Here is a 72,089-nt window from a genome sequence, read left to right on the forward strand (position 1 = left end):
ATTCATGAACATAACACCCACTAACATTCCAATAACAGATGTGAGAGCATCAGAAACAGGAACCGGTCGTTCAATCCCCAAGCCTGCCTTGCCCTTCACTAAAATCATGACTGATCTGCTCATTGTCTCAAATCCTCTTTCATACCCAATTTTCCACAGCCCTCAACTCTCTGACAGGTCAATATCATCGACATCCTCTTCAAATAATTTCAGTCATCTAGCTCCCCGAACACTCTTGAGAACAGAAATCCTGACATTCAATACCACCTGTTTGAAGAAAACACTTGCTGCTCCTATACCATGGCTTATTGATGCGAACAAAAGAGGTTGGCTCAGGGATCAGGTAAAAATGACTGTCCCTGATATCAAGGCAGTGGTTGCCGTCTGTTGACATCATGTAGCTGAACAAAACTTAATGGGAATCAGAGTAAACTCTCTAGTGTTTGGAGTCAAACATGGCACAAAGGAAGATGTTCATCATCTCAGTCCTGGGTCACCTCTGTGCGAGATCCTCAGGGTAGCTTCCTCTTCACAAACAGCTTCAGCTGCTTCATCAATGTCTCCCCAGCCCCACCCTCCGCAACATAAGTTCAGAAGTGGGGATGGTCACTGAAGATTCCACAATGTTCAGAACGTTTTGTCCCCCGTCAGCTCCTGAACCAGTCTCTGTCCATGTGCAGCAAGATGCATACACCACTCAGGTTTGTGATGTTAACGTGTCTGTAACATTCATGTAACAGCACTGTCTGGCACTGCACTTTGCTACAGTATAACAAGAGTTCATTTAGCAACTCGCGCTGGTTTCACAAGAATATGAGGAAGACATTCAGCCCATTGACACTATTGGAGAAGAATATGGACAGCCCATTCAGTGAGTCCAGCCTATTATTCAGGAAGAGAAGGAGTCTAGTGTGATGGACCAAACCAGAGCCCCTCAAAAATATTTGAAGGTGCTAGTCTAGACTCTAATGTTTTCATAATTTAAAGGAAATGTAAACTGCCTGTCTCAGATGCAATGTGAATGGTCAAACTACTCAATGTGAAGCAACACTATTTATTTAAACACGGAAGATAAAATGAAACCAAAGAAAGAGGAATTTAAAATAACATAATTCTATTGGACAAGTTAACAGAATAATAGATCGTGGAGCGATTACTAATGAACTGTTCCAATATAGGAAAATCGCATATACACAGCCCCTGGCAAAAAGGAATGATCAGACACAGATTGTCACAAACATTTCTCCAATCCAGGAATTAACAACAGCATCAAGAGAAAATTCAGAAAGGGTAGCAGCCAGGAGACATTCACTGAGGCTTCCAACTCTGCGGAGACCCCAATAGTTTCTGATGTTGCTGAGAAACCAAAACCCAGAGATCTTAATCTGTGAGAGCTGGCCACACCCATTCAGGCTGCATTAAAATAAACACAAGGCCTCCCTCGCTGTTTACTCAAGTGGTCTTAGCTCGCAAGCTTGGTAACGGTCGTTCAATCTCTCCCTTGAAACAAACCAGTACAAAATAACCTCTTAAAGCTGCAGCATCATCACACTCATCAGCACATCGAGCAGTCAAACACGAACCAGGAGTAACCCAATCAGGCCTTTGGCCCTGTCCAATCGGACGAGGAAGAAGCCAGTCAGTCCCTTGAGTCACTTATGCAGGAACAGAATGAGGCCATTCAGCCCCTTGAGTCACTTACACAGGAATAAGGGGAGGCCATTCAGCCCGTTGAGCCACTTATGCAGGAACAGTAGGAGGCCATTCCCACCTAAATGTACTTACACAGGGGCAGATTAGAGTAATTGCTGCTGATCCTGATGAATGGCATATGCCCGAAAATTCTACTCTCCTGTTGTGCTTTTCCAGCAAACCACTGATCTGATCTCCAACATGGGCAGTCCTCACTGTCTCCAGATTAATGTTCTAATATGATGAACAATTGGAGCAGAAGCTGCACAGACAGACTGCTCCACGTTGTAACTCCTGGCTCCGTTGTTCATGAAACACATGTGCGACTTTAACGTGGTTTTCTAGTGGTGAGGAGGGAAGCCATATGTCTTGTGTGAAATCTCAAGAAGGCATCTTCCATCTCCCAGATGACATCCTGATGTTCTCTATGTAGGGTGGAATTGATGGGAATGGCTACCTGTTTCAGACGGAAGGTATTGTGGCAGCTGTTGGGGATAGTGAACAACATGACGTTCAGTACGGGTTCACACGCCGACTGCACATTAATTTGGGGATGGTTAATTAAGGCATATAAACTGCTAGGAAAGTCACGTTAGACTGATGAATGGACTCTCTAAGTTCAAATAATGCTGATCTTATTCATGTTGATCTTGTCTAGTGCATGTCCTGTGCAGTGTAACCTGTATGCCTTACTTTGTCCAAGCCTATTTCCACCCTATGATCTGTCTGGCCATGCTTACTATGATCTACCTCCACTGCTCGTAAATAAAGTGTTTCCCCATTACTGACATACACGTGGCAATAAATCAAACTAATTAATCCTGGGTAAAGTATGGAATTTCTCACTATCAATGTCTCTTTTGGAAATAAGTGATCGCTGCCACTCCTTGCGTTTCAGCATCGCCATTTCTTCGTCTCTCACAGCCCTACCGATTAAACACTCAGCTTAATCACTCTATCCTCATTTTACCATCGTCCGTGTCTGTGGTAAGGAGAGCATTCCTTACAAAGGAGATCAACTCTGCAGTGAGTGCCCCAAATGCTCTCTCAGCAATGCTCTACCACAGCAGGAAGATGACTTTACTTATGACCTCGAATTATCTCACAATGAAGGACAGCATACCATTGACTGCACCCATTACTTACACAGGGTTTGATTCGGAGCAGTCAGCATATGTTTGTGAGTGGGAGATCATGCTTCCCAAATTTTTTGGAGATCTTTGATGAAGTGACCAGGAAGGTTGATGAGGACAGAGCGGTAGACGTAGTCTATGGATTTCAGTCAGGCCATTGATAACTTTCCATATTGCAGGCTGCCCAGGAAGGTAACATCGCGTGGAATGCTGGGGGAGCTGGCCGATTGGATACACAGTTGGCTTGATGGTAGGAAGCAGAGGGTTTAGTGGAAGGATGCTTGTCAGAAGGAAGGCTGGGTCCATGGATGTTTGTTATCTATTATTTGGTTGTAAATGTGCAAGGTATGATTAGTAAGTTTGCAGGTGACACTAACGTAAGTGGGGAGCATGATCAGTGAGGAAGTCTATCTGAAATTGCAGCAGGACCTTAATCAGGTGGGGAAGTGGGACACGAAATGCAAATTGGAATTAATATAGATATATGGGTCTTGAATTTTGGAAACACAAATCAAGGTAGGAGTTTCATGGTGAATGGAAGGGTCTTAAGGGGTGCAGTGGGCAGAGAGGTCTTAGTGTTCAGGTGCACGGTTCCCTGAGAGTGGAGTCACAGGTAGACAGGGCAGTGAAAAAAAACATTTGGCACATTGGCTTTCATCAGGCAGGACATTGAGTATAGAAGTTGGGAATTTATCTTGCAGTTACACAGGACTTTGGAAAGACCACACTTGGAGTATTGTGTTCAGTTTTGTCACCTTGTTAGAGGGAGGATGTTATGAAATTAGAAAGAGTGCAGAAGAAATTTACAAGGCCGTTGCCAGGACCAAATGGTCTGAGTTATATAGAGAGGTTGGACAAGCTAGGACCTTTTCTTTAGAGTGTAGGAACTGAGGGAGTCCTTATAGAGGTATATAAGCTTAAGGTGTATGGATAGGGTTAATGCTCTCAGTCTTTTTCCAAGGTTTGGAAAATGGAGGACGAGAGGGAATCAGTTTAACGTTAGAGGGGAAGGAATAAAAGGGAATCTGAGGGGCCACGTCTTTACACAGAGGCTGGGAAGTGGATGAGCTGCCAGCAGATGTGGTTGGGGTAGGGGGTACATTAAAAACATTTCAAAAGCATTTCGATAAATATATGAATAGGAAATGACTCGAAGGATATGGGTCAACTGCAAGGAAATGGGGTTAGCGTGGATGGACATTTACAAGGTGAAGTCGAACTCCTTTGTTAATTAAAACCAAAATACCCAAAAGCTCGTCTCACCTTGTAATCTGTTAAAATATGAGTGACACAAATCTCATACATTCCACTATTTAAACAAAAATTAACAAGTTTGTTTCTTAACTTTAATAGTGAACACTAAACAACATCTATTCACAATGCTACTTTTACATACTTCCTATGATACAATAATTCTCATAATTTGATTGCTTTCCAGGTGTCCAAACAATAATATTCAAATTCTGTTGGCTTCTGGTATCCTGAGCGTTATTTAAACTCTTTGGTTGTACTTGAATTGTTGTCAAAACAGCAACCAAAAATCAGGTATCCATTTCCCAGCTAAGAGTGACAGGTGGAACAGGCTGACCTTTAGCTGGCATCTGTGGCTGTACTTTCTATTCAGCAAAACCCCGTTCTGTCTTAAAATGACTGGTCATGATTTCGGCTTCATAATACCTCCCCGCTTCAGAAAAAAAATGAAACAGCAGAATGAAGAGATGGCTTCATTTCTTTTCCTTTAATTCTTAATCCCATTATTATGAATTACAAAAGTATGAATCTCAGCTCTACCATACATATTAATTCTGCACACATAAATAACATTGCAATAAGTCAAACCTTATCTAACCTTTTTTCCTTTAAATCTGCCATAACACATCTGCTATCACATTTTAGGACACACAGCATGTACATTTTGTAAGTTTACAATCGGTTAGATAAGACTCCAATGAAATACTGTTCTATTCTGGTCTTTAAATATTCCAAAAATGAGAGAGGTTTGTCTCCGACATTTATTTGTCATATAAACATTAAAGTATTGTCAGTCCAGTGTCAAACTTAACCATTCTTTTTCAATAATGGAGATGTTGTATTTTGTTCTGGTAGATACTGAGCTTTTTCGACAAGTAGCCAATTGGCCATTCAATTCCATCATCATCTTTCTGTATCAATACATCGCCGAGTCCTATGTCCCTAGTATCAAATACAATTTTCAATTTTTTTCAAAATATTTGGTACAGCTAAAATTGGTGTGGTGATTAACCCTGCTTTAAAGTTCTCAAATACCTCCTGGCATTGTTCTGTCTACCACAATTCTGTGTTCATCTTTAGTAAATCCAGCAGTGGCGCTAATACGCTGCAGAAGTTTTCAACATTCTTCCGATAGAATCCACTCAGTTCCAAAAATCGAAACACCTCTTTCTTCGAGAATGGTTATGGAAATTCCTCAAAGCCTTTCATCTTTGTGTTGCATGGGGTCAACCTTCCACGTCCAATGTAATGTCCCAAGAACGTCCCCTCTGCCTTCACGAATTCTGTATTCTTTAAGTTTATTACCAAGTTTGCTTCTTGTAATCGTTCAACATGCTCTGCCAACTGTAACATGTGAACATTCAATCACTTGCTAAAGATCACTACATCATGCAGATAAACTACACAATTTGCTCATCTGGCCACAACTCTGTTTCTGAGTCTTAAATGTGGCTGTAGCATTATTCATTCTCAAAACATTGTCTAAATGTTGTTGTCATATTCGGTATCTTTACCAGATAGTTTAACTCAACGTGTTTTAATTTGAAAGAGGCCACTAAATCTGGCTTTGAAGGGATTTCCTACCACTGGTAGCAATACTAATGCGTCATTCCCACGGGAAATCGTCAAAGTTTCAGAGTTTTGATCTGCCACCTGCTTCACTCTATGCTGTGCTCTTCAGATACTGTTTAGCAAACTCACCTACTCCATCTAATCTCTCCCTCACCTCAGATATAATATCCAAGTATGAGATCATCGACTTCGGTCCTGTCAGTTTATATTTGATTAATTTCAAAGGACCTCTCATTTCATGTACGAATATTAACTCAAAGGAAGCAAAATGAGTAGATTTATTTGTGGCATCTCTAATGGCAAACAATATGATGTTAGGGCGGCACGGTGGCACAGTGGTTAGCACTGCTGCCTCACAGCGCCAGAGACCCGGGTTCAATTCCCGCCTCAGGCGACTGACTGTGTGGAGTTTGCACGTTCTCCCCGTGTCTGCGTGGGTTTCCTCCGGGTGCTCCGGTTTCCTCCCACAGTCCAAAAATGTGCAGGTCAGGTGAATTGGCCATCCTAAATTGTCCATAGTGTAGGTAAAGTGTAGACGTAGGGGTATGGGTGGGTTGCGCTTCGGCGGGGCGGTGTGGACTTGTTGGGCCAAAGGGCCTGTTTCCACACTGTAAGTAATCTAATCTAATCTAATGAGACGCCTTTATTCTAATTCTGCCAGTACGCTGTTAATATTGTCTTCAGTATCTGATACCAACTTTCCAAGGCTCCCTGGGATTCAGGATGGGATGGGATGCACTTGATTCAAACTGCTGTATGTCGAAGCTATCCATGACGTCCTTAAACAGCTGAGCGGTAAAATGAGATCCTTGGTCTGACTGAATCACACTGTGAAGCCCACAGCGAGTAAACAAAGCTACCAACTCCTCTAACTTCCTTTTTGCCCTAATATCCGATCATGAAATTACCCCTGGAAATCGGGTAGACACATTCATTATGATCAGCACATAATGGTTTCCACTTTTATTTTAGCAAGGGGAGCTTACAATTAATCATAACCAACCTGAAAGGTTTATTCGAATGCAGGAATTGGCAACGAAGGTGCTGGTTTTAATACTGCCTGTGACCTATCTACCATTTGGCATGTATGACATGTCCAACCAAAATTAACCACATCCTTGTGCATTCCCACCACTAGAAATGCTTTAGCCTGAGTCTTTCGTATATCAACTCCTTTGGTTTTATCTTTTGGTTTTCCTTCCTGTTGTAACTTATGACAGTGGGATTTTGTTACTACATCGTCTGGAAAACCCCCTGGGTATTTTTCTTTTAATTACCCAGTTCCCTGGTGTTACTTTGGCTTCTCCAACACAAGGAGTGCCTCTCCCACCTTGGATCCTGCTAAACGATTCCCAAGAACAAACTGTATTCCTGGAACTGACACTCTGTCACTCAATCTCACTGTTACTTCCCCAACCTCGATTTGGCACTCCATCTGATGTTACACAAGGGAATGCTTAATTTTTGTCCCCATTTCACAAATTATCATGCTGTTGAGTAACATGTCAGAAAGAGTGAAAATACTTTCATCTCTTACTATTAGAGGCCGAGGGACAGTGAGGACTGCAGATGCTGGTGATCAGAGTTGAAAGGTGTGGGGCTGGAAAAGCACAGCAGGTTAGCTGCATCCGAGGGGCAGGAGAATTGATGTTTCAGGCATAAGTCCTTCATCAGGAAAGTGGGAGGTAAGAGAGGGGGAAGGGGCTGAGAATTAAATAGGTGGATGGGAGTGGGGTTGGGTGGGAGGTAGCTTGGAAGGTGATAGGTAGATGCAGGTGGGTGTGATGGTAATTGCTTGGAGAGGAGGGTGAAGTGGATGGGTGGTAGGAGAGCTGGAACCCTCAAACTATACAGCATCAATGTCGATTCAGCAATTTTCAAATCCCCCCTCCCCCAGCCTCAACCCAGATCCAACCGTTCAACTTAGCACTACCCTCTTGAACTGTTCTAACTGTCCATCTTCCTTCCCACCTATCCACTCCACCCTCTATTTCGACATATCATTATCACTCCCATCTACATCTTCCTATTGCCTTCCCAGTGACCTTCCCACCAGCCCAGCTCCTACCCTCCGATTTATCTTTCAGCCCTCTTGTTTCCCCCGCCACATTCCTGACGATAGGTTTATCCCTGTTATGTCGATTGTCCTGCTCTTGAATGCTGCCTGATCTGTTGTGCTTTTCCTGCGCCTCACTTCTCAACTATTAGATACTGAACTGATCCTGTATCTCGCAAAATTATAACTTCTTGTCCTCCCCCCACACCCCATTTTTTCTTCGTAAGGTTTATCTACAGAGGCGAATTCTTTAGAGAGATCAGGCACTGCCTCCATATGCAGCTGCTGCCCAGGCTATGCACTCTCCTGCAGCTCCTTGGCTCTACTTGGGGTGTCCATTACCAGTTTCACGAATATCACTGGCTTAAACTCTTTAACCACATCTTTTCCCAAAGTGTCTTCCTTCAACCCCCAGCACGGTGGGTCCCAGCTTACTGCAGTGAAAACACCTTTTCCCAGTGCCCTTCTAAAACCATCGGTACTGTTATTCTATGTGTTCCACTCCCTTATAGTGAGAACACCTGAGGCCTTTCACTTCCTTTCAACCCCTTTCAGCTTTTTTTTTCATCTGTGGTAAACCATTGTCAGTGTGCCTTTCTCTATCTTTTGTAATGTAGGATAAAAGTTGAAAAATGTGTTGCTGGAAAACTGTAGCATGTCAAGCTGCATCCAAGGAGCAGGAGAATCGACGTTTCGGGCATAAGCCCTTCTTCAGGAATAAGGAACGAGTGCCAAGCAAGCTAAATTAAGAGGTAGGGAGGAGGGTCTTGGGAAGGGGCGTTGGGAATGCGAGAGGTGGAAGAAGGTTAAGGGGAGGGTGATAGGCCGGAGAGGGGGTGCGGGCGGAGAGGTCGGGAAGAAGATTGCAGGTCAAGAAGGTGGTGCTGAGTCTGAAGGTTGGGACTGAGATAAGGTGGGGGGAGGGGAAATGAGGAAGCTAGAGAAATCTGCATTCATCCCTTGTGGTTGGACGGTTCCTAGGCGGAAGATGAGGCGCTATTCCTCCAGGCGTCGTGTGGCCATGGTCTGGCGATGGAGGAGGCCAAGGATCTGCATGTCCTTGTCAGATTGGGAGGGGGAGTTAAAGTGTTCAGCCACGGGGCGTTTGGTTTGGTTGGTGCGGGTGTGCCAGAGGTGTTCACTGAAACATTCCGCAAGTAGGCAGCCTGTCTCCACAATGTAGAGGAGGCCACATCGGTTGCAATGGATGCAGTAAATGATGTGTGTGGAGGTGCAGGTGAATTTGTGACGGATATGGAAGGACCCCTTGGGACCTGGGAGGGAAGTGAAGGGGAGGTGTGCGCGCAAGTTTTGCATTTCTTGCGGTTGCAGGGGAAGGTGCCGGGAGTGGAGGTTGGGTGGTGGGGGGTGTGGACCTGATGAGGGAGTCGCGGAGGGAGTGGTCTTTTTGGAACGCCGATAAAGGAGCGGAGGGTAATATATCCTTGGTGGTGGGGTCCGTTTGGAGGTGGCGGAAATGACGAAGAATGAGACGATGTATCTGGAGGTTGGTGGGTGGTAGGTGAGGACCAGTGGGGTTCTGTCCTGGTCGCGATTGGAGGGGCGGGGATCATGGCGGAGGAGTGGGAAGTGGAGGAGATGCAGTGGAGAGCATCGTCGAACACGTCGATGGGGAAATTACGGTCTTTGAAGAAGGAGGCCACCTGGGTTGTTCAGTATTGGAATTGGTCCTCCTGGGAGCAGATGGTGCGGAGGTGAAGGAATTGTGAATAGGGGATGGCGTTTTTACAGGGAGCAGGGTGGGAGGAGGTGTAATCTCGGTATCTGTGGGAATTGGTCGGTTTATAGTAAATGTCTGTGTTGAGTTGGTCGCCCGAATTAGAAATGGAGAGGTCTAGGAAGTGGAGGGAGAAATCTGAGTTGGTCCAGATAAATTTGAGGTCGGGGTGGAAGGTGTTAGTAAAGTGGATGAGCTGTTCAACCTCCTCGTGGGAGCATGAGGTAGTGCCAATACATTCATCGATGTAGCAGAGGAAAAGGTGGGGAGTGGTGCCAGGGTAGCTGCGGAAGATGGACTGTTCCACATATCTGACAAAGAGGAAGGCATAGCTGGGGCCCATACGGGTGCTCATTGCTACTCCTTCGGTTTGGAGGAAGTGGGACGAATGGAAAGAGAAGTTGTTGAGAGTGAGGACCAGTTCAGTCAGTAGAAGGAGCGTGTCAATAGAAGGGTACTAGCTGGGTCGGCGGGAAAGGAAGAAGTGGAAGGCTTTGAGGCCTTTGTGATAGCACTTCCACCAATTTCTATCCCTCACAGGATGAAAATCCTCCTAGAAGCTAAATTTCATCTCATGCACCAATGCATATTTACCTGCCATTTCTGCCGTGCTTCTCACTTCTTGAACTTCCTGTCCCTTCACATGAATTCTTAGCATCTCTGGAAGTGAGTCTTTAAACTCGTCCAGCAGAATAATCTCCCATCGGACCTCACAGGTCTTATCCATTTTTAAGGCCTGCACCCATTTATCAAAATGACTGTGGTTAATTCTTTCAAACTGAATATAAGTCTGATCTGGTTCTGTCTCTATATTTCTGAACCGCTGTCGATATTCTTCTCGTACCAATGCATAAACACTCAAAATAGCCTGTTTGACATCTGCATAATCTCTTGCTCCCTCATGTGATAGCACTGCACATAACTCTCAAGCTGTGTTCACCATCTTAGTCTGAACTAGCATTACCCACATGTTCACTGGACAAACCATCTTCCAAGTCAGTTTTGCAAATGAAATAAAAAAGGTTTTGGCATTTTTCTCACCGAAATATGGCAATGTATTACCATAGTTGTATACATTCCTACGTTCTCCCTTCATCTTCATCCTGCTAATTTAACTTTCTTATCTAGTTCCAACCTTCTGAATTTCAAATTCTCCCTCCCTTCCTTTTTCCTCTCTGTCTCTTTCTCTATCTTCTCTCTCTCTTTATGTCTCTCTCTTTATCTTCTAACTCCAGTTGCCACACTTGAATTTAAGTTTTTTCTAACTCGACTGCAGATGCCTGCTTCTCTGATAGACCAAAGTGCTTGACCAACTCTATTATTGTGACAGCTTTACTTTTGTCCCTGGTGAAACCGAATTCTAATCTACATGTTAATTCTAAAAGTATGCCCATCCTTTGTCTTTCTAAACTTTGTCGGCAACTTTGTGAATCATCTTCAAACTTCTTTAGTAATGTTAAAAGCCATTTCTTTTAATTTAACCAACCATAAGGAAACAAAATTAAATGAATTTTCTCACCTGTTTTATTTGAAGATGTAGATCACTAACTGCCAATGATGGAATCTGCTGGGACCATTTGCACCCCACATCTGTTTAAATCTGTCCAAATCCTGTACGACAAGCCCTCAAACCGTTCTGATGGCGATATCGAACTCCCCTGTTAATTAAACCACACACCCAGAAAAGCTCACCTCGCCTCGTACTCTGTTAAAATATGAGTGACAGAGAAGTCCTACATTCGACTATTAAGAGAAAAAATAACAAGTTATAAGTATGCATCTTAACTCTTTGAGCTTGAAGGTTTGTTTTCAGATGTTTCATCACCATGACTGGGGAATATCATCAGTGAGAGTCTATGGTGACGCAATGGTGGTATGTCCCGCCTCTCTATTTATAAGTCTTGGTTTCTTAAGGAACGTGATGTCATTTCCAGTTCTTTTTTTCAAGGGAAGGTAGATAGGATCTCAATTGTTGTGTTTATTGATGTACTTCTGGCTAGAATGTCATGCCTCTAAGAACTTTCGTGCGTGGCTTTGTCCTAGGATGTGTGTGCTGTCACAGTCAACGTGGTGTCCTTCTTTGTCTGTATGTTTGCAAACTAGTAATAGTGGGTCATGTCTCTTGGTGACCAGTGGTGTTCTTATATCCTGCTTGCACAACAGGACAGTTTGAAATGGAGAAAAATAAGTTTTATATACACTGTTTATTCAGTGTGTGTTCAGATACATAACATTGTTCATATGTGTACAACACATTCTGAATGAACAACGGAGACACAGTTAACGAAAAATGATGCACATGATGGAAAACATTTATAAAGCAGTAAAACAGTATTTGATCCTCAGCTGAAGTGATATGTTATCCTTCTCTCAACGTTCCCCCTTTTCTGGGATTTCCAACTCTAATCTCTCATTCTTCTCAGGATGTGTGTTATAAGTTTTTGCTTTGGTGTCCCAACTTATTTCAGTTAATCCCCTTTCTACCAGGAATTAAATATATTGGCCTGCTGGCTTCTTTCCAAAACTGATGTTTGTCATATTATTGGAGAGAAAGGTTCTGGCATCAGACCCAGCATTTGAACATATTGCTCTTTTCTACATGGACTGTACAAAGGACCACAGCACACAGGAATTGCCAAAACATTGAGGAAAGTACATCTACTTCTTTTGATAATGTAGTTTTGTCATTTTCCACATCTCCATATCTAGATCCTTTCTCTTGTTCTCCCTTTGTGACTAGTTAATAATCCATCAATTATTCTTTGTGTCCCATCTCTCAAAACTCCTTCTTTCGGTTTATATCTATTGCTCTCTTCTCTATGTAATATGATTATAATTGAGCAATGTAACAACAAAGACATGAGCGAGGAGCTGACCAGGGTTAATTGGAAGGGGAGCTGAGCAGGAAAGACCATATAGCAGCAATGGGAGGAGTTTCTCGGGATAATTTGGAAGATAATATCAGAAATTCAAACCCAAGAAGATGAAACATACTCATGGGAGGACAAGGCAACCAAGAGTGATAAGGCTTCAAAACAAAAGAGAAAACATACAATGTGGTGACGGTGATTGGGAACCTAGAGAATTCATTGGCTCTGAAACTACATCAGGATAGCATCACTGACACGACAGAGTTCTTAATCCCGGTCAGGGAGAAAAACAGAGGAAACACATTCACTTTAAACACAGAAGATGGCATTTCTCAAGGAAAAAGATTCAGGTGAATTAAATATTTCAATTAAGATCAGTTAAATGCTCTTGCGAATGTGTCAGATTGGAAGCAAGACCCGGGGAGACAGACCCTCAGCAGAATGAGAGTTTGAAAATGGACGTATTTCCACATCAGAAACCAGGTTAGGTCACTGAGTTCAGGGCTGATGGGTGAATGGGTCTCACTGAGAACTGGGGAACAGACGGCAGAATTACATTGCACATATTGTAGCTCGAAACTGCGTATTCATGTCGTGCTGTAGACCACAGTAGCGGGAGTAGCAGACATACATTCAACCACAACCTATAACTTTTTTGCCAGGGTAACACCTCAGTCTGCCGTTACCATCAACACCATCTATGGGTCAGTGCTGAGTGTGGGTGAACATGTCAGAGTCAGAATCACATGAACCTTAATCTGATGCTAACTCATTAAAGCTACCGGACTTGACCAACAGATCTGATCGAAGCCCTGCAGTCCTGCCACTTTCAGTAAAAAATGGTAATGGACGATTAAACAAATGACTGGAGGAGAGGGCTCCACAAACATCCCTATCCTAAATAATGGAACAGACCTGCTCATCAGTGTGAAAGAGAAGGATGTTTTATCGACACCATCCTCTGCCAGAAGTGTTGAGTCGATGATACACCTCACCCTCATCATGATGCCCGCAAAATCACAGATACCAGTCTTCAATTAATTCGATTTGCTGCATGTGAGATGAAGAAACAACTGAACACAGTAGAAACGAGAAAGGAATTGGGCCCTGACCCCATTCCTACAATAGGACTGAAGACTTGTGCTGCACAACACGCCGTGTCCCTTGGGAAGCTGTTTCATTCCAGCTCCAACTCTGACATCTCCCTGGCAATGTGGAAAATTACTCAGCTATGTCCAGTCCCCAAAGAGGGCAATAATTGCAATGTGACGAATTATCACCCCCTCAGTCCCATCACGACAGTCAAATTGGTGGGAGTTCTTTTTGACAGAGCTGTCAAGCAGCACAGATCTAACCTGCGCAGTGTGGTTTCCGACAGGTCCCCATGTGGAGATGGTGCTGTTGTGGAAATGTCACTGGATTACTAATCCAGTCCAGGATAATGCTCTGGCAGCGGCTGGAAGTTAAAAACAAATAATAAAATATCTAGATCTAAAATCTGGGATCAGTAACAGTGACCTTGAAGCCAATATGGATTGTAAACAGAATTTCCTTCTCCAATGTACTTTTAGGAAGTGAATCTCCCATGATTTCCTGGGCTGGCCTAAAAGTGACTCTAAAGACGCTGACATGTGATAAACATTTCAATGGTCTCTGAAATTGCCAAGCAAGGGCACTCATTTGTATCAAACTAATCCGAGGTCTGAAAGGATGAAACCGGACAGAACATCCGGCCTTAGCATCAGTGTCGGAAAAGAGAATGGGAACACAGTCCTGTCGACACTACAGAGACCTCCTTCCTAACATCTGAGAGCTTGTAACAACATTGACAGAGCTTTCCCACAGACTGCACAGAAACAGCGGGAAAGGAGTAGGTCATACAACACAGTGAGCCTCCCCATTCTAGTTCATGGAACAAATCTCCTCAATGCACTTACCCCACACGATACACATATCCGCTAATGTGAGTAAACCTGGGAAGCTATAAAATAGGTGGTGCAGTAGTACGTTTGGTCCATCGAGTTTGCTACCCAACTCAATGTAATGATGGTTGGCCCTTTATTTCCACACCGTACTGCTACTCTCCCACCATCCCTTTACCGTCTCTAAATCCTTATTTATAATCAGTGTCTTGGTTTCCAGGTGCGAGCGAATTTCCCATGTTCACCAGTCAGTGAGTGCAGACATTTATTCTCATCTCAATGCAGTGTGACCTTCCTGTACCTAATACTATGGCTCCTTGTTTTCGAAGTCCCAGCCAGGGGAATTATTACCCATGCTTTCAATCTGTCTCACCCTGTCAGAGTTTTGTAGATTTCACTGAGATCTCCACCCATTTTCCTAAACCCCATGGAATGCTGGCCCAGTCTCCCAAACTCTGCTCCCAAAACAAGTCCGTCATCCCAGAGACCAGTCTGGCCATCCTTCACTGCTCTCCATCAATGTCAGGTTTGTACTTTATTCGGTAAGGAGACCAAACCTGCACACAATACTGCACAATGCTCAAGATGGGATCTCTCCAAGGGCCTGTACAGCTGCAGTAAGACACCGTTTCTCCTGGACTCGCATCCCCCTGAAATGAAGGTCAACACGCCATTTATCTTCCTCACTGCTTTCTGTTTCTGCAATATTGCTTTCAGTGACTGGTGTACAAGGAGATGCAGATCCATTTCAGTGTTATCGCTCCCCACTTGCTGGTTCTAGATACACTGGTCAGCGTGCCAATGTCATGCCCAGTATTGACTTCTGGTTGCAGAATTCACTGCGCTGCAGGGACCTCAGAGGTTTATGCAGAAGGAAACAACAAAAAGGAGCATACGTCCCTTTGTAAATCAACATGTTTACACCAATCCTTTTCAAATAGTGCCAATTTATCGTTTCCACCAAAGGGCAAACCGTCACCTCTATCCACATAGTTCTCCATCTGTCACGTATTTACCCATTTACTACAATTGTCTTAGTCTTCTCGGTGCTTTTTTACATCCTCCACCCACTCACAATCCCACATCCGTTAGTGCTGTCAGCAGGCTGGGATATATTGTATCTGATTTCAGCATCCAAATGTTTAAAGGGCATTGTGAACAGCTGGGCCCCAAGCGCTGATCCCTGCGACACCTCAGCAACTGTCCTCTGTTAATTTCTATTTATTTATTTCATGAATCTGGGTGTCACTGGCTGGGACAGCATTTATTGCCTGCCCCTAGTTGCCCTTGAGAAGGTGGTGGGGAGCTGTCTTGTTGAACGCTGCAGTCCACCTCTTTGGTTGACCTCCAATGCCATTATGGAGGGAATTCCAGGATTCTCACCCAGTGACTGTGAAGGAGCGGTGATAAATTTCCAAGTCAGAATGGTGAATGGCTTGGAGGGAAACCTAAAGTTGACGGTTTTTTTTCCATACATCTGCAGCCCTTGTCCGTCTAGATATACGTAGTCGTGATTGGGAAGATGGTCTCTGAGGATCTTTGGTGAATCATTTCATTGCAGCATGTAGATAGTAAAACACTGCTGCTGAGCGTTGATGGTGGAGCATTGTGGATGAAGGGACAGTCAGACTGGCTGCTTTGTCCTGGAAGGTACAAAGCTTCTTGAGTGATGTTGGGGCTGCAATCATCCAGGCAAATTGGGAGTCGTCTATCACACTTCTGACTTATGCATTGTAGATGATGGACAGACTTTTGGAAGTCAGGATGTGAGTTACTGCCGCGATATTCCTAGCTTCTGACATGCTCTTGTTGTAATTGTGTTTATGTGGCGAGACCAGTGAGTTTCTGAGCAATGATTACCTACCAAGATTTGATACTGGGGGATTCAGTGATAGTAACACCATTGAATGCCAAGGGGATTTATTGGTGATGGTCACGGTCTGGCATTTGTGTGGCCTGAATATTACTTGCCACTTGTCAGCCTGGATATTGTCCAGATCTTGTTGCATTTGAACATGGACTGTATCAGCATCTGAGGAGCCACAAATGTTGCAGAATATTGTACAATCATTAGCGAACACAGGGTCGAGTGCAGCCTCGTTTTAAAGGACTGTCACTCTCACCCCACCTCTGAATTCAGCTCTTTTGTCCATGTTTGAACCACAGTAATGAGGTCAGGAGCTGAGTGGCCCTGGTGGAGCCTGAACTGGGTGTCATTGACAAGCGTGAGCACGTGCTGCTTAAAAGCACCGAGACCTTCCACCACTTTACTGATGATCTAGAGTAGAATGACAGAGTGGAAATACCATCATCTTTAGGTTCCCCAAATATATTTGCTTTTCATAAACAGGAGATACTTGTGGTAATTTTCCACATAATCGGGGAAAAACATTGTTGTAACTGTGTTGAAACAGTTTGGCTTGGGGAGTGGCAAGTTATGGAGCACTAGTGTTCAGAGTATGGACCCTTTGGAGTATCCAGTGTCTCCAACCGTTTCTGGATATCACGTGGACTGAATCGAATTGGTTGATGACTGTTAACTGAATCGCTGAGGGCTACTGGAGGAGGCCGAGATAGATCATCCACTCAGCACTTCTGACTGAAGATTGTTGCGAGTTCATCAGCCTTATCTTATACACTGAAGTATTGGGCTCTTTTATCATGGAGGAAGGGGTTATTTGTGGAATCTCTTCCTCCAGTGAATAGGTTAATTGTTTAATTGTTTCATTGTCCCCAACGTTTCTCGACTAGATGTGGAAGGACTGCAGAGCTTAGATCTGATCCTTTGCTTGTGGGATCACTTAGCTCTGTCTATCACTTACTGCTTCTGCTGTTTGGCTCGCACGTTGTCCTGTTTGGTGGCTTCACCAGGTTGACACCTCATTTTCAGGTATGCTCAGTGCTGCTCCTGCCATCCTGCACACTCCATTGAACCAAGGTTGATCCTCTGGATTGATAGTAATTGTTGTGAGGGGGATACGCCAGGCCATGAGGTTGTGTGGGTATACAGTTCTACTCCTATAGATGACCCACAGCACCTTATGGACACACAGACTTGAGCTGCTAGATCTGTTCGAAGTCTGTCCTATTTAGCACCGTGATAGTACCACCCAAATTGGTGGAGGATATTCTCAATTTTCAATTGTAACTTTGTCTCCACAATGACTATGCGGTGGCCACTTTTACCGATACTGTCATGGACAGATACGTCTGCAACTGGCAGATTAGTAAGGCTGTGGTCAATATGTATTTTCCTCTTGTTGGTTCCTTCACCATCTTCCGCAGTACCAGTCTAGCAGTTGCATCCTTTAGGACCCTGCCGGCTCGATCAATAATGCTGCAGCTGAGATGCTCTTGGAGGTGGACATTGAAATCCTCCACCCAGAGTTGATCTTGCGTCCGTGCGACCCTCAGTGCTTCCTCCAAGTGTTGATCAACATGGAGGAGTACTGATTTATCAGTTGAAAGAGGCTGGTACATGGTTATCAGCAGGAGGTTTCCTTTTCCATGTGTAAACTAATGCCATGAGATTTCATGGGATACGGAGTCAAGAGCAATTCCCTTCCAACTGTATCCCAATGTGCCGCCACTTCTGCTGTGTCCGTCCTGCTGATGAGACAGGAGATATCCGGGGAAGGTGATGGGGAGTCTGGGACATAGGCTGAAATTTATCATCCACTCAGCACTTCTGACTGAAGATTGTTGCGAATGAATCAGCCTTATCTTATACACTGAAGTGCTGGGCTCTTCCATCATGGAGGAAGGTGTTATTTGTGGAAACTCTTTCTCCAATGAATTGCTTAATTGTCCCCAAAGTTTCTTGACTAGATGTGGAAGGACTTGTACCTTACAGAATCATACCTTACAGACAATGTCAGGCTGTTGCCTGACGAGTCTGTTTATTTCTATTCACTGTTTCCTTCCAGCTCTCCCATTCTAGAAACATATCCATATGTTAGCCCAATCCATTCAGATTTGATTTTTCAAACTGCGCTTGGAGCTTTACCAAAACTTTTCTAAAAATCAAAATGTTTTACATCCATTGCTTCTGTTTCATTTGTCTCCCAGTCTGTTTCTCAAACATAATTCCAATTTCATAAATCTATGTTAATGTTGTCTATGACCATTACTTTCAACCCCAATAATTTCTCCGAAACCATTTACTTACTATGTTTATTGTTCCATGTACTCTATCATTTTCCTTGGTGTTCCTTGTCTTCTCGGTGTTCCTTGTATTGTTAGAAAGTTCTGTGAAGACAGAACTGAAGTAGTGGCTTCATAGTTCTGCCATATCCGTGTTCCCCATTCTCCATTCTCTGGTTTCAAACTGCAAGGAAACTGCACTTGTTTTGTCATATTTTTCACATTAACATGATTTAGCAAGTTATTACAGTTTACTCTTATAACCCTTGTGAATATACTCTTCAGAAACTCATCAAATCCTGCCTTAAACTGCTTAATAATTGACCTTCCACACCATACACTCACAGGAGCATAGCCTCTGTGCCAACAGAAATACAGCACGATCTATATTAGTCCCTCTTCCCTACAGCAGGACCATAGCCTGGAATGTTATGACAATTCCAAAAGCTCGTCCAAGTACTTTTTAATGATTGTGAGGTTACCCGTGATAATTCCCCTCTCAGGAAGTAATCCCAGAACACAACACCCTCAAAGTGAAAAAAAGTTTAAATCCTCTCTGAACCTCAAACTTTTCACTTTAAAAGTGTACTCCTATGTTCTTGACCCTCTCACTAAAAGGAACAGCTGCTCTCTATCCACACTGTCCGTGTCGCTTATAATCTTATTAGTCTGAATCATGGACCCCTCAGCTTTCTCTGCTCCAAAGTAAACAACCCGAGCTTATGCAGCCTCTCTCTATAGCTGATATGCTCCATCCCAGGGAACATCCTGGTGAATCACATCTGCACTCCCTCCAGTACAATCACATCCTTCCTGGAATGTGTCTCCCAGAGCTACATACAGTACTCCATTTTGGCCGAACCAAAACCCTGTATTGCTCTTATAATCTACACCCTGATTAGGAAACGCTACACCCAAGGTCCAATTCTTAACTAGTCCATTCACCTGTCCAGTCACATTCTGGGAGATTCCCAGTATGCTGCCATTCATTGAGTCCTCCCCTGCCTGGTTCCTTCTCCCAAAGTGCATCACCTCATATTTATCAGGGTTACATTCCATCTGCCATTGATCTGCCCAACTGACCATTCCATCTGCATCTTCCTGTAACTTAAGGCCTTCCTCCTCACTGCGAACCACCCAACCAATCTTTATGTCAAACATACATTTACTTATCACACCTCCCCCACTCTCCCCCTAGCCCCCTCCACATTCACATCTTTTTTTTTATGAATAACGCAAACAATAAGGGACAAAGCACTGATCCCTGTGGTACACCAGGAGACACTGGTCTCCAGTCAAACAAACAGTCTTCTCCCACCATCCTCTGTCTCCTGCTACTTAGACAATTTTCGTTGTAACTTGTCAAGTTATTCATCATATTGTGAGATTTTACTTTATTTTTCAGTTTCCCAGGTGGAAATTTGTCAAAGGCCTTCCTACAAAACTAAATAATCCACCTCCTCAAACTAACTCAATCAATTCCATTGGATGTGACTTCCTTCTGATAAAGTCATGATGATTATCCCTGATCAAACCTTGCGACGCTGATTGGAGTTCGATTTTCTCCTTCACTATTTTCTCCAGTAGTTTCCTTAACAGAAATCTAATACTCGCTCGTCTATATTTCCCTGGTCTATCTCTCCCACCCTTACTGTGAAGTGGAATCGTATTAGCAGTTTTCCAGTTCTCTGGTACCTCTCCTATGGTCAGATTCTAATTAAAATAATCAGTCAGGGTCTTTCTTCCCTTGACCCCAATCGCCTCCTGTGATACAATTCATTCAGACATGGAGTTTGGTCCAAATTTATACAGAACAAAACCTCAAATCCTTTCTCGTATTTTACATCAGTTCATCGTCTTGAATTCTGCAACTGCCTCCTCCTTCTCCCAAGTAAAATAGATGTGAAGGCCTCATGTAACAATCCATCAGTTTTCTCCAGCTTGACACACAGATTGCCCCTTTGGTTTCTAATGGACACGAACTGTTTGCTGAATATTCTGTTCGACTTGTCCGTGTAGATTATCGTGGAATTCTTCCTGATCTCGCCTACTTGTACTTCTCCATGTCCTTTTGTTATTCAGTCCGCTCTATGTTTCTACGTTTCACTGCAATCACCTATCATGTTTTGAAACTTGAGAGATCACAGCTTGAGTTTCCACATCAGACAATCTTGCCATTTTCGGGATTAATCTGGATAATACGTTTTGCAGTTCCTCTGTAGTCAATATATTCTTTCTTAGATTGGGAATCCAAACGATGCAAAATACTCTAAGTGTAGTCTCATGAACACTCGATGCAACTGGTGCACGACATCCTCTATATTCCAATTACATTCACATGAATGTAAACCTAATTTTTACTTTCCCATTTGTATATATTCTTCCCAATACCTCTCGCTTTAACTTTTCTTATGAGCTTACTGTGTGAGTTCTTTGGAAAAAAAAGCTCATGAATATCCAACTATATGTTATACATTGGTTCTTCATTGCCTATGTTCACAAGAATCATCTTCAAACCATTCTAAAAAAATGTTTGCTACTTCTGGTTTTCCTTTCGTCGGTACATTCTCACACTCCCCAGTTATGTTATTACCTTCTATACATCAAGTAGCTTGTTCTTTGTAATCGAGTCCAACAGATACCTGACTGCGGATGACAAGATAACTGGTCTGTACTTCACCATTCTCCAAATTAATCCATTCTAAAACTGTTGGATAATATTTATAATCTTTGCCGTATCCAGATTGGCTAAATGCCTTTCTGGAATGTGTCGGAAAATAAAGTGACAATCCGCGATGCAATCAACATGTCTATTGCTGCTTCCTCTGAAATTCTTGTATGCAGTACATCTAGTCTGTCAGATTTATAAATACTCAATCCAGCTTTCTTTTCAAAGATAAGTTCAACACTGATAAGAATGATCTTAGGCTTTACTTACACAAGTCCCAGGGTAACTTGGTATTTCTGGAAGGATTCCTGGACATTCATCCATGAAGATAGACGCAAAGAAACTGTTTCTTTTCTCTGCGATTTCTCTGTTCTCTGCAATGAATTATCCTGAACGCAGACCAACTTTTCCACATTTGACCTTGTTTTTTTTATACATTGATGGACGCTTTTTAGCAGTCTTTATGTTTTTCTTTCGTTTGCACGCTTTTTCTCTTCATGATTTTCTTTTCAGTTTCTTGGTCATCATTTGCTGGGTCCGACATTTCTCTGAATCCACTGGCTTCCTGCAACACTTGGCATTTTTCTAAGCTGCCTCCTTTCATCTAATAGGTAGAAGAAGGTGTGGTTGAAAGTGATAGTCGAGCGGAGGGTGAACCAGATTGATAGGTAGGAAGGTGGAGACGTAGGAACATTCAAAAAGGCGGTGCTGACTTGGAAGGTTGGAGCGAGATAAGGTGAGATTAGGGGAAATGGGGAAGTGTGGAAATCCACTATGATCCCTTGTGGTTGGATGGTCCCAAGGCAGAAGAGGAGGCTTCCTTCCTCCAGGCTTCTGGTGGCTCGGGTTTGGTGATGGATCAGTCCTAGGGCCGTCATGTCCTTGGCAGAGTGGGAAGGGGAGTTAAAGTGCTCAGGCGCAAGGCGATGGAGATGTTCAATGTGGCTGCCCAGAGATGTTCTCTGAAACGATCTACAAGTTGACCTCCTGCCTCGCCAATGTAGAGAAGACCACATTGGGTTTAATGGATGCAGTAGATGAGGCGTTCTGTGTCCCTTCATCACCTATTACTTTCAACCCAACTTCAGCTACCTATTGCAATCCCAGCTACCTCCCTCCTGCCACACCCCCTTCTTATTTATCTCTCAGCCCTCTTGGCCCATAAGCTTTATTCCTGATGAACCGCTTATGCCCAAAACATAGATTTATTTACTCTTAGTATGCTGCCTGACTGTGCTTTTCCAGCACCACATTCTTCGACTCTGATCTCCGCATCTGTAGCCCCGACTTTCTCCTCACACCTTCAGGGCTTGCATGACTCAGATTTATAACGGTTACTTCAAATAAAACAAAAAACTGCTGTGTACTCAAACAGCATAAAAGAAAACCAATACATTGTGGTCACTGTTCCCTAAAGGTCCTTTCCGGCAAAAATTTCAATTAGCTCTTCTGATCACTCAGCACCAATTCCTAAATAACCTGTATCTCCAGCTCAGTGCTCAGCATAATGTTCATGTAAACCATCTCACGCGTGGTCATGAAATCCATTTTCCCCAGCATCAGCATTCAATTGGCTTAACAGAGTTTAGATATAATTTAAACTGTACATTATTACTGAAGTATCCACAAATGTGTATATATCATTTCCTGTTTTATAACATGTCCAGCATTTCTACTGCAGCTTTCACTTTGATATATAACTCCCATCAACGTTTGCTCCTCCTTTCTGTTTACTAGATGCCTCCTTACTAGATTCTGTGGAATCTGAGCGACATGGGCTATGGGGAGATTAATGGGAGAGATCGTTTCGCCACATCATTTATAATATTCTCAAACTTTAATTTCTCCAGAGCTCCCGTGATGCTGATGGAGTCGAGAAGGACAATGATCTTCCAACAATGCTCTGTATTCCCCAAGAGAGCTGAGACAGCTCTAACCTGGGTGGGAACCACACAACAGGCTGGTAAAGTGATGATGCTGCTGTTTAGGGTCTCAGTGAGATCACATCTGGAGTAGTGTGTACAGATTTAATCTCTTCAGTGAAGAAAGGATGTTGTTATATTGGAAGCAGCCCAGAGATGGTTCCCTCAATTTATTCCTGCAATGAAGGTGCTAGCTTATAACGAAGTGATGATCAGGTTGACCCAGTAGCCATTGGAGTTTACAAAAATTAAGGATGATCTTATTTCAATATAGATGACAGAAGGATACAACAAGTGAAGCGAATTACACAGATAGTGGAGGAATCCATTCCGTTCTCCAGCCTGTTACACAGGAACAATGGAAGGATATTCAGGCCTTCGAACCTGTTACACCAACGCAGGACGAGGCAAGTCAGCCCCTGGAGCCTGATATACATTTACAGAAGGAGCCCAATCAGCCACTTGATCTATAACATTAGGCCATGCTGCACCAGTATCCGGTTAAACAGCAACAGGATCAGTCCATTCAGCCACCTCAAGTCAGTAACATAGGAACTGGAAGAGGTCACACAGTGACTGGAGGTTGTTACACTGGGATAACGGGAGGCCATTCAGACCCACCGAGCCAATTGCAAGGGAATTGGATACGTATAAAAACTATCTGAGGCTTCTTTCATGAAAAATGAAGAGGTAATTTAGACGCGTGTCTGTTGTATGGGAACAAGAGAAGACCAATCAGTCCCTCGTTCCTATCTCCGGGATACATGAGGAGACCGTTTAGTTTTTCCATCTGTTATGGAGAAATATAAGAAGATCCATCAGCTCCTCAAAATGTTAGACAGCAACAGGAAGATTCCATAATTTCCAAATCCTCTAAAACATCGACAGGAGGAGGTCATTCTGTCCTTGGAGATGACAACATGGGAAGTCCAGAAAGACATCAGCCCATCGAATTTGTACACCATCAGGATGATGATTCCATTCAGGCACACATGGCTCTTACACAGCATTTGGAGCAGATCTCTTAAAAATGTTTGCCCATTAAATCGGAATTCAAAGAAAACGCAAAGGGTTAAGAAAGGGAAGAACTTATAATAATGGTATACATCAGGGACTAAAGGGTAACAATAAACTATTGTAATTTAAGGCAAATTGTTCGAGTCCATTTTTCAGGACATTTGCAAACTTAAACCACAATCCGTCAGAGTCAACATGGTTTTACGAAGGCTAAATCGTGTTTGAATTTTTTGTTGAAGTTATTTGAAAATGTCACAAACAATATGCATCGTGGGAATCCTGGATATGGCATATATCTGGTCTTCCTGAAGGCATCGGATATGTTGCTTCTCCAAAGAGTAAGTGGTAAGATCAGACAACATGGGTTTAGGAGTAATTTATTAGCTTGGATGGAGGATTGGTTAACCAACAAAATGGAGTCAGATGGAATAAATGTGTCATTTTCCTTTGGCAAATGCAATTTGTGGGGTGCCATTGATTTCAGTCTTCAGGCCTCAACCATTTGCGATCGATGGTAGTACTGTTCTCGGATGATGTGATAGAAAATACGGTGCCACATTTTCAGATGACACTAACCTCGATGGGAAATTACTTCGGAATGATGATGCAAGAGATTTAAAACTGTATGGGTAGATTGGATGAATGGGCGAACGTTTGGCAAGGAAAATTAAAGTGAATCAATATGGGGCTATTCAAGTTGGCCAGTATAATAGAAAGACAAATTATTATCTAAATGGAGATAAAGTTCAAAGTGTTTCGGTGCAGAGGGATCTGGGTGTCTGCTTGCATCTTACAGAAAACATGCCTGCGGGTACTGCAAGTAATGAGAAATGCAAGCATAATTTCAGTGTTTATTTATAAAAGGATAGAGTAGAAAGGTAGGGAGAGTTGGTGTAGCTATGCAAGGCATTAGTGAGGCTGCAACTGAAGTACAGTTTGGGTGTCCTGCAGAATGAGGTATTTCCATTAGAGGCAATTCAGAAGAGCTTCATTAGATTGATTCCATATTTGAAGTGTTTGTCTTATGAAGAGAAATTGAGCAGTTTAGGCCTATACTCTCGAGTTTATAAGAATGAAAGGCGATCTCATTGAGGTCTGTAAAATGCTAAAAGTAATTGAATGTGTAGATGTGGAGTGGATTTTTTTTCATGTGGCGCAATCGACAACAAAAGACTCGGGTTTAGGATGGAGAGATGGCAGGAAAGTGGAACAGAGGTCGCGTTGACATCAGCCTCATCGAGGGGTTAGATTCCTCACAGATGCTTCTTGTTCTTATTCAAACCTTCGACTGTTTTGCACAGGAATGGTGAAGGACCGGGCATCATACAGGATGCAGGCACTCAGGATAAATCAGTCTCAATAAGTTAGACAGAACGTAACCAGTAAGGTCACACAGTGACCAGCGCTGGGTTCTCAACTATTTACAATCTATATTAATGATCAGCAGGATGGAACAGATATACAGGTGCTGAGTTTGGTGATGTCGCTGTGGTAAGCAAGAGATTAAATTATCAAGAGAAGGTGAAGAGTCTGCAAATAGATTCAGAGAGGTAAAGGCAATAGATAATAGTTTGGAAGGTGGAATTTAAGAAGATGTAACCTGTCATTTCCTTTACAGGAATAATAGAAAGCAATGTGTTGCTGAAATGGAGAGGGGTTACAGGACTTAATGATACTGAGGGGTTCACTCAGATCCGTTCAGACATGGGAGGTTTTGCTTCAAGTGACCCTTTTGCTCTCCGTACACATGGAATACTTTGATGTGGTTGATTGGCGGTGGGGATTGAAACGTGCATCAAGGGGACGTCCTTTATCCAAGATATATTCAATTCTTTCTACGTGAACACGCGAAGACGATGGGAATGGCTGACTGCTTCTGAATGAAGAGGTCGTGACTGCTGCCAGGGCAGGGAGTATTCACCAACATGATGTACTGTGCATGGGCACACTGTAACATTATTAGAGAGAGAGAGAGAGAGAGAGAGAGCTCCTTCAGTTTCACTACCTCTCCCCATTGACATGGATACCCAGTAGATGCCATGTACACCATCGGGAATCCCACTATATTGAATACACCCAGCAGCTCCCTGCTGAGGGAGAAACAATGCTTCTCATCCATTATATATATCCTCCATCACCGAATGGTTAACATTGATGTTGAGATACTGGGAAATGATGGATGTGTCAATTAGTCCTGCCTGGAAAGTTCTGGATCATAGAAGCTGAATGAAACAGTGACCCTAACAGCCACTGGCAGCATCATCCTCCCCATGGTGTGAAGCTGCAGGTCGTGATGAAGGAGGTGACACCGCTCTGTGATCAGCTCCTTGTTCAGTCAGGGCCGCTCACACTCTGCTCCTTGGTCAAGTGGAGCTTGGGAAGCTGGTCCTGGAAAGCCCGGTGTGAATACAGCAGATCCCTTTCCCCACACACACTCACTCCGTGATTTCAGAGCTTCCCCTGTCTGCAGCCTCTGCTCCATTTGTTGTTCATGTTACAGACCCAGATGCCGTAACTACAGTTCCCCATGCTCCATCCAGAGTTGGGTCGCCAATTCCTCAGGTCTCCCTGAATGTCTGAGGCAGCTCACAGCACAACCTCCAGCAAAACATCCCCCGCCCCTCCACTAAACTTTCAATTACAGGAGCCAGTCAGAAACCCCTCGGTATAAGTGTTATGGACCAGACCAGATCCCCGCAAAATATTTCCAGAAGGCCGTTTAGATTCAAACCTTTCCTTATTTTGAATATAGATCGGAAGTGCGACTTTCAGATATGTTGTGACTGGTCAAATCACTCGACATTAAGCAAATAAAATCTATTCAAATGCTTTAATTAAAATACAATCAAAGGAAAGAACATTGTGGGATAGCTTTTATGTTGGAACACTTACACAAACAATAGATACCGTACCTGCTTGGTTTACACCACTTGGCACAAAGATAGATTCAAATACAGATCCTTACAGCAGTTTTCCAATCCAGGGGGAAACAACATGAACAGAGATCTCAGAAAGAAAAGCAGCTGGGGATCATGTATTAAAACTTTCAATTCTTTTCGGATCCCCAGCAGCTTCTGAACGCTGCAGCAAAAAACAAAATGAGAAACTCTGGTCTAGGAGAGCTGGCCACTGCCCTTCCATCGTTACCATCATTTTAATGAAACCTAAAATCTGTTATTTACTTAAACTGTTTTCAGACAGCAGTTCTGCACCTCTGCCCTTAAAACCTCTCCTCCAAAAAAACAAAACCCGAGAAAATAACCTTTTTACAGTGATAGAATTCTCACAACTCCATCTTTAATGCAATAATCCATCAATATACAACGGTGGATTCATTTTAGACCTCTTAATCTTCCTCCTTTAGTAGACTGAATTGCATATACATTACAATGACTGTGAGCATATAAATGTTCACAACTAGTTTCGATTTCAGGCATTTTTTTCCTGCCAAGTCTCCACAACCTGTCAAAACGTAGGTTTTCTCGCCCTGTCACCTGTATAATTTCAAACTGAATGGCAGCAATAATAAGCTCAATCGAAACAGACTGGTATTTATCTCCCTAGACTTCTGCAAAAACTTTACCAGGTCACGATCAGTGATCAAGGTTTGTCTCATGTATGTTATTCACAATTTAAATGCTGAAATGTTGTCACACCAACACCAAGCTCAAGGCCTCCTTCCCCATTGTGGAATAAATCTGTTGATGATTCCACTGGACGCTCCAACCACACGTTACATAACGGGGCGCTTCTCATCTCTCCAATAGTCCTTCTGAAAGACATAGCTCCTCATGTCTCAGCATAAAAGAGTTACATACTTCTGTACCTCTTAATGCTCTAACCTCTGTACCTGCTACTCCTGGCCTATGCAAGTTAATCTTACGCTCACAGGTATATGTTTGAAGAGGATCTCGCACATTCTTCTCAACCTCTCAAAGAAACCAAACTTTGATTTCTGAACCCAATCATCATCATCAGCAATTTCTAAGCTTGCCATTTTAACTATCTGCTCTTCCACACGAGTTCTCACGACTGTAGGAAGTGAATTGTTGAACTTCTCCAAAATAAGAATCTCTCTAAGAGTGTCATAGGTTTGTTCTGTTTTTAATACCCTTCCAAAATTACTTTGTTTGATCCTTTCAAACTCAATGTGCGTTTAACCAGGGACCCTTTTTTAGATTCCTGAAATGCTCTCTTTCGGCTTCTGGCCCAAGCTCAAATGCACTTCAAATAGCTTTCTTCACCACCCCATACTGGCCAGATACCTCCTCCGATAGGGATGCAAATACCTATCAGCTTTGTTTGGATAAACTAAATCCACATGGTCACTGGTCACTGCATTTGTGTAGCCACTTTCTCAAATGAAATTCAAAAGGCTTCTCCATTCTTCTCATCAAATTTAGATAATGCCTGGATGCATTTAAACAGAACCGCATTATGCCATTGGTTACAATAGGATTGCTCAACCTCACTATCCTCCTCATCCAGCCAACCGTCTACCTTCATCTCCGCCTTCTATGTCAACTTTTCTCTCTAACTGCTCACTGTTTAAGTTGAAATGCTCTGCTTTTCTTCTGTCATTTTCTCTCTTTCTTCTTTATTTCCTTTTCTTTTATTTCTACTTTTCATCATAATTTTATCTGTTTAAATTCCTTCTCATGTTCAAAGTGCCTCATTTGAAATTGAATTCCAACCATTTCCAAAGAGTCTGATGGCAGTTCCACCAAATGTAATTGCCGAGCTATCTGTAATTATCTCTCATTTTCTCACAGACAAACGCAACCTCAACTCCAGCTTGTCTGTCAATTCGTAGAGCTTTGCCTTCATTACCTTTTGTAAAACAGCCAACTTCACTTCCTCCACACCCAGAGAACTCTTAATCACTGAAAGAATCTTTACACACAAAATACTGTTTAAACCAACCGAATTCAACATCCACAACAAAAGAGACTAACAACTACCATACACGACCTTTGAACGCAATAGTCTCCTGGTGCATAATCTCCAGTGTCTGCATGAGCTTATTCTGGATTCTCTGGTTTCCTCCCACAATCCAAAGATATACATGTCAGATAAATTGGTTATGCGAAATTGCTCATAGTTTTCAGGGATGTGTGGGTTAGGTGCCTTAGTGGGGGTAAATGTGTAATAATAGGGTAAAGGAATGGGTCTGGGTAGGTTACTCCTCGGACGGTCGGTGTGGACTTGTTAGGTCGAATGGCCTGTTTGCACGCAGTCGGGATTGTAATTCTAAACCCAATTTGGTGTTACCAGACAAGAGTCCCCAGTTTGCTATAGACCAACTGGACTGCCTCAAACTACTTTAAGAGGGTAGCTTTGATGCCAAACATTTTTTTTATTTTAAAGGTAGATGTGAAGTGGGTGTTCCAGATGTGATGTTACGAGTCAAATTACTCACCATTAAGCAAAACACAATATATTTAAACACTCTAATGAAAATCCATTCAAAATGACGAGGAGTTTAGAATAGTTTAACTATTGGAAACCTTAACCGAATAATGGATACAGTACCTTCTACATATGAACTGTTCCAATATACTAACATCCCATAAACACACCCCTTGGCAAAATGGTACATTCAGGCATACATTATTGCATACAGTTCTCCAATTGAGGAGGAAACACCATCAAGTCAGGGTTCAGAGAGAGTAGCAGCTGGGGATAAGTTACTAGGCCGTTGTTACTACTATTTATTAAAAACACTAAAAGCGTCGTAAGTTATTTACTTGAGCCGTTTTCAGCAGGCAGTTTGGCATTTAAGATCTCTTATTTACAGAAAGGAGAAAATAACTTTTTTTTAAAAGGGACAGCATTGTCACACAATTTAGATGCCTGGTCCTTTACTCTGGGGGCTTCCTCGCGCTACTGATCGCAAGGTCACCTGAGAGGGACAAATTCAGATACAGACCAAGTTACAAGGATGTGACTCATAACTTCTGAAACACACCTGTCCATGGACCATCATATGGGACATACCGGGAAGTGAACAACAGCCTAACACACACCATTTCACTGTTTCTCAGCTTCAACATGATTGCACTCGATACACTAGGGAGCCAAAAGCAAAGGCCAGGGAAAGATACAGAGGGACAGAAATATTCACATTAAAGACAGAAACAGACAATTAATTAGCTGAAAATATGTTGCGGAAATATGGGGGGAAAGACAGGGCAGTGGGACTAACTGGAGAATTGAGATCTTCGAAAGAAAAATTACAAGAATGAGAACATCGGATGAAGGCATTGTCAGATCAGCTGGAATGGTTTGTTACATCAAATTCTCAATCTGCTTCACAGAACACCACAAACAACATAAACTGGGACAAGATGACAGCCCGGCATGGAGAGCTGTGCAGAGCAGGCTAGTGTGTTGCTCAGTAAACTGCACTATGTGCCCAGCATGGAGAGTATTGCAAACTTTACTATCATATGCTAACCATACTCGCATCAGATTACTGCCTACAATGGGAAGATTTGCTGCGTGTGTGTGTTCATCAGAAACTGAGGGAGAGTGCGTGTGTGTGCGCAATAGGCGTGGTTGAATGCAAAACTCATTGTTTGAGAAGGAACGCACATGGAGGAAAATATTTTAAATAAAAACAACTGGCAGGCTTTTTGTTAATCAACAGAGAGAGAACGAGAGAGGTTTCATGGACAGATACGGTAAAGTATTTGAAAATGTCAAAATAAAGTCATTGCCAGACACAACAGCAATATTCATCGGCGTGCACATGAATGACAGATGGATGGGAGCTTGGTGTGAGTTCGAATCAGATTTGCTTCGGCAGGTTTGAAGCCGGAGCGTCAGCGGCATATTTTTGTTTTTCTTAAGCCTGTATTTCATAGCTCAATGTTCAAACAGCAGATGGAATAAGCCATTGAGATATATTCTGGAGTGGTGAGCATTTCAAGTTAGAAATTGTCAGGGCATGGTGTCAGGAATCAGCTCATGGTCAAAGGGATTACCCACAGTTGTGCCTTGTCTGCTTCAGCCGCAGATATTGGCCAGGGATGGGAGGGAAACAGTGGAAGGAAGTGGAGTTTGTAACCAGAACAGTAGTGAGTGACCTCCATGCTGTTAATACTTCAATAACAAGGGCAATGATACAATAAATTGTAGTTCTCCGCTGAAACGGAGTAGGTCAACATAGAGACCCATGATTAACAATGTCAGAGCAGAGAGGGAGACAGGAATTTAACACATTAATTGATGTAGTTAGTAGTAGTCTGTAGAGTAAATCTATGGATTGAAAGTTTCAACGGGAAGATAATAGGGACAAGAAGTGTAGACAATATGAAAGAACAGTAATACAGTCATAACTGGTTTATAGAAAGAAAAATCTGGACAGTGACACTTAACAGGAACATTGACGATAGCCAGGCAAGGATAATAAAAATATTGAATAATGAGAAGAGCCTAATCGATCCGTCATGATAATGGCCACCAATTAATTGCAGAAAGATACCACACCTAAATGGATAAACTCCTGTCTATTGTTGGAACATGCCAGTCTAATATTCCCAGATTATGATACATTTTTGGAACGTTCCAGTCGAATGTTCTCAGATCCTGATCTCTCTTCCCCCTCTCTCCAAATCTGCTGATCCCTGTCAGTGCTGTCGGTGATGTTCCCGCCCATGTTATGGGATAACACATTGAACGGCGCCAATTTATCATTTAAAGATGGAAACCCTCCACTGGAATAATTAGAATCCATGGATATTGGCAATTAGCACAGTCACTGAACAAACACTGGGAAACTAAGCAAAGGCTACGACAATGGATGAATGGGCACTGCACAACAATCAACAAACAGGAATATTCCCTCCCAGTTGGGGAACACTTCAGTGGTCCAGGATATTCAACCTCGAACCTTCTGGTGACCATCCTCCAAGGCGGACTTCAGGACAGGCAGCAGCGAAAAGTGGCCGAGCAGAGGCTGATGTCTAATTTCGATTCACATAGGAAGTGCCTCAACCGGGACCTTGGGTTCATGTCACATTACAGGTGACCACCATTGCACTATACACACACACCGACACTCCTATACACACAAATACATACGGACACGCATGTACACAGACACACACACAGACTCTCACACACACCCTTACAGACACACACTCCCACACTCACACGGCACTCTCTCAGAGACTTAGACCACTCTACACTCATGCACACACATATACACTCTCTCTCACTGACAGTCAAACGCACACACACTCCCACAATCACACATGCACCCCGTCACAGACTTAAGACACTCTACATCACGACACACACATATACATTCTCTCTCACACACACAAACCTCCCAACACAGACAGGCACAGACACACATATACAAACCGACAAAGACCCACATGCACACATATATTTTGTGGGATGAATTTGTACTTGCAGAGTTACATTGTAGTTTGCTCAGAAACTGCATGAATTCATGTAAAACTCTGAGCTCAAAAACTGTATGGCTTCATGTAAAACTCTGTTATCCCACTTTTTCAGATTAGAATCAATCTATACATCATGGCATAGACAGAGAACACAGGGGGCTAACACCTTCAACATATTGTCTAGCTAAAACTCACTGTTACAGCTAACCTGAGAACGCAACATTTTTTTAAAAAAATGTTTTTGTGATTTACACATGAAAGAAGTGAAACTATCATGGGTTTCGAACAGATGAAAGTCCCAACAGACAATCAAGGAATTCTTCAATATATAATTTCAGTTACGTCGCACTGTAAATTTTTGCTATAAATTCTGTGCCTTAGAAGTGTTTCCTGCACTATCATCTGGTGAAGGAGCGGCGCTCCGAAAGCTAGTGTGCTTCCAATTAAACCTGTTGGACTATAACCTGGTGTTGTTTGATTTTTAACTTTGTACATCCCAGTCCAACACCGGCATCTCCAAATCATGACTGAGCAAACAGGTTCCATTAACCAGTTTCACACATCACTTTTCATATAACTACAAAAGAGAACATTTACTGGGTTGGATGGAATGGATAATAAAAAATGGAATGGACCATACATCTTTAAATCTTTTTTTTAAACTTGGATATGAGAGTATTAACAGAACACTGCAGAGGTCTATATATGTTCCACTCTGTTTATGAAAGAAGCAGTTATAAAATATCAGATAGGTTGCATAAAGAAAGGTCAGGTGGGCAAGTTTCTAGATTCCTTATTGACTAGTGTTAGTCTGCTCCTGGTTTTAAGTACCCTGCTACCAAATCCTTTCATAATCCTGAGACAGAGCATTGAAACTGCTGCTCAGCAACAGGCCGAAGCAATTCTGTCCCTATGGCCCTCTTACAGAGGGATAATAGAACACCACTCTGCCCATATTTGCCTGTTGTTACTTTAAAAGGCGGAAATCTAGAATATTGGCACATTTTGCCAACAAGGAGAAAGTGAGAACTGCAGATGCTGGAGATAAAAGCTGAAAAATGTGTTGCTGGAAAAGCGCAGCAGGTCAGGCAGCATCCAAGGAGCAGGAGAATCAACGTTTCGTGCTTTTCCAGCAACACATTTATCATCACATTTTGCCAACATAATCATTCAAAATAAAGAGATGTGTCACTGCAACTATATGAGGCGTTACTGAGAGGGCACCTGGAGTACATTGTGTTGGTTGTGTTACTGTAACTGAGAATGGATGGACTTCCATCAAATATAGTTTAACGGCTGCTCATAATCCACGGGTTGCTGTCTCATTTAATATCTCGGGTCTGTTACACAAGGACAGGAGGAGGCCATTCAGCCTTTCCAGTCTATTACAGTGAGCCACAAGGAGCCCATTCAGCCTCTCGAGCCTGCTACAGAAGGGCAGGAAGTGTTTCTTTAACTTTCTGTTATGCATAAATATTAGTTTTAAATTAATTGTGGAATAGGAAAGACCTGTTGTAAACATTAAAGTTCTAACTTTGAACAAGGCCAATTTTGAAAGTGTTAGACGAGCCCTGTGAAAGGCTGATTGGAATACCCGATTCACAGGTAAAGGGATGGTTGGAAAATGCAAGGCCATCACTATTTGATTTCAGAGAGTCCAGAGCCAACGTGTTCCAATTAGTGAGAGGGGCAAGGCTGGAAGGTGCAGGGAGTGCTGGATGGCTCTGGTCAAGGTAAGGAAGGAGGCCTATGTCAGGTAAACAGAGCTGAGATCAAGTAAATCCCGAGAGGTGTAGAAGGGAAGAAAGTGCATACTCAATGCGGAAATCTGGCCAGAAAAGTGTGGACATGAGATGGATTTAGAAACAGGGTTAACGAGGCATTGAAGAAATTCTACAAATCCTTTAATGGTAAAAGATTAACAAGGGGGAGAACAAGGCTCCTTAAAGATCAGTAAGACTACCGATGTGTGGAAAGACAGGAAATTTGAGGGATACGAAACAAAACTTTCTCCTCAGTATTTAATGAGGAGGAGGTTACAAGAGCGCGAGAATGAATAAATATATAGTGAAACATTGAAAGGTGTCTATATTACAAGGAGGTGTTTGACATTTTAAAACACGTAAAGGTGAACAAATCCCTGGGACCTGATCAGTTGTATCCCAAATGTCTGTGGGAAGCTAGGAAAGAGATTGGTCAGCATTTTGCTGATATACTTGTATCATTGATTTCCACAGGTGAAGTGTCAAAAGACTGGAGGGCTACTAACATAGTGTCATTATTTAAGAAAGTAAGGAAAAAAAACAGGTAACTATAGATCGGTGAGCCTGACGTCAATGGTGACTAAATTGTTGGAGGGGATTTTGTTTGAAAGGATGTACATGCATTTAAAAAGACAAGGACTGAAGAGGGCTTTGTACATTGGAGATCACGTCTCACTGACTCGGTGTAATCTTTTAAGGAAGTGATTAAGACGATTGATGAAGACAGGCCAGTGGATGTTGTCTTTATGGAATTCAGTAAAATTACCAAAATGTTCTACATGGTAGACTGGTTAGCAAGGTTAGACTTCCTCGGATCCAGGGAGAACTCGCCATTGAGATCCAAAATTTTCTTGAATATTGGAGACAGGGCGTGACATTTACATTTGTTCATTAAACTTGGAGACCTGTGACCAGTGACGTGCCTCAAAGATCAATAATGGGTCCACTGCATTTTGTCACTTATACAAATCATTTACAATTGAGTTTATGAAGTATAGTCAGTAAGTTTGCAGATAATACCAAATTTGGTGGTATAGTCGACAGTGAAGAATGATCTCTCATACTATAATGGGACCTTGATTAGGTGAACTGAGGAGTGGTAGATAGAGTATATTTTAGTTACATGTGAGGTGTTGTATTTTGACAGACAAATCAAGACAAGACATATAGGTAGTGCCCTGTCGAAAGCTGCCAATGAAGGAGAACGCCATAGAAATGATCTAAGCCCTACAGTTACGAAACAGGCTTTTTGGCCCATCGAGGCCACACCGAACCTCTGAACAGTATCCCACGGGACAAACACCTGCCCTATCCCTCTGAGTCTGCATTTCCCATGGATAATCCACCTCCCCTACACATCCCTGGGTACGGTGCGCAATTTAGCATGGCCAGTCTACCCTTACCTGATTATCTTTATACTGTCAGAGTAAAACATAGCACCCAGAGGAAACTACCGCAGACATGGGGAGAATGTACAAACTCCACACAGCCAGTCATTCAAGGATGGAATTAAACCCAGGTCGCTGCCCTGTGAGGCAGCAAATCTAGAAAGTGCTGTCACAGGTAGATCGCGCAGTGATCTTCCCTTTATTGGCACGTGCTTTGAGCCGAAGCATTTTCATGACATGTTAAATCTGTACAGGACATTGGTTTGGCCACTTTTGTAATATTGCCTTTAATTCTGGTCTCCCTGCTGTCGGAAAGGCGTTGTCAAACTTGACAGGGTGCAGAAGAGATTTAAAAGAACGTTGCAGGTGTTGGAGTTTCAGAGTTGCAGTGAGAGTTTGAATAGGCTGGGGTTGTTTTCAAGTGTTGAGGGTGAGGGGGGACTTTAAAGGGGTTTATAAAATCATGAGGGGCATAGATAAGGTCACCAGTCAATGTCTTTTCCCAGGATATTCGAGTCCAAAATTAGAAGACAAAGGTTTAAGGTGAGAGGAGAAAGATTTTAAAAGGGACATGAGGGACAACATTTTCAGACCGAGACTGCTGTGTGTATGGATTGAAAAGCCAAAAGAGGTGGTGGAGGCAGGTACAGTTACACCATTTAAAAAAACATTTGGATGGATACATGCATGGGAAGTGTGTAGAGGGAGATGAGCCACCTGCTGGCAAGGGGGACGAGATTAATTTAGGATATTTGGCGGTATGGATGACCAAACTGATCGATCTTTTTCCTTGCTGTACATCTCTGAGAGTCTATTGACTCTTCAGTATATAACACGGGAACAGGAGGAGGCTATTCAGCATCTGAATTCTGCCAGTCGGCTTGTTTGCTCAATTACAGAGAGTCAAATACAAAAATAAATCATTCAGATTTTGATGGTGTTTTACAGAAACAGGAGAAAGGCCTTTAGTCAAGAAAAAGCTGTAAAGAATGTGATGAGGCCATTCAGTCCCTCACCTCCATTCCACAGGAGCAGCAGGTGAGCACAGAGCTATTGGAGCCTGTTACTCAGAAGCAGGAGGAGGACATGTATTTTCACAAACTTGGGATCAGGAGGCCGTCATTCAACTGCTTGAAACTGGGGCACAGGGACAGTAGACAGTCAATCAACTGTTCGAGTCTGGGACACAGGAACAGGAGCCAATTATTCAATTGCTCAAAACTGGGGCACAGGGAAATCTAGAGGCTAGTGAGGCCCGAGGATCCTGTTACGCAGGAACAGGAGGAGGGGACTCACTCCCGACCAGTATGGGACACTGGGAAAGAAGGGGAGTTAGCTTGGAACAAACAGAAATATATGTATAAGTTTCATCAGTGGTCCATTCAATCCTGCCCCACCATTCACTAAGACCACGGCTGATTTGATGGTGATTCCCTCATTCCATTTCAGGGAGACTGTCCTCTCTGCAGCCTCTGCTCCATTTGTTGGTCATGTTGCCGACACAGATGCTGTGACAACAGTCACCATGACTCATCTAGATGTTCGGGTCTAACCAAATGAGTCAGGATTTGAAGAGTCCAATCACAAGAATTAAAACACAAAATAAAGACATAGCCAGATGTTTAGTTCTCTTACATTTCCATTCTCACTCACATACCAGCTCATCCATTACATATTCAGGATGGACCACTGTGTAGATCCGGCTAGTGTACTGCTGAATGTAACCCAGCTATGTCCAAAGTGAAACTCTGTGCCGCCCACACCAATGCTGGATCTATAATCCTGCCCTAAATGTCCAGCGTGGGGCGCTGTGCAGTCCACACTGGTTCATTTATATATAAACCCAGGCTGTTACATTGTTCGATGACACTGTGTTAGATCGCAGCCCAGTGTGGGGAAACTTGCAAACAATTTTGGAACTGACAGCCTGTGCAGCTCCCATCCATTTACAGCTCCATATCTCCAATATGGAGGGTGCTGCAAACGTGAAAGTCACTGCGAGGAAGAGATGTAAATGGAAACAATTTATATGCCAATAGTCCTGATTAAGGCGCGTATCACTCTAGTATTTGAAGATGAAATAACTGAGATAATATCCAATGAGATTTTGTAAATAATGCAAACAAGTAAGATGGGGGTGGTAATGTTACAGTGGTTGCATTATAAGCCTTCAAATAATCAATGGGAATTGGAAGAACAAATATTCAGGGAGACTGGCGAGACTTGCAGGAGCAATAGGGTTTTCATAATAGGTGATTTTAATTGTCCTAACATAGACTGGGACTTCCAGACTGTTAAGAACTTAGATGGAACGTAATTTGTTAAGTGTGTTCAGGAAAGTTTCAACAAGCAGCTTGTAGAGGGTCCGACTCGAGAAGGGACAAACTCGACCGACTGTTGGGAAATAGGTTAAGATAGGTGAAGGAGGTAAAGTGGGAGAGCATTTTGGGAAAAATGACCAGAGCTGTATTAATGTTAAAATAGGTATGACAGGGACAAAATTGGTCCACAGATTCAAGTTCTAAATTGGTGCAAGGCGAATTTTGTTGAAATTAAACAAGGGATTGCAGGGCTTGATTGGAGTAGTGTGTTTCCAGGTAAACGGATCCCGGGCACGTGGGAGGGCTTCAAAAGTGAGATAGCTCGAGTTTAAGGTCGATATGTTCCTGTGAGAGTGAAGGGAAAGTGAGGCTGGAAGAGAGAACCCTGGATGACAAGAGATATTGAGGCTCTGACCAGAAAAAAAGGAGGCGTCACTCAAGTACAGGCAGCTGGGATGAAAGGAACTCTGGAGGTAAACAGGGGTTACAGGAGTTTACTGAAGAAGGAGATCAGCAGGGCTAAAGTGGGGTATGAGATAGCCTGGGCTGAGCAGATTAGGATGAATCCAAATTCAGTATAGTAAAGAAAAAGAACAACTAGAGAGAGATAGGACGCCTTAAAATCCAAAATGTGCATGCATGTGTAAAACCTCAAGAGATGGATGAGGTCCTCAATTTTCCCTCTGTGTTTATCATGAAGAAAAACATGAAGATTTGTGACCTTTAGGAGGTTAGTTGTGATATCTTGGTACAGTCCATATCACAGTAGAGGTGGTGTTGGACATATTAGAATGCACAAAGTCAGATAAATCTCTTGGTCCTGACCAAATATATCTAAGAGCACTGCACGAGGCGAGAGAAGATAGTTCAGGTGCAAGGTCCCGGAAGACTGGGCAGTAGCAAATATTGTGCCCTTATTCAGAAGGGCTGCAAAGAAAAACCTGGGAAATATTGACCAGTAAGCTTTAATCTGTTTCTGGAAAGCACTTGAGAAGGTACGGAGATATAAGATATGCATGCATTTGGGAAGACAGAGTTTGACTTGGAGCAGTCAGCAGAGCTTTGTGCGTAGCAGATCATGTCTGACAAATTTTGATAGGGTTTTTTGAGGATATGACCAGGAAAGTTGACGAGTGCAGGGTGGTAGACATATTCTATATGGATTTCAGTAAGGACTTTGATAAGGTTCCACATGGTAGGCCGCTCTAGAAGGTTAGATGGAATGGACTCCAATGTAAACTGGCAAATTGGGACGCAATTGGCTTAACGTTATGAAGCAAATGGCTATGCTGGAGGGATGCTTGTCGGACTGGAGGCCTGTGACAAGTGGAGTGCCTCAGTGGTCGGTCATGGGCCCATTGCTGTTTGTTATCTATATCAATGATTTGGACCAGAGTGCACAATGCAACGTTAATAGGTTTGCAGATGACAGTAAATTAGGAGACATCATTTACAGTGAGGAAAGTTATCAGAAATTGCAGCAGTTCCTTGAACAGCTGGGGAAGTGGGCTGAGAAATAGCAAATGGAGTTTAATACAGAATATGTGACGTCTTGCATTTCGGAAAGTCAAATCCAGGTAGGACTTTAATGACGAATGATAGTGCCTTAAGGCGTGCAGTGGAACAAAAGGATGTTGGAGATCAGGTGCACAGTTGTCTGAAATTTGAGTCACAGATACACAGGACAGTGAAGAAGGCTTTTGGCACACTGGCCTACATCAGGGCATTGAGTATAGAAGTTGGGACGTTATGTTGGAATTGTACAGGATGTTGGTAAGGCTGCAGTTGGAGTATTGTGTTCAGTTTTGTTCACCTTGCTCTAGAAAGGATATTATTGAACGAGAAAGAATGTAGAACAAATTTCCAAAGATGTTTCCTGAGCTAAAGGCTCTAAGTTATACGCAGAGGTTGGCCAGTTTCGAACTTATTTCTTTCCAGAGTAGGAAACTGTGGGGGTTCTTATAGAAGTGTAGCTCTTATAAAATCATGAGTGGCGTGTATGTGTTGAATATTTCAATTTTTTTCTCAAGGTTGGTGAATCGAGGACCAGAGGACATCCATTAATGTTTGGAAAGGATACAAATATTAAAAGGAAACAGAGGGGCAACGTTTTTACGTAAAGTGTGGGACGCATATGGACGGAACTGTCAGTGGAAGTGATTGAGGTGGGTACAATAACAACATTGAAAAGGCAATTGGAGAAATACACAGATAGGAAAGGATTAGAGGGATGCAGAACAAGGGCAGGGAAATGGGGTGAGTCCGGATGTATATTTGGGTAGCCATGGACCAGCTGGGCCAAATGGCCAGTCTTACTGGCAGTCTCGTGCAATATGACTGTAAATGAGTGTGTTTTGGGGTGGCGACAGGATGGGGGGGGATTGAGATAAAATATCATGGAGGGATATGTTCACAAGCTTTTAATGAAGACATTTCGATAGTATCATGCAACACGGATCAGTATTTCGAAGAATTATGAGTGAACGGGATATTGCTGTGAGTTCAGACGATGGAGAGTTTTGGATGAGCATTTGTTCTGCAGCTTTGTAACTGGGAGTGAGGACAGCAGAGTCTTCTCCTCACTGGCCTGAATCTAACAAAAAACTGTCTCAGTGATATTTTCATTAAGTGTGACAGAGGGGTTGTCTGCACGAGGCCGAGCGAGTTTCATGGTGCTTTCTTACCAAACCCATCTCATTAACTACCCATCCCACTCCATAGTGTCCCTCTCATACAATGCCAGCCCGATTCTGCAACCCATCACGACTGTAGAGACTCACAATCGCCTGGATGCCCCTGGATATTCTGTGATCCCTGACACTGGTGCAATCTATAAAAGGCCAATGGGCACGCGGTTGCGCTTTCTCAGTTTGGAGCTGCCCTGCACATTTTCCCCAAGCATGGCAGCGAAGGGGAAATTACATCACGGTTTGTCGACAGCAGCACGGAGGTCCTGGTGGATGGGCTAGTACAAAAGGGGACCATTCTCTTCCCAGAGGGGGCCACACTACCAGATCCACCGAGCATGGTCTGCTCTCACCACCCAGCTCAGTGCAGTCTCTACGGTCTGAAGAAATGTCCAGCAATACAGGACAAGCATCAACAAGCTTCCCCACTCTGTAGGGAAAAGGGTCACCGTATTCTCTCTGCTCCTTCACACTCAATCTATATCTGTTATAGCACCGACTCCCGAACAAGGCTCATACTCCACCACTCTCACTGTTGCATGCAGCACATTCCCTCTCTTTCTCTCTTGCCTTTCTAATGCTCCCCCACATAATTATAGAATATTCTGGGGAATGTCAATTATGGAATGTTCCAGGTATTGTTCTAACTTATTCCCAGTTTCAGGAAAACGGCTGTGCCCCAGTGTGTAACACGTAAGAGGATGGAGTAGAGATGTACGTTTTTCAAATCACACACAATTAACATCCATCATGAGGCCTTTCAGTACTTCAAATATGCTCCAATATTCAATACGTTTGGGGGTGATCTGATGGTTTTCTCAGCTCCATGTTACAGGAAATTTCAGTCATTCAACTCCCAGGTTCGTGTTAGCGAGCAGACGATTCTCAGACACTTCATACCCCGGGTTTCTTCCACCATGTGTTCAGAAGGCATTTCCCATGGGGACGGATTCTCCTCACAATATATCTCATCTGATTTATAAATTCATGGAACAGTCAGCATGCTTTCCACAGACCATTCAAAAACATGCACTTATTTTATGGTTATCGGTGTCCAATCACAATTAGTCATTCTGGTTATTTCACTTGTCTCACCTTATTGTATTCAGCCAAAGAAAGCTTCTAAACACTTGTCTCATTATAAAATGCAATTTCTAGCAGAGAACATTTTTGTCTCAAATACACCTTTTTTCCTTGTCATTAAAATTTCTCTTGCTCTTTTTCTGCAGCTGATTCTGTGTGTAGCAGTTATGTTGTCTCCAACTCAGTTGGCTGGATGGTTGGTTTATGATGCAAAGGGAGTCCACCAGCGCAGGTTCAATTCCCCACACTGACAGAGATTGCCATGAAGGGGATGCTCTCTCAACCTCACCCCATCAACCGTGTGGTGACCTTCAATGTAAACCACAATGAGTGGTCTCTGTAATGAGTGTTATTTGGGACTCTAATCTATCAATGTTAGCCTTTTAATTTTTTAGCAAAATTTTTCATTGAAAAATATATTTTTATTATTATATTAAACCAGAAACAAAACAACTCAAATAACTGAACAAAATTACACCCATGTGCATGTATATACAAAATAAGTTCAAGTCTCTAAGTGGATAGAAGAAAAACAAAAATAAGCAATAAATAATAAATAAATAATACGGTTCAGCATAACAAAGTGATAACTCTCGTTCTTCGAGAGCAGCAACTGATACACATTCATACGTTTATAATTCTTCATACGTGATTCATTAGTCAATATCATCATGGCTATATGAAAGCCCTTATTAGAATGGCAGATAAGCCTGTATCGTGGTAATCCAAAAAAGGTTGCCATACCTTATATAAATCTCTGCTTTTCGGTGGTCCATAGTGATGAGAACGTCCAAAGTGATATTCTCCATGACAAGCTTACAACCACCCAACAGACCCCGAGGGGTTTTCAGACTTCCAAAACAACAGAATATTTTTCCTTGCATAGGAAGTATGGGGGGGATCCTAGTATTTACTGTGGAAAATGATATGGAAGATATAAAATGTAGGGAAATAGATAGTGACACCTTGCAAAATGTCGATATTACAGAGGAGGAAGTGCTGGATATCTTGAAACGGGTAAAGGTGGATAAATCCCCAGAACCTGATCAGGGGTACCCTAGAACTCTGTGAGAATCTAGAGAAGTGATTGCTTGGCCTCTTGCAGAGATATTTGTAATATGGATAGCAACAGGTGAGGTGCCGGAAGACTGGAGGTTCGCTAACGCTGTGCCATTGTTTAAGAAGAGTGTTAAGTACAAGCCAGGGAACTATAGACCAGTGAGCCTGACATTAGTGATGGGCAAGCTGTTGGAGGGAATCCTGGGGGACAGGATGTGCATATATTTGGAAAGGCAAGGACTGATTAGGGATCGTCAACATGGCTTTGTGCGTGAGAAATCATGTTTCACAAACTTGCTTTCGTTTTTTGAGGAAGTAACAAAGAGGATTGATGAGGGCAGAGGGGTAGATGTGATGTATATGGACTTCAGTAAGGGTTTTGATGAGGTTCCCCATGGGAGACTGAATGGCATGGTTAGATCTCATGGAATACATGGAGAACTCGCCATTTGGATAAAGAACTGGGTCAAAGGTGGTGGGTTGTTTTACAGACTGGAGACTTGTGACAAGTGCAGTGCCACAAGGATCGGTGCTGGATTCACTACTTTTTGTCATTGACATAAATGATTTGGATGCAAGCATAAGAGGTAAAATAAGTAAGTTTGCAGATGTCACCAAAATTGGAGGTGTAGTGGAGAGCGAAGAGGGTCACCTCAGATTGACCAAATGACCAATGGGCTGAGAAGTGGCAGATGAAGTTTAATTCAGATAAATGTGAAGTGCTGCATTTTGGGAAAGAAAATCTTAGCAAGACTTATACACATAATGTTAAGTTCGTAGGGAGTGTTGCTGAACAAAGAGCCCGTGGAGTGCAGGTTCTTAGCTCCTTGAAAGGGGAGCTGCAGGGAGATAGGATAGTGATGAAGGCGTTTCCTTCCTTTGTCAGAGTTTAGAGTACAGAAGTTGTAAGATCATGTTGCAGCTGTACAGGACACTAGTTAGGCCAGTGTTGGACTATTGCGTGCAATTCAGGTCTCCTTCCTATTGGAAAGATGTTGTGAAACTTAAAAGGGTTCAGAAAAGATTTCAAGGGTGTTGCTAGCGTTGGAGGATTTGAGCTATAGAGAGAGGCTGAACAGACTGGGGCTGTTTTTTTCCTGGAGCGTCGAAGGCTGAGTGCTGACTTTATAGAGTTTTACAAAATTATGAGAGGCAGAGATAGGGTAAATAGGTAAAGTCTTTTTCCTGGGGTCGGGGAATCAGAACGAGAATCCTTGGTTTAGGGTGAGAGGGGAAAGATATAATAGAGAACTACGGGGCAACTATTTCACACAAAGAATGGTACGTGTCTGGAATGAACTGCCAGGTGATGTCGGGGAGGCTGATACAAGTGCAACATTTAAGAGGCATTTGGATGGGTAAATGAATAAGAAGGGTTTGGAGGGATATGGTTCAGGTGCTGCCAGGTGGGACTAGATTGGTTTGGGATATCTGGCCGGAATGGACGGGTTGGACTGAAGGGTCTGTTTCCATGCCGTACATCTCTATGACTCTATGACTCTATGACTTATATTGATCTCTGTTTTTTTGTTGCACCATACTGGTGAATATGTCCAAAGCGATATTCTCCATGATGAGCTTACAAAGTCCCAACAGACCCGGGGAGTTTTCAGACATACAACACAACATAATATTTTTCCTAGCATAGAAAGTAAGGATATATTTTTTTCCCATGTGCATCTGTGTAAGAACTCTGGGCAGGCCCAGGAAAAGAGAAACCAGGTCCATCTCCAATTCGCTCCCCAAGACCCACTCTACCACACCTAACACAGTGCTCCAATATATACGAAGCCTGCAGCAGGACTACATGCAATGAGTAAGAGTGCCTGTCGTCATTCTGCATTTAGGACACGCTGAAGATAATCCCTCTTTGAATTTTTAGAGAAATTCTGCGGTCAGATAGACCCTGTGAAGAATTTCCAACTGCATGGAATGGGTCCTATTCCAGATCAAAATCCTTCGAGCGTTTTCACAAATATCCTCCCATGTCTCCGAAGAGATCTAAACCCCCAACTCTCTCGCACAGACGTCACGCAGCTGCACAGTCTTGTCTGAGGGGACACTCACCAACAAATTATACAGGGGACTGACAGAGAGTGTATTCTTTACAATAATCACCTGCTTCTCTGTATCGGATCTATAAGTGTCTGTTAAAATTGTGTTTTTAAATAAAATCTCTAATCTGGAAAACAAAACAGAAGTCTCTACTAGGTAGTCCATACTTAGGAGTTATTTGATCAAACGGTATCATTGTTTCTCCCTCAAGTAACAAGTGGTGGCTCGGTGGTTTGCACTGCTGACTCACAGCACCAGGGTCACGGGTTTGGTTCCAGCCTTGGGTGACTGGCTGTGCATAGTTTGTATATTCTCAACTGTGACCGCGTAGGTTTCCTCCCACACTCACAAACATGTGCATGTTCGATGAATTAGCCATTGCTCAATCGCTCATAATGTTCCAGGATCTGTAAGTTGGGGCATTAATCACGGTAAATATAAGATGGTAGGGGATTGGGTGTGGGTGGGAGACATTTCAGAGGATCGAAGTGGACTTGCTGGGCCCAAACTGTTTCCAGACTGTAGGCTTACTACTAATTCTAAATCCCCCTCGCTGCCCACAGTTTAAACCTGGAATCCATTATCCCCATTATAGGGATAAGAAACATGATTTTGGCTGTATTGCCTCGATCTGACGCATTGTCCTTCAAGTTTTAACAGTATTGATAATCATTATTTTATGACAATATTCCATAAATGTTGTCATTTTATCTGAGAACAACAGACTAATAAGGGTTCACTTTGTCTGAGAGGGCTCAATGTCTAGCCATATTGATTCCGAGACCTCAGCGGCCCAGGCACTAACATCCGATGAAAAAAAACTTTATTGATGGCTTTTAATCATGGAGATGTACTCCTCACAATCTGTGGGGCAGTTGCAATTCTGTTAGCTAGATAAAGAACCGCTTATGGTGCCAAATAAAAGAGCTAAGCCAGCCATTATGTTTCCGAAATATCTGTCTGGGAAACATCATAGAAAGAATTTGAACTGGGGGTAGGGAATGAGGAAGGACATTCATTTTAATAACAGCTATCTGACCGAGCCAGGATATTAGAAATGACTCCCATCTTTGAAGGTCTTGTTTAATTTTGTCAAACAAATGGACATAGTTCACATTAAATAAATGATCAAAGACAAATGTCATGAATATACTGAAATAGGGAAACCACCCCCGTGACTATTTAAAAGGAAACCAGGATTTGCCCTCAGTATCAGACATTTCCCTAAGATCTCCCATAGGCATGGCCTCCAACTTTGTAAAATTAATCTTATTACCCGGAAAGGCAACAAGCGAATCAATGCATTGCATCACATGAACTACCGAAATTACGGGATTTGACAAAAACATAAGACCCTAATCTGCATACAATGAAATCTTTCGAGACTTCGATCCCACCTCTGGGGCAGATATGGTAGCATCCCTACGGATGGCCTCCGCCAGTGGCTCAATCCCCAACGTAAACAACAATGGTGAAAGTTGTCAACCTTATGTGCTGCCTGGAGAAATATTAATATTACTGGTTGCCACACCATAAGTGAGAACCGCAGCCAGAGGGTCACGGTAAAGGACCCTCACCCACTTGATAAAATCTTTGCATATACCATACCATTCTAATGTACAGAAGAGTTCCGGCCACTCAACCCAATCAAATACCGTCTCTCATCTAAAGAAATCAATAATCCCTGGACAGATTGTTGTTGACACTCTTGGATCATATTGAGTAAACTTTTTACATTGGAGGAAGATCTGCGGCCCTTTATGAAGACTGTTTGGTCCTCTTTGGCAACGGAAGGCAGCAAAGTTTCCACCTTAATGCACGATCTCAGGTAGGATTTTGATACCAACATTTAAAAGTGAGATTGGCGTGTAAGAAGGACAATCCTCCAGGGTCTTCCTTTCTTCATCATCAGAGGGATATAGCCTCCCTTAAGGATGTAGGGAGGGGTTTGTGACTGTATGAGTGACGGAACACGTTAAACATCTGCCCTGACAATAGGTTTATAAATTATTTATAAAATTCACTAGGAAATCTGTCAGGAACGTGTGCCTTTACATTCTGAAGCTGCTTTACACCCTCCTCCGCTGACAATAGTGCATTAAGGCACAACACCTATTCAGGGATTACTCCTGGAAGACCCAGGTTCTTGAAAAACGACTCCATCGTAATCCATCTATCCTCAAAATGTTCAGTCTGAAATAATTCGGTGAAAAATCTCGGACAGGAGACATTAATCTTTTTGGAATTGAAGGTAAGGATCCCAATACCTTCCCTAATTGAGGTAATGGCTTAAGAGGGGCGATCGTTTTCTTGGCAAGATAGAATAAATACCTGCCTGGCTTATCACCATGTTCAAACAGCCTTCGTTTTGCAAAAGTATGTTCATTCTTGGCTGTCTGTGTGAGCATGGAATTCACTGTAGACCGAAGCGTTGTAATCCTCTGCAGATTAGCCACTGAGGGACAATCACAGTATGCACTCTCGGCTGGCTTCAGCTTTGCCTCAAACCAGCGTTCCTGCTCCCCCTTCTGCTACATCATAAAGAATAATTATTCCCTTGGAATAAGCCTTAGCAATTTCCCATAGAGTGGAAGAGTTACTGGTTGAATCTGAATTAATGACTAAGAAAGATCTGAAATTGCTGCCGTGGTCAGCACAGTGGCACAATTGTGAGCACTGCTGCCTTCCCAGCGCTAGAGACCCTGGTTAAATTCCTGCCTCAGGTGACTCTGCGGAGTTTACACATTCGCCCTGTATCTGCGTGTGTTTCCTCCCAACGTCCAAAAATGTGCAGGTTAGGTAAATTGGCCATGCTAAATTTCCTGTAGTGTTAGGTGAAAGGGTAAATGTCAGGGGGTGGGTCGGTGTGGACCTTTTGGCCCTAAGGGCCTGTTTCTACACTGTAGGTTATCTAATCTAACTCCTCAATTAACCAACTAGTCTTAAGAACAAAAGGATATATTGTATTGCCCTTAATCTTAATCAATAAGTATACTGCTTCATGGTCAGAAATGGTAATATTCCCAATCGTGCAGGATGCCACCGCATCTAAGATTGTTGCAGGAATGGGGAATATATCAACCGTCGTGTGGCATTTATGCCGGTTAAAGAAGAAAATAAAATCCCTACTTGTGATGTGGATCTGCCACCAGACATCCACCAGCTCTCGTTCTGCACACATAACCACTAATTGCTTACATTATAACTAGGGTATTGGGGCACCTTTGGACATTCTGCCAACCTTGGGGTCCATAAGATTTTTGAAAATTTCTACAATAATGTGTCACGATGCAAGATAACTGAATTTGGAAAATACATCTAAGGAATTTAAGGGGGTACGCTGGGAGTGGGGGGGGGCGCAATAAACATTCAAAATACTATATTCTTTACTATGGTTCAAGGCTTTGGGTATTATGAGCCTCCCGTGAGTGTCAAATACAATCTAGTAGATTAAATGGAAGACTCTTTTTTTTCCATTATGGCTTCTCCCCTCCTTGTAATATTAAAAGCGAAAAATCAACCCGATCAAGCCCGACCTGTTGTACTGTCAAATGTTCCTTGTCATTAAGGTGCATCTCCTGCAATAGGGCAACATCCACCCTCTCTTTTTAAAGCGAGAAGGTACATTTTTCCTCTTTTCTGGCCAATGGCTCACCTTAATGCTCCAGGTAGACCATTTAAGCACATCATTACCCAGAACACACTGCAGCAACATTTGAACTCGAGAGAGGAAGAACTCGAATTATTGATCATTAATAAACAAAGTCTCATAGAGGTTAAAAACTGCACAAACTAAGGCTACTACAACTGCCAACTCTCAAAACTTTCCAAACCTAAGCATTTCAAGTACGTGGCTGGGATGGAGTGGGTTCGGGAACCACTTTGCCCGTGCTGTGATGTAGAGCCCAACAAAGCAGACATTCCAGATCGCCACAATCTTGGATTTCCCTTTAACATTTTATCGATATTATCATTTCATTTTGCATTATATTCCTGGATGTGCTGGAGCAGTGTGATTATTTTACCACTGTCAGCATTTCCCCAAAATTGCACATTCCTGCCATTCCTCGATAATCCTTGATTCCGTTATTCTTTATCAACCTTCTGTCTGTGCCTCAAACATGTTCAATATCTCTGCCTCCAATGCTCTGCAGGGAAGAGAGTTTCAAATACTCTCACCATTGAGAAAACAAAAATTAACCTAATCTGTGTGTGAGATTATTTTTGTCTCCTAACCTGAGAAAGGATATAATTAAATTGGAAGCAGTTTGGAGATGTTTCACTTCATGTATTCCAGGAATGATGGTCTTATATTATGAAGGCTTTAACAGGTTACTCTTGGAATGAAAGGTGATCATATTGAAACATAGAAAACCGAGAGGAGAGTGGATCAGATAGATACCCACTGGGTGTTTGTATCGTCGAAACTTCTTGTTGTTTTTATAGAATCTCTACAGTGTGGAAGCAGGACTTTCCGTACATCAAGTCCACATTGACCCTCGGAACAGTATCCCCCCTGCCCCGGACCTGCCCCCCTACTCTATCCATGTAACCCTGCATTTCCCATGTCTAACCTATCTAACCTACACATGCCTGGGCTACATGGGCAATTTAGCATGGCTAATCTGCTCTAAGATGCATATCTTTGGACTGTGGGAGGAAATCCGCACAGACATGAGGAGAATGTTCAAAATCTACACAGGGGGTTGCACGACGTTGGAACTGAACGCAGCTATTTGGTGACGGGAGGTATCAGTGCTAACCACAGATCCACCATGCGCATCCGTTAGTTCTATTAATTACTTGTGGCTAACTTAAGAAATCTGCTTGACTTGTTCCTGTCACTGAACCTGACTCGGTCTGAGAACTTTATCATCGGCCATATCACCAACCTGGTTACATTTAAAATTTGGTGTCAGCAGTGGAGGAATGGGACGAGAAAAGGAAACAGTGATACCATCCAACCTTCGTCAGAGCAGGAATTAGGATAAATCCTCAAAGTGGGATTTCAGTCAAGTGGGAATTCTCTTTCCTGGACGTTTGGGGTGGCTGGACCTTTATAATACATGGAATTATTTTGTCTGATTTTCCATGTACAGGTGAATCAGGGATAATTGTGCATGGAAAGAAAAGTGCAGCTGGGACCACAATGAGATGAGCCATGACCTTATTTACTGGTGGAGTAGTGTGAAACGACCGAATGGCCCACTTGTGTCCCTCAGCCCTATGTTCTGATGTTCCATTCAGCCCTCGGACATGCTAAACAGGGGCAGATCGAGGCCCCTCCGATTGTTCGGTGTAGTTTTGGAAATGTACTTGGAAAATCCAGACTGGATCAGGAAGTGACCACCACCCCCACCCCCCAGTCCCTGTTTCCATGCTTCCCCTCTCTGTAACTTCTGCTCCAGATGTGGGTCATGTTGCAGACCCAGATACGCTGGGAATACAGCCACATACCCCACCCAGGGTTAAAACAACAAATCCTCTGCTCTCCCTGAATGCAACATTGTACAACACGATTTCCAGCAAAATAACCCGTTACTTTCCAAAACATAACACGTGAAATTAATAAATAGGAACAGGAGTAGGTCAATCGGCCCCTCAAGCTAACCCTGACATTTAATAAGAACATGGCTGATCTACTCCAGGGCTCAACTCCACTTTCTTGCCGACTCTTCGTATCCCTCCACACCTCTCTGAGTTAGGGAATTCCAGACATTCACCACCTTCGGAGAGAAGACATTACTCTGCATCTCAGATTGAAATCGATGTTCCTTATTCGGTATCTATATCATCGATTTCGACACTTTGCTCAAGAATCGAAAAAAAACTTCTCAACATCTACCTTATCCAACACTTTCTGTGTCTTGTAGGTTTCAGCATTATCTCTCATCATTCATTTACACCCCAATGAATTATCGCCTCACCATCTTAGAGATTCGCAATTACACAACTCTTTCTTCCCAGTAATGTACCAACCGAGTTACTTGCTGCATCATCATGCTGACTTTATGTTTCATACACAGGAAGACTCCAAAGCCTTTCCTGTTCCTTTTCTGGAAGTCCTCTCCATTAAGTGACAGCCTGCCTTTTGGTTCTCAGTGTCATCCTCAAACTCGGATGTATATTGCACACAACTCACTCCTTCAGGCTGTCAGCATAGATTGCAAATAACTGACGCCATCAGACTGACATTTGTGGTACTCCAGCAGATAAACCTTTACCATAAAGATCCATTAATCCTGACTCTCCAATTTCTGTGTTAACCAATCATCATCCCATGTTAATACAGTATCCGACGTCCCGGAGCTTCTGTTTTGTGTAAGAACTTTTGTTTTGTAATACCTTGTGGAAAATCTCTGGAAAGCCTTGTGTCCACCAGATCAGCTTTATCAAGTCCGTTGTTACATTTTCAGGCATCTCCAGAAATACTTTGCATTATTTTACAGGGCAAAATATCATTTCCCTTTCACAAAACCACTCTGACTCTGCGTGAAGCTTTTCTAAATGTCCATTGCCAGGGTTTCCGAACTATGCTAGTCCTATCTGTTTTCGTTAGGTCCATGTGCCTCTGAATGTTTCCCATTCATATGTTTGTCCAAATGAGTTTTAAATGTTGTAGCTGTCCTTGCATCTGCCACTCTTCCTCTGGAAGCTCATTCCATAACCACACCGCCCTCTGTGTAAAAAAGCTGCCCCTTAGTTCCTTTTAAATCTACCCTCTTTCACCTTAAACCTTATTCCCTCTACGTTTGGATTCCCCTACCCTTTGGAAAAGACCTTGGATATTCACCCTATCCATACCTCTCATGATTTTATAAGTTTCTATAATGTCACTCCTCAACATCCTACACTCCATCTGATGCTAACTTCAAGAACAAGCGTTTAAAGATAAGCACTGCAAAACTGAAACCAACACTCAGCCCAAATATCATACTGTGATTTATTTTTCTCCATATTACAATACTAAGGCAGCATGAAACGCTTACTAGTGCCAATAAGAAGTCAAACACCTAAATTCCTTTATCTAAAGGGGGTGATGATGACGACAGTGAAAATGTATCTGTGGCCAGATCTATATAATACCACATGGTCAACATTCTCCCTCCTGGCCTCCATATAACTTTGTGTGGTTGTGTCTTTTTTATCTTGCATTCAATAGAGAGAACCCCTTTCCGCAATTCACAACTTAAATTCGACCCGTTATACAAAATATTTTCGTTCACCACTGCTAAAAGCCCGTTTTTCTTTTGCCACGCCCTCTTTTCTCTATCACCCATCCTCCACATCGGGCAAGTGATTAAAAGACCATTTTGCAATTGTATTCAGTTTTGAAGAATTGTCACACTGGACCTAAAACGCTAACTCTGTTTCTCTTTCTCTGCAGATGTTGACAGACCTGCTGAGTTTCTCCAGAAATGAATATGCGCAGAACAATTTTTCAATGAAATAACTAATTATGGAGACTGGAAATAAAAAGTAAAAACCTTCATAGAAGGTTCACTGGACCTGAAAGTTTAACTCTGCATTCACTCCAGAAAATTCTGCAATATCTTTAGCAATTTCTTCAGCAATTTCTGTTTATGCACAATTTCCAACGACATATTGTCAAAGATGCCCAAACATCCTGTCCAACATGGAACACTGTACACTGGGAACAGAACAGTAACGCATGGTGACAAATTCCTTTACTCTGAAACTGCATAAGGCTGGCATCACTGACACTGCAGTGCTCTGAATCATGGTCAGGGAGAAAAACAGAAGGAAACACATTCACTTCAAATACGGAAGATGGCATTACTGAAAGGAAAAGATTCAGATTAGTACCTTAAATGGATATTGTTTATGTAACAAATTGGAGGCTTGACACCAAGGAAAGACTTACAGCAGAGTGAGAATATGCAAGTGGAAATGTTTCCGCATCAGAGACCAGAATAGGTCACTGAGTACAGGGCTGATGGGTGAATGGATCTCAGTGTGAACTGGGCGGGTTGGGGGGGGGGGGATTGCGGGGAGCAGTCAGTAGAATTGAATTGTAGATATTGCAGCTAAAACTTGGTTATCATCTGATGCGGTAGATTTCAATGACAACCTGTAATTTATCCCCCAGGATAGTCCATCCGTCTACCATTACCACCAAGCCGATCCATGGGTCAGTGACGAGTGTGGGTGAACAAAGTTGGATCAGAATCACGTGCACCTAAACCTGATGACAATCCATTAAAGCTACCGCACTTAACTGGTTACACTACAAACAGCAGGACTAACATCTGATACAGAGAGAGAGATGATTCCAAGACTAATAAATCAGATATAAGCTCTCTCATCCTGTCCAATCCATGCATAAAAGTTGATGAACCATTAAACAACTTACAGGAGGAGAGGACTCCACAAATATCTCCATCCTAAATATTGGAACAGCCCTGTGCATCCATGTAAAAGATGCAGTATCTGCACCATCCTCAGCCAGAAGTGTTGAGTCGATTACCCAATTCACCCTCACTATGATACCCTCAGAAACACAGAAGTCCGTCTTCAACCAATTGAATTCACTGCACGTGACATGAAGCAACAGCTGGACACTATAGATACGACAAAGGCATTTGGCCCTGACACCATTCCTGCAATAGGACTGCGGACGTTTGCTACACAACAAGCTGTATACCTGAGGAAGCTGTTTCATTCCAACTCCAAATCTGACAACTCCCTGGCAATGTGGGTAATTACTCAACTATGTCCCATCCCCTAAGAAGGTAATAATTACAATCAGACCAATTACCACGCCCTCAGTCCCATCACGATAGTCAAATTGTTTGGGTTATTATTGACAGAGCTGTCAAACAGCACAGAAATAATCGGTTCAGTGTGGTTTCCGATAAGTCCCCACGTGGAGATGGTGCTGTTTTCGAATTGTCATTAGATTGCTAATCCAGACCAGGATAATTCTCTGGCAACTGGTGCAAGTTAATAACAATTAATAACATATCGAGATCTAATACCTGGTTTCAGTAATAGTAATCTTGTGTTCAATGTCGATTATAGACGTCGATCTCCTTCCCCAGTGTACTTTCAGGAAGTGAATCTCCCGTTCTTTCCTGGTCTGACCTAAAAATGACTCCAGACACACAGAGATGTGATACACTCTTCAATGGTCTCTGAAACGGCCAAGCAAGGCACTCAATTGTATCAAACTGCTCCGAGGTCTGAAAGGATAAAAACGGAGAGAACAGCCGGCACCAGCCTCATTATCAGAAAAGGGAATGGGAATCACAATCCTGTCTACCCTGCAGATACCTCCTTCTTAACATCTGAGAGCTAGTGACAACATTTACAGGGCTTTCCCACACACTGCACAGAAGCATCGGGAAAGAATACGTCACACAACTCATTAAGCTTTCCCTATTCTAGTTAATGGCCGAACATCTCCTCAACGCAGTTTTCCACATACAATATACATATCCCTTAATATGTTTAAACATTGTAAACCATAAAATGAGAACTGCTGTAGTCCATTCAGCCCACCAGTTTTGCGCCTCCATTCTATGTACAGGCAGTTCACCGATAACACGGGTTGATTAAATACATTTCAGCTGCAATGAAATTCATGATCCTTTTTCTATAAAGTGAACTGGCGTTTACTGTGACGCGATTCCTTGTCGGGCACCAGCTGACCAGCAAATCCTGCCTCAGAAACCCTCTGTCTACAAAAGGTGCAATCAATGTGTTCAGCAAAAACAGGAATGCAATCAGCTCTGCAGGCCTTGAAACTGAGCCTGAAACTGGGAATTGTAGTCTATATTGCGAAAGAACTTTATTTCAAACTGTGGGGAGAATCTTGTGGATAACTCGAATTCGGCATCAGCATCACATGGTCAGTCAGCCCCCGCGCGCTTTCTGGTGAAGATTGTGGTGAAAGGTACGGTGCACCAGTGAGTGACTGTCGTGTAAAAGCGTTACATTTACAGCACTGTTCCATTACAACATGTAATTTAAAGATTTATTTAGACTGTCCTATTGTGTGTTCGACCAAATTTAATTTTTGGCTTTTACTGATATTTTGGGGGGTTTGCCACTTACTCTCTTTTTTCCATAGACCCCATTATTAATATTGCACGATTTGCTACAACATTGCTTTCAGTGACTGGTGTACAGGGATATCCAGATTCCTTTTAAAGTTACAGTTCCCCACTTGCTGGGCCTACATAGAATGGTCATCGTGCCAATGCCATTCCGAGTATTGACTTCTGGCTTCAGAACTCACTGCCACACATGGACTCGGAGGGCTACGCAGAAATAAACAAAAATGCAACTTAAGTTCATTTATAGTGCAACACATTTCAAACACTTCTTTTTCAAATTTGAGTCTGCCATTCAATTGTTCCCATCAAAGTACACAACATTTCATCTCCCCCATTACTCTCCACTTGCCACATATTTCCCCAGTCACTCCACTTCTCTACATCACCTTGGAACTTTTTTACCTCCTCCTCATCCACTCACAGGCTGACATCGTTTAGTGCTGTCAGCAGACTAGGGAATATTGCATTTGCTCCCCTCACCCAGAGATATGATGTGTGTTTGCAATAGCTGCAGCCCAAGACACGGTCCTTACAATATCCTCCAAGCCTTCCATTTAAAAATAAAACATTGTTTTATTCCTACTCACTGTTTCCTGCCAGCTCTCCCATTCTACATCTATGACCATATATTAGCCCGAGTTCCATAGGATGCGAATTTGCACAATAGGCTTGGGGTTTATCAAAAATCTTTCGGAGATTCCACTCGTATGGCATTGATACCTCCTACATAATTTTACTAAAAGCCACTTCCTCAAATATGATTCCCATTTCATAAATCTCTGTTGTCTTTGTCTATGCCCATTAATTTTAGTCCAATACTTTCTCTAAACTGTTTAGTTGCTATTTTCATTCGATTCCCTTTTTTCACAAGACTAAAGTTCCCTAGTATTGCTAGGACGTTTTCTTTTTTGTTTTGTTTTCTTCTGTGAAGGCATAACTAAAGTATTTGCTCCATAGTTCTGCTATTTCCAGGTCCTCAGCTATATGGCATCAGACTGTATGAAATCTGCACCTTTTTACTCGTAATTTTGCCATTGACATATTTCCAGAAAATATTACAAGTTCTCTCTTATCAATTTTGTGAAGATATTTTTCAGAAACCCATCAATTCCTACCTTAAGCTACTCAATGACTGACCTTCCACAGCCATCCAATCACAGAAGCACATACTCTGTACTCTGTACGGTCGACACTAGGCCCACTTTCCGACACAAGACCGTAGCCGTGAATCTTAAAGCATTTGAAGTGCACAAGCGTGTCGTTTCTAATGGTTTGAGAATACCATGACAACTCCACTCTCAAGAAGTGCATTCCAGACCCCAACACCCTCTGGTTGAAAACAGTTCTCAAATCTTCACTAAACCGCAAATCCTTCACTTTTAAAGTGTGGCCCTTTGAGTAACAGCAACAGATGCTGTCTAATCATCCTGTCCATGTACGTCGTAATCCTATCCCTCTGAATCACAGACCTCGCAGCCTTATCTCCTCCAAACTAAACAACCTGAGGTTATCCAGCCTCTCTCCATAGTTGATATGCTCCATCCCAGGGAACATGTCTGCACCCTCTCCACTATAATCAATTCCTTCCTGTAATGTTGTTCCCAGAACTACACACAGTATTCCATCTTGCCCTCACCAATGTTCCACATAGTTCTTATAATCTATGCCTCGATTAATAAAGGCTATGTTTACATTCCCCTCGCCTTTCCCAGATTGTGTATTAACCTGTGCAGACACATTCAGCAATGTGTGGAGAAGCACCCTTTGAACTTTCTAGTGTGCTGTCATTCATTGAGTACTCCCCTGACTGGTTCCTTCTTCCAAAGTGCATCACCTCATAGTTATCAGAGTTACATTCCATCTGCCATTGATCCACCCATCTGACCATTCCATCAGTATCTACCTGTAACATAAGGCCTTCCTCCTCACTGCCAACCACCCGGCCAATCTTTGTATTACGTACAAACTTATTTATTACACACCCAACCCCTCGTCCATATTCACAGCTGCATCATTTATGAATACCACAAATAATAAGGTTAAAAATCTCTCAACATAAGTTACATCACGTGGTTGTGCATTTTGATGAAGGGGCAGTGTTTGGAAAGCTAGTGCTGCTGAATAAACCTGTTAGACTACAGTCTGGTGTTATGCTAGTTTTAGATTTTTCCACCCCAGCCCAACACTAGCACCTCCGAATCACAAATAATAAGGGACCCAGCACTGATGCCCGTGGTACACTAACCTCCAGTCACAAAAAAAATGCCTTCTACCACTCCCCTCTTTCTCCTACTACTAAAGTTGATTTTGATGCAACTTGGCAAGTCACTAATGAGTCCTACCTGTTCACTGGTTACTCAGTTCCGCTTGACACACTTGTCGGTTATCTGGAGATTCTCCGTAATTCTGCCCTGCCTTGCCCCTTTGTTAGTCAGTCCCCTCCACGCGCAGAATTTCCTCCTTATTGCATTCTTAAATGGTTTGTCCCTTATCCTGTCATTATGTGCCTTGAATGTGGATTAGACAGCCTGATACATTTCCTGTTAATTTCCAAGTTGCCGTATGTTTTGTGAGTTTTATAAAGTTCACAGTGACGCACCGCTGATTCGTTGAAACTCCGGAGAACATAGGCCGAGTTTCCTCATCACGCAATCTCGCCATCTGAGGGATTTATCTGGATAATGTCCATTACACTTCCTCTGTTGTCAGTATATTCTTTCTTAGATTTGATCACCAAATCTGTTCTCAAAACTCCAGGTATTGGTGAGTGTTCTCACCAACACTCAGTAAAACCCCTTCAACATGTCTTTACATCTATATTCTGACTCCCTTAAAGGAAGGCAAACCAAACTTTAAGTTTCCACTTACATATATTCTACCAAATACCCTTCATATCATTACATTTTCGAACTCACTGTGTGAGTACTTATCGAAAGCCTTCTCATGATCTAAAATATGCCAATTCTACTGGATCCCCATTATCTATGCTGTAATAATCAACATCAAACAATTCCAAAGTTTGTCAAGTATGATTTCCCTTTCAGAAATGCATACTGAGTCTCTCAAATTTTGCTGTTAATGTCTAAATATCCAATATCACATCCTATATAATAGATTCCAACTGTTTCCCGACAAATGTCAAGTTAATTTGTTATGAGTTCTCCACACTATCTCTTCTTCCATTTGTAGATGTCTGGATCCCTACCATTCTTCTCTGGTGCCTGGATCACGTTTACTAATGTACATTTATCTACAACAGCTTCCAGACTCTGCAAAATGTACAGGAAAATAGAACGCAGTCGTCGACAATGCAATTAATACTTTTAATTGTGATTTATTTCTGAAGATTTTGGTGTGAAATACATCTGGTTTGTCAAGCTTAGCAATGCTCAATCCAGCTGCATGTTCAATATTGCCTTGTTACTGATATGAATTGACTTTATGTCTTTACTTGCACAAGTCCTATATGATCACTTCGTATTTCTGGGTGATTTTCTGGATCTTACTCCATTAAGACAGATGGAAAGTAACTGGTCATTTGCTTTGCCATTTCCCTGTTATCCACCATAAACAGGTCTCTCCCGATTGCAAATTTCCACATTATGTATGTTTTCTTTCTTTTGAAATATAGATCATAGATTTTTGCAGTCTTTGTGTTCCTGTTTGTTTGCATGCATGTTCGCTTTTTGATTTCCTGATCAGTTTCATGGCCCTCCTTTTCTGTATTGCCATTTTCTGAGAATTCTTAGGATTCCACAATGTATGGATTCTTTTGACGTCACTTCCTGTGATTAATATCTTCATTAATTTGTTATGTTTATCATCATTAAGTCACTTTCTCACTCTTTGGTGTTTTCACCTGAAATAAGTAGACATATCTTTCAGACTACGCAGTATTTCTACAAATCTCCTGGTCCTGACCAGATATATTCAGGAACACTGCAGGAGGATAGAGAAGTAATAGTGGGGGCCCTGGGTGGTACTTTTGTATCATCAGTAGCCATCGGGTGAGGTCCCGGAGCACTAGAGTGTAGCGAATGCTGTGACCTTAGTCAAGAAGGGCGACATAGAAAAACCTGGGAACGATAGACCAGTAAACCTGACATCTCTAGTAGGTAGGTTATTTGAGAAGACTCTGAGAGAGACAATATACATGCATTTGGCAAGGCAGGGTGTGATAATGAGCAGTTAGCACGTCTTTGTGCATGGGGGATCATGGCTCAAAACTTTGTGAGAGTGCTTTGGTGAAATGACCAGTAACTTTGACAAGGCCATGGTGGTATACGTAGTGTATATGGATTTAATTAAGACCTTCAGTAAGGTTCCACATGATAGGCTGCTCTGGAAGTTTAGATCATAAGGAATTGAGCGGGAGCTGGCAAATCAGATCCAAAATTTGCTTGATGGTAGGAAACATAGGGTAATAGTGGAAGCATGCTTGTCGGTCTGAAGGCCTATGATGAGTGGAATGTCTCAGGGGTCTGTTCTGGGACTATTGCTGTTTGTTTTATGCATCTATATTGTATATATACATGTATTTAAATATTACACACATCTATGATTTAGATGTGAATGTACAGGCATGAATTATAAGTTTCAAGGTGACACTAAAATAGGTGGTATCGTGGACAGTGAGGAAGATTATCAGAAATTTCAGAAATGACAGTAGTGCCTTGATCAGGTGGGGAAGTAGGCCGAGAAATGGCAAATGGAGTTTAATACAAATAAGTGTCAGTTCTTGCATTTTAGAAAGTCAAATAAAGGTAGGAGTTTCATGGTGAATGACAGGGTCTTAAGGAGTGTATTAAGACAAAGGGACCTTGGAATTCAGGTTCAAGTTTCGCTTAAAGTGAAGTCACAGGTAGATAGGGCAGTGAAAAAGGCATTTGGCACACTGGCCTTCATCAGTCAGAGTAATGAGTATCGAAATTAGGGTGTTATGTTGCAGTTATACAGGATGCTGGTGAGGCAATACTGGTAGTGTTATGTTCAGTGTTGTTATACTGGAAATAGTGCAGAATAAATTTATAATGAGGATACCCCGACTCAATGGTCTGAAATGTAGTGAGAGGTTGGGCAAGCTAGGCGTTTTTACTTTAGAGTGTGAGACTGATAGAAGTGCATAGGATCATGGGAAGCATGAATGCAGTCAGTCTTTTTTTTCCCCCAGGATTGAGCAACCCACGGACTGGAGGGCATCAAATTAAGATCCGAGGGGAAAGAGTAAAAGGGAACCTGAGGGGCAATTTCTTTTAGACACAGGGTGGTATACACATGGAATGAGCTGCCAGCCGAAGTGGTCGGGAGTGGGGGGGTGGGGGGGGCTGTACATTCATAAAATTTAAAATGCATTTGGACAAATACACGGATAGGAAAGAATAAGAAGGATATGGGGCAAGGGGAGGGAAATGTGGTTAATGTGAATGGACATTTTGTTCGGAATGGACCAGTTTGGGCTGAAGGGCCTTTCTCCGAGCTGTCAGACTCTCTGACTCTCACACTCATTGCTTCTCCCATTGAATGTTATATTATACTTCCCCAATTCATTGGAGCGAACTTGACCCTCTCGCCTCCGGGCTTCCATGATGATTGACCAGAATGTTCAAACATTCGATATTGTATTCAGACGTCGTGTAAAAATGCAACATATTGATGTCACTATTCCTCCAAAGCTGCTTCAGAGCAAAGGTTATTAGTTAGTCCTCCTGACCACACAACACCAAACCTGAAATAACCTGCTGTCTAGTTTGGTGCACAACATACTGTTCAACCGACTAATACACACTTACCGAAGTTTTTCTTCACAGTATTAGTAGTCACTGCAGTTTCGGTGCAACGTGAGACCATCCAGTATTACTGCAGCACCCACGATTATTTGTTACTCATTTACAGGATGAGGGCGTCGCTGGAAAACCAGTATTTATTGCCCATTCCAGAGGGTAGTTAAGAGTCAGCAGCGTTGTCTTGTGTCTGTAGGCCACACATGCAGGCCACACCAGGTAAGGACAGCAGTATCCTTCCCTCAGTGGTATCAGTGAACCAGATGAGTTTTTCCAACAATCGACATTGGATTCCTGGTCACCATAAACCCTTGATCCAAGATACTTATTGAATTCAAATTCCACCATCTGCCATGGCAGGATTTGAATTCATGTCCCCAGAATATTATCGGGGTGTCTGGGTTAAGAGCCCAGCGATAATATCACTGTGTCATTGCTCCCACTTGCATATACTTGCATACCTAATTTCTAGAGCATATGTTGTAAAGTATTTAAGTGATAGATTTGGGTTTGATATATAACACACTAATGTTTGCTTCACCTTACAATTTGTAAGATCCACCCAAACTGATTCTATGGGAAGCGAGGGAAAGGGTTTGTGGCGTTATTACCGATAGACTTGGCCAAGACGTTCAGGGGGACTCACCTCAACGCTGAGATGATCTGAAGAATTGGTCAGCAATACAGGACAAGCATCAATATTCTTTCCCCCCACTTTGCCTGGATAAGTCTCACCATATTCTTCTGCTCCCTCGCACTCACTGTATATCTGTTATAACATCTACCCCCGAACAGGTCTCATACTGTATCTCCAGATAAGGCTCAAGCACGACCACACTCACTGTTGAATTCGCACCTTACCTCCCCCAATTTTTCTGTCACTGACGCAATATCCCCGCACACTAATACCACTGCATGGATACAACACTGTGGTCAGACTCCCTCCGGACATCTAACCCTTCCATCTTCCCCTATACCAGCATTAAGAAAAAGGACACCCACTCCCACCCTCACTCCGTCCCTCCTCTTCTCCCATTCCAGGAGAAACATCCTGGAATAGGACATAAAAGGTCAAGCCGGGTGTTAGAGTGTCCGATATCCGTTCCCTCACCCTCTACCTCGACATGTGGGGAGGATCCTGGAAAGAGCCAGAGAGGACCAGGACACCTTGTGTGGAGATTCTGTAACATCGATGTCCCACCAACCAAGTAAGCAGCAATATTCAGTAAAGAGCAATTCTCTATTTAAACTCGCAGGCATTTCCAATCTCATCTCTCTCACTTTTCAGGCTTCGTTAAAAGCATTAATGAAAGACCAAAAATAAAAATAATGTTTATTCTCTACAGTAAAAATGTTAAAAAGAAAAAATAAACGATATAAGTTCATTACGAAGAAACTAAAACATCACGTTCATTCAAAATTATAGGCAATCCTCGTAAATACTCGACATAATTTCTCTCACTAAATCTTTTTACCAGTGTTTGTATTCTCGCATCTGCTTCTCTAATTTTAATGGAATATCCTGCCCTGCTATCAGATGCTCATATTAAATATCCCTTCCTCTCTGAACTTTTCGTAAACTGTCAATACATTTCCAAATAACTGGATGTTCCACATCAAGTTCGCATTGTCATCTCCTGTGGGCAGCTTATGCATTATTGTTTGTTTTGTCCTCATTGTTTAATGTTCTTTCAAATAAATTCCACATTCCAACTGGAAAAGCGGTGGAGGACGACCATTTCCTCTGCGTAATCTTCTACCTCCATAGTTATCCTCGAACCGGTCCAGCAGGGGTTGCAGTTCATCTGGAAGCGCATCAGTCAAATGTTCAATAGCTTCATGAATGTTTTCAATGTGAATAAATGCAAGACCAATTATCATTTTAGCTCTGAAAGAAAACTCTGAGTCAATGTTATACTTACTCAAGTGTCTTTTTAACATTTTTACTGAAGGGAATATACATTAATTTTATTTTTATTGCTTTGATTAATGCTTTTATCTAAGCCTGAAAAGGATTAACTTAGCGCTGAAATAGTTCTGCGCCTATAAGGGTCTGCGGCAAACTGGGCTGCACCAAACAGGCCCCACCAAACAGAATGAAGTACTCAGTAAATTACACAGCACAGGAGGACGCCGTATAACTATCCCAGGCTGTTGTGCAGAAGCAGGGACGCCCTGGGTAGCTGTCAGGAAATACAGAGTATAGACCATTACTCATTTTGTGTTTGGAAAGCGGTAACGAGTGGAATTTTTCAGGGATCTTTGTGAGGTCATCAACAAATTAGATTCTATTCTAATGAACTGGATGAAGGAGATGGGGCTCAGTTTGATCATGCACCAGGATAGTCATCCAATAAGATGTCAAATGGAGGCAGAGCGTCTGCAATGGGATACAGACAGGGGACGGCAGTGCGTCTGCAATGGGATACAGACGGGGACGGCAGTGCGTCTGCAATGGGAGACAGACAGGGGACGGCAGTGCGTCTGCAATGGGATACAGACAGGGGGAGGGCAGGGCATCTGCAATGAAATACAGACAGAGGAAGGACAGATCACCTGCTATTGGATCCAGACAGGGGGAGGTCAGACCGTCTGCAATGGGATACAGACAGAGGGATGGAAGAGCACCTGCAATGGGATACTGATGGGTGAGGGCAGAGAGTCTGCAGTGGGATACAGACAGGGGAGACATTGCGTCTGCAGTGGGATACTTACCGGGGAGGCATAGCGTCTGCAGTGGGATACAGACGGGGAGGGCAGAGCATCTGCAACGGGATCCAGACAGGGGAAGGGCAGAGCATCTGCAATGGGATACAGACAGGGGGAGGGCAGAGCGTCTGCAATGGATTACAGACAGGGGAGGGGAGAGCATCTACAATGCGATATAGACAGCTGAAGGCAGTGCGTCTGTAATGGGACACAGACGGGAAGGGTAGATCATCTGCAATGGGAAACAGACAGGGGGAGGGCAGAGAGTCTGCAATGGGATACGGGCAGGAGGAGGGCTGAGCGTCTGCAATGGGGTACAGACAGGGGGAGGCAGAGTGTCTGCAATGTGATACAGATGGGGAGGGCAGAGCGTCTGCAATGTGATACAGACGGGGAAGGCAGTGCGTCTGCAATGGGATACAGACAGGGGAAGGGCAGAGCGTCTGCAATGGGATACTGGCAGGGGGAGGGCAGTGCGTCTACAAGGGGATACAGTCAGGGGAAGGGCAGACCATCTTCAATGGTATACTGATGGATGAGGGCAGAGGGTCTGCTATTGGATCCAGACGGGGAGGCAAAGCAAGAGCAATGGGATACAGACGGAGGAGGGCAGTGCTTCTGCAATGGGATACAGACAATGGGAGTGCAGAACATCTGCAATGGGACACAGACTGAGGGAGGGAATAGCAACAAGCAATGGCATACAGACAGAGGATGGCTGTGAGCAAAGCTTCAGCTAAAAAAAAAACAGTACAATATATATGTGATTGAAATTTTCTGTTTTGTGGAAAAGACGAAACAGCAGAAATTTATTTAAATGCAAGGAGAATGCAGAATTCAGTGGTTCAGAGGGATTTGTGTGTCTTAGTACATGAATCACACCAAATTAATCTGAAGATGAGCAAGTGATTTGGAAGGTAAATGTCGTGATCCTGTTTCGTGCAAGGGGTGTTGGTTATGATCTTAGCGATGTTTTCCGCATCAGTACAGGGCATTGCTGAGATTACGTCTGTTGCATTATGTGTAGATATAACTGCCTAAACTGAAAAAAAAAACAAAATTGCTTTCGAAACGTCTCAAAGATGTTTCTCTTTCCGCATTCTTGGGATGAAGGCATTACGTTCTGAAGAACTAACAGTTCGGCCTGAGAATGAGGGATGTTTTATAGGCCATATAATATCTTGAGAAGAGTGAAGTTGGTGAATACCGGATGGATATTTCTCATTGTGTGGGAGAATAAAACTGGGGAAATAATTTAAGAATAAGTCAGTTTCAAAGGAAAGGTCATTGGACAGTAAAATTGAACTGAGAATTCTCTTCCTACATGCTGACAGACAAGCTGAGCTTTCCAGCAATTACTGTATATATTTAAGAATATTCATTTTAACACAGATATTATGAAGACATGAAATACTTATGTTTACATTATGCAAGCACATATTAACACATCTTCAAAACAAGTAGAACCATTTATTGTTAATGAATTGATTCTGCAATAACACACTGACCTGGAGTCGAGAATGTGATGGAGTCATATAGTTCGAACAATGTTCAAGAAAAGCTCACAGAGTCCAGTGTGGGACTGATAACGTTACTGATTTAACTTACAGATGGAAAATGTAGCCTATCTGTGGAGAAACATTCTATTGCTCCCTTTCTGTTTCCCTATCGCTCATCACAGCAATGTGTGGGAGTGAAAAAGAGCCCAGTCGTCTTTCCCACTAATGGAGGTTTCCTGATGAGGATTCATTGGAATCTCCCCATTGCCTGAAGCAAAGCAATTCAGCCAAATTCAACTGTTTCATGAAGAAATACCATTGTCAGAAGGCTGTGCAAGCAGAATAACAACAGACGTAATTATCCAACTCGATAGTGAGGGGATTCTGTGGCTGCAAATGGGAATCCGGAATGGTGTGTAGCCTCCCACATGCCCAAGGTCCAGGATGTCTCAGAGTGGCTGCAGAACGTTCTCACTGGGGGTTTGGGGTGAGGGAGTTGGTGGAAGCAGACAGAAGTCATTGTGCACATTGGGACAAAGGACAAAATGACACAGGTAAAAATAGTGATGACATCCTGCAGAATGATTGTGGAGAGCTACGGAAAAGGATAAAAGACAGTGGTAATATCCAGTTTACTACCAGTTCTCCATGCTAGTGAGGGTAAGAAAGGATGATATGGCAGACGAAGGGGTGGCGAAAGAATTGGTGAAGGAGGGACAGAGACTTTTGGATTACTGGGATCTTTTGTGGGGCAAGGTGACATATTCAGGAAGGACGGGTTGTACCTGAGCTGGAAGGGAACCAATATCCTGGCAGGCAGGTTTGCAACTGCTGCAAGGGAGGGTTTCAACTAGATTGGCTGGTGTTGGGGAGTGGTGGCATCCTCAACAGCAGGGGGGCAATTGCGAGGCTGGAAGGAGATACAGTAATCAGAAACAGTAAAATGAAAAGACAAGTCAGGCTAGACAATGACAGGGAGCAAGGAATGCCTGTTGGATTAAATTGCAACTGTTTCAATGCAAGATGGCTGACAGGTAAGTCCGATGAACTCAGGGCATGGATCGGTGTGTGGGACTGGGATATTTTAGCCATTACTGAAACATGGCTAAGGGAGGGACAGCATTGGCAGCTTAATGTACCATGGTACAGGTGTTTTAAGCGGGATAGAGATGGTGGAAAGAGGGGACGGGGAGTTTCATTTTTGATTAAGGCGAGTATCACAGCAGTAATCAGAGATAAAATAACTGATGGATCATCCTGTGAGGATTTGTCTGGGTAGCTAATAAATGAGAGGGGAATGGTGATAGGATTTGGATTGTACTGTAGCCCCCCAAATAATAAACGAAGAATTAGGGGAACAAAAGTATGTAGACAGACTGGGGAGACTTGCAGGGTCAATAAGATTGCATTCGTATGTGATTTTAATTTTCCTAATATAGACTGGGAATGACATAGAATTAACGACTGGGATGGGGTGTATCTAGCAAGTGTGTTCAGAATAGTTTCTTCAAGCAGTAAGTAGAAGGTGCAACTCGGGAAGGGACGAAGCGTGACCTACTCTAAGATCTAGGGCAGGACAGGTGACTGAGGTGACAGTAGGGGAGCCGTCCGGGACCCGTGAACATAGTTCTATTAATTTTTAAATAGTTATGGAGAATGACAAAACTGGTCCACATGTTCAAGTTAAAATTTGGGGCAAGGCGAATTTGACGGAATTAGACAGGAGCTTGTAGGGGTTGGTTGGAGGCTTTTGTTTGCAGGCGAAGGGACCTCCTGCAATTGGGAGGACTTTAAAAGTGAATTGTCTACAGTTCAATGTCTATATGTTACTGTGAGGGTAAAAGGCAAGGTTGGTAGGTAGAGGGAACCTCGGATGTAAGGAGATATTGAGGCTTTGGCCAGTAAAACGGAGGCGTGGCTCAGGTCCAGGCAGCTGGGATCGAGGGAATACCTGGAGGCATACAGGGGATACAGGAGTTTACTGAAGAAGGAAATCAGGAGGGCGAAAAGGGGGCACAAGATACCCTTGGCTGAGAAGATTAGGGTGAATCCAAAGAAGTTCATTAAGTATATCAAAGTAAAAAGAATAGATAAATGAGAATATGACCCCTCAAAGTCCAAAATGGACATGCATGTCTAGAACCATAGGAGATTTGCGAGATTCTCAATGAATATTTCTCCTCTGTCTTTACCGTGGAGAAATACATGAAAGTTGGGAGGTTAAAAATAGTCGTAGTGTTATCTTGGAGTAAGTCAATATCACAGGAGAAGATGTGTTGAATGCATTAGAATGTATGAAGGTGGATAAATCTCCTGATCCTACACAGGTGCATCCCAGAATACTGCAAGAGGCCACAGAAGAAACTACGGGGACCCTGGTTGAGATTTTTGCATCATTGTTAGCGACAGGTTAGGTTCCAGAATATTGGAGAAAAGCAAACGTTGTGCCATTATTCAAGAAGGGAAGCAAAGAAAAATCTGGGATCGATAGACCAGGAAGTCTAACATCTGTGGTACGTAGGTTGCTTGAGAATACTCCGAGGGATGAGATATGCATGCATTTGGAAAGATAAGGTTTGTTTCAAAATAGTTTTTTTTTGAAAGATTCCCTACAGTATGGAAACAGGCCGTCTGGCACAACAAGACCACACCGACCGTCCAAACAGTAACCGACCCAGTTCCATTCCCCTAACCTATATTTACCCCTGACGAATGCAGATAACACTATGGGTAACTTAGCATGGCCAATTCACCTGACATGTAGATCTTTGGATTGTGGAAGGAAAATGGAGCACCCAGAGGAAACACACACAAACACAGTGAGAATGTGCAAACTCCACACAGAGAGTCACCCGAAGCTGGAACCAAACCCGGATCCATGGCACTATGAGGCAGCAGTACTAGCCACTGAACCACCATGTCACCCCTGCTTTTTTTCAACACGGTTCAATGACACAGGGACAAAATCTATTCTGCCGTTCACCCATGATGCACGTTCCAATATCACATGCCATGGATAATTTATTCTCCACTGAAAGTGTCATATTATTATTATTTATTAGTTTGATATTATTAATTTTAATAATTCTTATTATTAGTTGTTTTTAGACTGGAAAGATTGCATGGCTTTGTGAGTGGGAGATGATGTCTCTCAAATTTGTTTGAGTTCATAGATGAAATGACCAGGAATGTTGATGAGGGTAGGGCGGTAGACTGTGTGGTTTTCGGTAAGGAATTCGACAAGGTTGCCAATGATAGGCTGGTCTGGAAGGTTAGAATCGCATGGAATCCAGAGGGAGCTGGCAAATTGGACACACAATTGGCTTGATGGTAGTAAGCAGAGGTTAATAGTGGAAGGATGCTCTCGGACTGGAGGCCTGTGACACATGAAGTGCCTCAGGGGTCGCTGCTGGGCCCATTGCTGTTTGTTTTCTGTATCAATGATATTCTTGCGAATGTACAAGGCATGATTAGGAAACTTGAAGATGACACTAAAATAGTTTAAAAATCACACAACACCAGGTTATATTCCAACAGGTTTAATTGGACGCACACTAGCTTTCGGAGCGGCGCTCCTTCATCAGGTGATTGTCAATCACCGGATGAAGGCGCGTCGCTCCAAAAGCTGGTGTGCTTCCAATTAAACCTGTTGGACTATAACCTGGTGTTGTGTGATTTTTAACTTTGTACACCCCAGTCCAACACCGGCATCTCCGAGTCATGACTAAAATAGGTGGTACCATGGACAGTGAGGAAGTATATCAGAAATTGCAGCAGGACCTTGATCAGTGAAGTGGACTGAGAAATATTTTGGCAACGTTAGATCAAGGTAGGAGTTTCATGGTGATTGGTAGGACCTTAAGGAGTGTAGTTGAGCAGAGGGACCATGGTGTTTCGGTCCACCGTTCTCTGAAAGTGGGGTCATAGTTAGACATGGCAGCGAAGAAGGCTTTTGCCACACGAGCAAGCATCGGTCAGGAAATGGAGGATAGCAGTTGGGAAGTTATGTTGCAGTAATACAGGATGTTGGTGAGGCTGCACTTGTAGTGCTGTGTTCAGTTTTAGTCACATTGCGATCGGAACGATGCTTTTAATTTGGAATGTGTGCAGACGGAATTTACAAAAATGTTGCCAGGACTCAACAGTATGAATTATAGGGAGAGGTTGGACAAGCGAGAATATTTTTCTTTAGGCACAGGAGAGGGGTCTAAATGGAAGTTTACATGGATAGGGTGAATGGACCCAACATTTCTTCCCTAGAGTTGGGGAATCAAGGAGGGGAGAGCATCAGTTTAAGGTGAGAGGGGAAAGAATAAAAGGGAAACTGATGGAAACTGTTTTACACAGAGTGGCACACAAAGGGAATGAGCTGCCAACGGAAGGAGTTGAAGCATTTACATCAACAATATTTAAATGGCATTTGGGCAAGTACATGGACAGGAAAGGCCGAGAATGCTATGGGCCAAGTGCTGGGAAATGAGTTTAATGTGGTTTGATATTTGGGTCAGCATGGACGAGTGTGTGCCAAAGGTCCTCTCTGCCTCTCTCCATGCTGTAGGATTTGATGACTCCACAAATAGAACAGCATTTGGGTCAAACTCTCATTTTTCCTTTGGTCATAAGTTCGAATCATATTTGGACAATGTTCTTTCAAGTTAACTTTGCAGATATTTTGCTTTTCAGTTTGTTATCAACAATATGTATGTGTGTGCGCATGCGTGTGTATGTCTGTCTGTCTGTCTGTATGTGCGTATGTGTGTGTCTGTCTTTCTGTCTGTCAGTGTATGTGTGTGTCTGTGTGTCTGTCTGTCTGTGCGTGTGTGTGTCTCTGTGTGTGCGTGTGTTTCTCAGTATTTTTCAAAGGGAAATATCACTGTACATATTTGCAATATCCTCACGTCATTCCTCTTTCCATCATAGTTGGTTTTGGTCATAGACATGTTGTTTTAGTAGATTAAAGAAATCTGCCTGACTTGTTCCTAACACTTTCCCTGACATACTCTGAGAACTATATCATTGGCCATATCACCAACATAGTTATAATTATTTTTTGTGAGCAGTGGAGGAGTGGGGCCAGAAAAGGGACAAGTGAGCCAAAACAACACAGGAAATTATCGACTTAATCAGCCAATATCAGAGACGAGGAGTTCCTTGGAGGGGTTTCTGAGGAGTAGAATTTGCATTTATTTAGAAAGACAAGGAATGATTACGGATAATCAATATGGATTTGTGTGATGGAAATCATGTCTAATTAATGTGATTGACTATTATGAAGAGATGACAAAGAAGATTGAAGAAGACACTGTGGTGTACAATTTTTACACAGACTTCAGCAAGGCATTTAATAAGGTTCCCCATCGTAGACAGATTACTAAAATTAGGTTATATGTAATCGAGGAAAAGCTCACCAATTGGATACAAAATTGGATTGAAAGTAATGGGTTGTTTTCCAAACTCAAGACCTGTGGCCAGCGGTGTTCTGAAAGAATCAGTGCTGAGCTCACTGCTTTTTATCACGGCTATAAACAACTTTGATGTGATTATCGGAGGCATGGTTAGTAAGTTTACAGATAACATCACCAAATTGGTTCAGTGGACAGTGAAGAAGATTATCTCAGAATATAACGGTATCCTTGACCATCAATGAGCCAAGGACTGGCAGATGGAGTTTAATTTAGATATTTGTGAGGTTTTACATTTTGGTAAGTTAAAGCGGGGTAGTGCCCTGGGGAATGTTGCTGAACAAACAGACCTACGGGTGAAGATTCATAGTTCCTTTTAAGTGGAGTTTAGGTAGGTAGAGTAGTGAGGAATGTTGTTGATATGCTTGCCTTAATCGGTCAGAACATTGAGTATAGGAGTTGGGATAGCGTGTTGCACTTGTGCAAGACGTAGGTGAGGCCACTTTAAGAATACTGCGTTCATATCAGTTGACTCTGTTAAAGGATGGATGTTGTTAAGCTTGAAAGGGTGCAGAAAAGATTTACAAGGATTTTCTGGAGCCTGAGGGTTTGAGCGATAGGGAGATGATGAACAGGTTGAGGCTTTTTCCCCGGACTGTCAGAGGCTGAATGGTGACATGACAGAGTTTTTAAAATGTCCTGAGTGGCATGGATAGTCTGAATGGGCAAGATTTTTTTTCCCAGTGTAGGGGCGTCCAGAACTAGACGGCATAGGGTGGAGGTGACAGGGCAAAGACTGAGAAAGGACCGGAGGGGAAACCTTTTCATACAGAGGCTGGTGGGTGTACTGTCAGAGGAAGTGGTGAAAGCGGGTACAATTACACGTTTACAATGTAACTGGATAGGTACATAAATATATATGGATCATGTGATGTGGGCCAAATGCTGGCAGTGGGACGAGATCTGATTAAGATGCCTGATTGGCATGGACAAATTGGACAAAAGGATCCTTTTCCACGGTGTATGATTCTCTTATTCTCACAGCGCGATGAGGAAGAACTCTAAAAGGGTCTTTCGAATGGGAATTCTCTTCCCCGGAAGTTTGTGGTGCCTCTCTGATTACAAGTATTCACAGCTGAGTTAGTTAATGATTTGACAGAAAAGTGAGTCACGGATAATGGGACGCAGACAGGAAGATGAGGCTGAGACCACAATCTGATCAGCCACAATCTTAATGCCTGGTGGAGAAGGCTCAAATTCTCTAATGACCCACTCCTGCTCCTCAGTCCCATGTTTCTGTGTTCCATTCAACCTCTCTAACCTGCTAGACAGGAGCAGTTAGAGTCCACTTATTGTTATAGCATGGTGCACAGAAATAGAGGAAACAGTTCCGTCCCTCGAGACTGTCCCAATCGGTTTGGGAGATTTGGAAAATGTAATTGGAAGACCCAGGCTGGATATGGAAGAGGTCGCTCATTTCTCTTTACAAAGCTTCCCCTCTATGTATCTTGTGCTTCATTTGTTGATCATGTTGTAGACCCAGATTCACTGTGAATACAGCCCCCAAATCTCACCCAGTGATGGCTCGCAAAATCCACGGGTCTCCCTGATTGCAACATTCCATAAAAGACCTTCCAGTAAAATTCCACATACTAACTTTCCAATAACAGAATGGGAGAGCATCAGAAACAGGGGCAAGTCATTCACATCCCAAGCCTGCCTTGCCCTTCACTAAGATCAAGGCTGACCTTCTCCAAGTCTCAAATCTTCTAAATTTCCAAGTCTTCTTGAGCACTTCCAAAGGACAGAGAACAAAGAACAGTACTGATTTGGAGATGTCGGTGTTCGACTGGGGTGTACAAAGTT

Source organism: Chiloscyllium punctatum, chromosome 33, assembly GCF_047496795.1.
Source record: "Chiloscyllium punctatum isolate Juve2018m chromosome 33, sChiPun1.3, whole genome shotgun sequence".
Lineage (NCBI taxonomy): Eukaryota > Metazoa > Chordata > Chondrichthyes > Orectolobiformes > Hemiscylliidae > Chiloscyllium > Chiloscyllium punctatum.